Below are 72,089 nucleotides of genomic sequence, written 5' to 3'. Positions count from 1 at the left end.
GGTTTGGGTATTGCAGACGGACTCGGAGATGCGGCGAGTTTAAAGCCTATGTACGACTGTGTGTTAGGGGCTGCTACTGGCGAGTGGTGCGACTCTTGGGGCTCCGGTGATGATTGTTGTGTGACCACGGAGTAAGTAGTTTCCTCGACTGGCTCGGTGTGGCAGGAGGGTAGCCGAGAACGCATGGTGCGATTGGGCATCGTAATGGCGGATGGGGGGGTTTCCACCTACGTTGTTCGTTGTATAGCACAATGTGAACCGGTGTCACGTTGTTACGCGTGTGCGTATACAACGAGGCGGGACCAAGGGGGTCTTGGACCGAGAAATAACCGATGAGGAGTAGGAGCAAGAAAGACAATGGCCGTGCTTCCACACACACATAGATACACAGAAACCGCAACCAAATGAAACAACAGAAATGAGACGAATGCGTATATGTATATATATATTCTGATGAAAAAGGGGTTACAACCGGTAGGCCGGTGAGCGACAAATATCCTACGCCTACGCACATGCACATAGAAGAGCAAGATGGAGACTCTGTCAGAAGCACTCAGGCGTTCCGCAGAGCAGAGTCAGCCTCCCGAAAACCTGCACAGCAAATATAGAGAAAGACGGAGGAGAAGAGCTCAGTCCCAGTCCGACAGCACTTCGTCCTCGACAAAAGCGATCGCTTTTCCGATTCCTCTCCCTCTCTTTTATAGCCCAAGGAGGGAGGCCGTTACAACTTGTTACGTCATCTTTATTCTCTGTCCTTTCGGATAGAGATATGCCTCGATTTCCTACCTATCAAATCCGTGCGACCTAGGATATTCATATCAGCCGACTTGTACCTAAATATGTACATTACAACAAAACTTGTGCCCGCATGTAAGGGCCGGTTCGCGCACATCATTCTCCGATTCCGCCTAGGGACGGTTTTCTCCACGACACCGGGTGTGCCAAATTTTGTTGTTACAGGGCTTAGAGTCGAAGTTCTATTCTTATACAATCAGACAGATAACAATCATTCTCCTCTTTTGTCTCTCTCTTCCTTCTGATTCTGCTTCTCGTTTTTATAACTTCCCTTTCTACTTTGCGCGGTTTAGTCAATCCTTTCTTCTCGGCCTTCATTCTCGGTTGCACATATTCCGTTACCTTCCTCATTCCCGGTTGTCATTTTTCACCTACATTACCTACTCGTATTCTTGAATTCGTTTCACATTTTATCCCTTTTGTCCCACGGATAACAGATTGTATCGTCCACCAAGCAAAAATTTCGGCTTCTAACTGCTAACCCCTTCTTTGCATCGAGGGGCAATTGCTCTAGTCGAAGCCTCGTGCTGAGGAAGTGAATCATGTCATCTATCCACCCATCACTGGATTCGGCGTGTTCTGTGTCAAGGTTGATACCAAAAATGTCGGTGTTGGGAAGATTGTCGAACATGGTTTGGGCTGGTTCCCCCGAATCGTGCCAACTTAGATAGTCCGCTACCGCGTGTACCCCTGGCCAGGGCTGTATATTAAATTCGAATTCTTGCAGAAGTAACATCCATCATGCCAATCTGTCGTTCAACGTCTGCTTTGTGACCAAGTATAGTAGGGCCGAGTGATCGACGTGTAACGTAAATTTACGGCCGAGCAGATAATGCCGAAACTTTGTTATGTTGTATATCATTCCGAGTGCTTTGCATTCCGTTGTTGAATAGTTCTTTTTGGCCGATGAGAGTCGTCTGCTAGCGTAGTACACTAGCCGATACCATTTTGGAGGCGTCATTTGCATTAGAGCGTTTTCGATAGCCACGTTGGAAGCGTCAATGAAAATGTGAAATTCTTGTTGATGACGAGAGAAAGATAAAAGATAGAGAAGAGAAGAGGAAGAGAAAAGAATACTTCAATATACTATTAGAAAAACAATACAATCCTCTTAGACTCCAAAAGTAACAACCCCAAATAACTACTTCAACATACTATTAGCCAAAATAGTCTTTCCTTCTCTCATTCTTCAACTAATCTTCTTCTCAATTCTTTTAATCTTCTTATTCTTCCTCACTTCTTCTTGTAGATATTCTATTCCTCCTTTTGTCTCTGAATTGCTAAGAATACCCTCATATTTATAGGTTTTTAGTTGCGTTTTTCTAATATCCTCGAGTTTGTGTGATGCGTTTTTCATATCATTATTTCTGGTTTTTCATCTAAATTTTTCATACAAGAAATCTCTCTTTGTCAGCTTTCTTACAAATCTTTTCTTTTGAAATTCGGACATGAGGTGAAGAAGTTATGAGCTTTTTTCTCTACCTTGCTTTCTCTGCCTTTGTATGCGTTTTTTCCTGCTTTTTCTACTTTTGGAAAACGCCTCTAACTTTATATCCCTTCAATTTCATTCGTCTTTTAACTCTTGAACCTTTCATATTGTGCTTTATTCTTATACTCCTTAGCATCCAATGTATTTTCCATGGTCTTTTCTTACGAGCAAAAATTGACTTCACATTTAGCCCCCCTCCTTGCTTGTTGAGCGAAACATTTATGGTGAGCCTAAAAAAGAGAAAATGAAAAAACTCCTTCGCCTTATGGTAGGATATAGACAAAGAAGGAGTATAAATACTAAAAATGTAACAAATTATTGTGTGAGAAAAAACCTCCGTTAAGCGGTAGGAAAAAAATCTCACACTCCTAGACACACACACACATTGACAATCTCCATTACCATCTTTCTCCTTGTTAACACAAAGAAAGAGGTTAGCTCAATTATTATGTTTTTGTCAACTCTCCAAACAAAAGTAGGGCCATGCGATACATAGTTCTCGATAGAAGTATGCATGTCAACATATGAATAAACCTTTCAAGCGAGCGAACTTTTTGTACAAATACCTTCAATATTTTGAAACTTGTTGGAGTTGTCACCTTTTGAATTACTTCGATCTTTGTTGCATAAACATGAATTCCTTCTTGGCACACCACATTCTCCACATTACCTTGTCTTGTATATACGACTATTTCATCTAGAATTTCATCTCGAAAAGGAAGTGAAAACTGATCCCGTTTGGTTGAGTCATTCAAGGGTTTGAATTTGATGTCATTCTTCTTTGGAACCACAACAATTGGTGAGACACACTTCAAATCCTCCATATGATAAATGAAACTCACTTGCAACAATCTTTTGAAATCCTTTTGCACAATCTCCAATCATCGAGGCTTTTGGTCAATTGGTACACTTTCCTTCAAACTTGAAGTGGTGCTTGATGCCTTCTCCTCTTATATGTGAATAGTCAATTACGAATGACTTTGGAACATTAGAAGGAAGAGAAATAAACCTTAGATCCTCTTCTCCTTGAACATCGCTTGAAATCATCATCTTTTTTCCCTTTATGGTGATAATACCTTCTTCAATGACTTCTCCTTCATCCTTAGACACCATATGGGACAATTTCTTTTCCCTATCTCATGAAGATCCATCACTTGTTATAATTTCCTCATCTTGCTTGCCATTATCAATAGATACTTCCTTCTCATAGAACATGTTAAACCTCTTTGATAGTGATAAGTTTATCCTAATCCAATCCTGTATTACATATAATTCTTGCATCCAAGGTCTTACTAACACTAAGAAACAAGATGACCCTTTAAGGAATATTACATGTAAATCCATGGACATAGGTATACCAAAACACTCAACATCGTCTATAACCCCAAAATGAGAGGCCAAACATCCATCAACTATGTCTACCTTGATAGAGGACTTTTGATAGATAGATTTTCCAATCTTGCCCACTACGACATTAGATGTAGGATCAATTCTAATACCACTATCTACTAAGGCATTCTTAATTAAAAGACTTTTAATGGTTACCGAAATAGTGGGTCGAATATCCTTTCGATCTTCCACTTGCACAATCTTCGCCCCATGTAATATCTTTATACTTTGTTGTATACTTGATATGCGTCCCCACTCCTTTTTTAGTGATGGAGAAAGTTGAAGAAGTTGTGGCCAATGATGCGAGGTCCACTAGAGATTAGCTTTGGCTTGAGATCGAACGGTTCCACACCTTTTCCCATTGGCATATCATCAATTTTAATCTTTCTTTGCGGATACTTCTTTCCATGACCATCCTCCAAGTTAGTCTCCTTAGACTTCTTCGTTTGTTGAGAGTTACTGGCCTCTCCTTCCAACTCTTTATTTTTATGTGATGTAGTAGTTGTCTTATTGCATGCAACATCACAATCTTCAACTATATCATACACAAAATCAAGCAGATTTACCTTAGGGGGACTTGTTGGAATTTGCACTAAAGTACTTTCCCCTCCAATATGGTTGTTGAGTTGGTGAAAATTGTTACTAGTGTTGTTTTGATTACTCTAAAATTGATCCATGCCTCGACCCCAATCACCTTGTCTTCGTGAAGGAAATCGTTTAGATATATGTCCCTCAACATCACATGTATAGCACATGATCACTCTCCTTCTCCTTGGAGCATCTCGAGTTTGATTAAAATTTTCTTGCATGTTTGGATTTGTCGAGTAATTTCATCAAGACGTTGATTAACTTGCTCTGAAAAGCCTCCTTCCACCTTAGGTTGAGTTGTTTCTTGCATCACCGGAATATTAGGTTGATATGTCATAAAAACATTAGGGAATACTTTATCTCCATACACAATTGGTGATTGTTGAAGAATAGGAGATTTAAATGTTGCAACCGTTGAATCCACTCTCGCTTGTAGAACTTGGATTTGTCTATTATAGGCTTGACAAGTTCGGATAAGCACTTGGAAAGTTATAGGATCCTTTAGATTTGCCTCCAATGCAAAGTGTGGACTTAATCCTGCTTTAAAGCGGTTCATCTTAAACCATTCATCCTCCGTACCCCCATGTAACCGAATCCATGTAGTCCAAAGGTCAATAAACTCTCTCTTGTAACCGTTATACTCCATTGTTGAGGACATCCATAAACGAAAGAGTTCCTCTTGCACTTCCATCACATTTCGGCATTGAATATACTTAGCTTTAAATTGTTTTACCAATTGTTGGTAATTCAATTATAGTTGGTTTGGTAGCAAGGATTCATACCAATCCCTTGCTTGTCCATAAAAATTAGCCACCAATAGAGGAAGTTTCTCAAAATTCTTCATCTTCCCTCTTGAACCCCATCATCTGCAAAAGCAAATTGAAAATCCATATTGGCTACCAACAGAACATGTCTTCCCTCTGATACGGAAAGAATCGACCCTCTTGGAGCACCAAAATGATGATGAGAGAAAGAAAAAAGATAGAGAAGAGAAGAGGAAGAGAAAATAACACTTCAATATACTATTAGGAAAACAACACAATCCTCTTAGACTCCAAAAGTAACAACCCCAAATAACTACTTCAATATACTATTAGCCAAAATAGTCTTTCCTTCTCTCTTTCTTCAACTAATCTTCTTCTCACTTCTTCTAATCTTCTTATTCTTCCTCACTTCTTCTTGTAGATATTCTATTCCTCCTTTTGTCTCTCAATTGCTAAGAATACCCTCATATTTATAGGTTTTTAGTTGCGTTTTTCTTATATCCTCGAGTTTGTGTGATGCGTTTTTTATATCATTATTTCAGGTTTGTCATCTAAAGTTTTCATACAAGAAATATCTCTTTGTCAAATTTCTTACGAATCTTTTCTTTTGAAATTTGGATATGAGATGAAGAAGTTATGAGCTTTTTCTCTACCTTGCTTTCTCTACCTTTGTATGCGTTTTTTCCTTTTTTTCTTTTTTCCTACTTTTTCTACTTTTGGAAAACGCCTCTAACTTCATATCCCTTCAATTTCATTCGTCTTTTAACTCTTGAACCTTTCATATTGTGCTTTATTCTTATACTCCTTAGCATCCGATGTATTTTCCATGGTCTTTTCTTACGAGCAAAAATTGACTTCACACGTGACCAAACGGGGGGTTGCACAACCGGTGCATGCGATAGCATAACCTTGTGGTCCTTGTAAGGTTCTTCTTCCATTTCCATCCATCGGAAAGGTACTCAATGTACCACCACGTGTAGTGGTGTCGCGAACTCGGCTAGATAACATAGCATTCGAGTATGCCATCTAATTTGCCCCAAAAATCAGTTGAGGGCCTTCATTGTGGTAGGAGCCGAGGCGGCCAAGATGGCCTACACTTTGTTGGGGTCCAGAGCGATCCCTTCTCGGCTGACAATATGCCCAAGTAGAATGCCGCTAGAGATGTAAAACATGCATTTCGCGGGGTTCAAACTAAGTAGAGACTGTCGACAACAATTGAGACAGAGGTGTAACTTGTCGAGATGCTCTTCTTGTCGGTCATGCACAACAAAATCATCTAGGAAGACTTACATGAATGCCAGGATGTAGTTGTCGAAAATTTTGACAATGATACGTTGGAATGTGGTTGGTGCAGTTTTAAACCCGAACATCATTACGACCACCACGAAAACATCCCATTCTGTTATGAATGTTGTTTTTTCTTGGTCATCAGGGTGCATGCGAATCTAATTGTAACCACTGAACCCATCTATGAAGTCAATTTTTGCTCGTAAGAAAAGACCGTGGCAAATACATTGGATGCTAAGGTGTATAAGAATAAAGCACAATATGAAAGGATCAAGTATTAACGAAGGAATGAAATTGATGGATATAAAGTTAGAGGCATTTTTCAAACGTAGAAAAAGCAGAAAAAAAGAAAAAGAAAACGCAGGAAAAGCAAGGCAAAGAAAAAAGCTCATAACTTCTTCATATCATATCCAAATTTCAAAAGAAAATATTCGTAAGAAAGCTGAAAAAGAGAGCTTTCTTGTATGAAAATTTGGGATGAAATAGTAGAAATAGTGATATAATAAAACGCCTCACATAAACTCGAGGATATGTAAAAAGAAAAGAAAAGAAAAAAGCAAGAATAACACAACTAAAAATATATAAATAGGAAGGTATTATTATCATTTAGGGGGGAGGAAGAATACAATATCTACAAGAGGAAGTAAGGAAGAATAAGAAGACTAGAAACAGTGAGAAGATGTTTAGTAGATGAAAGAGGGAAGAGGAAAGAAGAAAGAAGGATGGACTATTATGAACTAATGTATTGAGATTAAAGTAGTTATTTGGAGTTGTTATTCTTAGAGTCTAAGAAGATGACATTATTTTCCTAATAGTATATTGAAGTATTCTTTTCTCTTCCTCTAGTCTTTTCTCTATCTTTTTTCAATATCTCTCCATCACCATCCAAGAAGGTATATCGCTCGTGGCCCGCCATGGTATCGAGCACACCATCCGTAAACAGGAGAGGAAATGTGTCAATGATGGTTGCCACGTTCAGCTTCCTATAATCGACGCAAACCCTTATTTTTCTATTTTTCTTTGGAACAACCAAGATGGGGCTTAACCACGTGGCACGTTTGACTGGTCGAATGAACTCCACCCGAAGGAGCTTGTCAATTTCCTCTTTCACTTTTGCCGCATAATTGGGATTCATTCTGTAACGGTGTTGTTGTATGGGTTGTGTGTCGTGCTTCAGGTGGATCTGGTGCTCATAGTATCGCGGATCTAACCCTTTCATGTCGTTGTACAACCATGCAAAGACATCCTTATATTTTGTGGGCAGACCGACCAATGCCGAGCGTTCATCGGGAGCTAGCTCCTTTGCAATTCTCAGTGTTCTCAGATCCATGGTCGTACCGAGATTAATCTCTTCTAGTGTTGATGTCTTCACCCGTTGAGATATGACTAGTTCCCATTTGCGCGCTTCGCGTGCATGACGTAATTTTTTGATTGATTTCGGATCAGGTTCTCGGTCTATATCTCCCTCTTCACCTGCTAGCTCGGAAACATAAGGGCCAACGACTGTTACGATGTCGATATCGAACAATGGAACAATCCTCGGGTGATCCTAAAGGAAGTGGTCCACCTCCTCATCGGCTAGTCCATCAAGCATGTGAACACCTTCCGCATACAAGGGAGTGGTATACTGTGGCCTGCGGATTTGCTCCTCCATGGCAACACGTACCTTGGTTTTCCTGCGTCGAAACGATATCATCTTGCACTACCAATGTTTCTTAATGTTGGCCATGCGTAACTAGGGACGGCCGAGCAGCATCAGGTAGGCGCCATGAGCATCCAGTCGTAATACCACTACCAAAATCGTGAATGTGTTGCCTCCAAGGATGAAGTCGAGGTGTCGGATCAAACCCATCATCCTGACGGATCGTGTATCTGCCATACGGAGCCAAAATGGGCATGGTTCCCATTGGGTAATGCTGAGAACTCTATAAGTGGCCTCGCTGATAACATTGAACCCCGATCCATCATTGATAATGCAACCATGAACATCCCATCTGTTGATCATGAGCTTCACGGCGAGGTTCTGGGAATCCATTAGTGGTGGTCCTCCATTCGACTCGGCAAGGTACACGGGCATGGTCGTCTAATCTTTCCCGGTGGTCAAGGAGACCATTGTGTCCTTGAACCGTGGACGTAAATGAAGAAGCTTATTTAGGGGCATTGATATCTGGCAACTGGTAAGTGCTTGCCAAGTGGGATTGTCATCCAGCAAATCAGTGGGGTGTGAGGATGCCGACGCACCGATAGTGAAGTCCTTCATCTCGGTATTCATGCGGTTGGCGTTTGCGTTATTAGATTTCTCAATCCAGTCCTTCACGTTGTCGTGATGTTTCTAACACATAGTGTGAAACCACCCTCGAAAAGAAGTAAAATAGTAGTTCAAATAAACTAGTATTGTAAGTCAACTTTATTGGTAGCAAAAGTACTTTTTCATTTTCCAAAGATAATTCCTTATAAATAAAAGGTCAAAGGATTGAACCTTACTATAAATAATGATGAATATTAAGTTAGAGGCGGTTTTCAAAAGTAGACAAACGTAGAGAAAAAGATGGGGAGTGAGAAAAGAAGAAGAAGAAGCACGCGTGGATATGAGGAGCACAGTAGAGAGAAAAGCTCATAATTTCCTCGTTAGATATCCAAATTAGAAAAGAAAATATGCATAAGAAAGCTAACCCAAAGAGCTTTCCAAGAATATCTTGAATGTGAAATTTGGGGTTACAAAACAGAAATAGTGATGAAAAGAAAAGTTGATTTTTATAGACAAGCTTTGTTTTTAGGGGGGAAAGGCAAGCAATCTGAAACCTATAAATAAGAGCCTATTCTAGGGAAGAAGGGGGGAAGGGAGAAGGAACGCATAAGCTCTACTCAATTGGAAGGAAAAAGAAGAAGGATCAATAACATTGAGAGGCATCATCAACAAAGAATCACCTTTTTCTATATTCCACTCTCTTCTTTCCTCCATCTCTCATATTCATATCAAACCCGTTGTAAAATTGATTCTTATTTTATAAAAGAATCTATTATATTGTAATAAACTAATGTTTGGTTTCACCTATGTGTCTTATATGTTATTGTCATTTGTGCTTATTTGTTTGTGTGTCTTGTGACAAGGGAGCGTTTCGGGCTTGCTCATGCACCTCTCCTTTCACAAAGGCATTCAAACTTACGTATCTTATATGTTATCATCATTTGTGCTTATTTGTTTGTGTGTCTTGTGACAAGGGAGCATTTCGGGCTTGCCCATGCACCTCTCCTTTCACAAAGGCACTCAAACTTACAGGGTGAACGATGTAATGCGTTGATATGTATGTGGGTGTGAATGTAAGTGTGAGTGTGGTGGATACAAAGAGGTGTGAGTAAGTGACTAGGTGTGAATGCCCAAGGGGCTTGGACCCTTGTGGATCTACCCCTTTGTACCTATTTAACCCCTTATGGGGAATGAATGAAAAAATGAATAACCATTTCTCTCTCAATCTCTCTCTCTCTTGTCATCTCTTTCTCCCTCTCTCTCTCCCCTTTAATGTTGAACCCCTTGGGAGGGGGGTGGAGCCATTCTGGGCACCACCCCCCACCCCGCAATGCTTCTCTCACCATCATACTCTCCATCACCATGTCTATCTTCATTAATCTACCATGATTGTTAACACTATTCCTATCTTTATCATTACCATCATTAACCCTAACCCTAAAACATACAACAATTGTCATTTGTGCTTATTTGTTTGTGTGTCTTGTGACAAGGGTGCGTTTCGGGCTTGTCCATGCACCTCTCCTTTCACAAAGGCATTCAAACTTTCGTGTCTTGCGTGTTAGTGTAAATCTTGCTTCTGTGTTTATGGAACTTGTGGCAAGGGAGCGTTCGGGCTTGCCCATGCACCTCTCCTTTCACAAAGGTGTTCGAAATTGTATCTCCCGTGTGTAAACCTTCGTTGTGTGTTTGCGTGCCTTGTAACAAGGGAGCGTTCGGGCTTGCCCATGCACCTCTCTTTTCACAAAGGCATTTGAAACTGTGTCTCTCGTGTGTGTAAGTAAGCCTTTTCCTTGTGTGTCTGTGTGTAAGCCTTCCTCATGTGCATTCGTTCGCCTTGTGACTAGCGGTTGATTCGGGCTTGCCCATGCACCTCTCCTTGTCACAAACACGTTCGAATACTCGTGCCTTCTTTGTGTAAGCCTTCTTTGTGTGTCCGTGTGTAAGCCTTCCTCGCGTGCATTCGTTTGCCTTGTGACTAGGGATTGATTCAGGCTTTCCCATGCACCTCTCCTTTTCACAAACATGTCCATAACCCCGGCGGTTCCACCTCACGATCTGCACATAGTGACAGATTTTCATGACAACGGCTTTCCAGACTTCATCCTGGAGTTCCCATTGCATGTGTTGCGCCTTGCTTCTTCTTGTGACCTATTTGACTTCAGCCGTAATGTTATTTATTGCGGGTCCTTTGCCGTGATCATTGGTCATACACTGTGTGGCATAATGCCCGCGTTGATTACAATTAAAACACGTGACCACCGCCGAGTTGCTTAATTCTCCTTGCTCGAATTGAGTTGTTTGATACAGGGGTTTTCTTCTCTAGACGACGCGATGTACTACTACGCTCGGTGGCAATCATTGTGAGGCTCGGTGTGGGGAGGCATTCGATGATGATCTGGATGCGGTGGGTCCCAACGTCGATTATTCGGAAGTCGTCGATTATTTCCTGATTTTTGATGACCTTAATTATGTTGGGGAGGCCGCCGATCATGCCTTTGGTCGGGATGATATCTCAGTTCGTAATCGCCATCCCGATCGTGATCATAACAGTAGTAGTCATCCACTGGTCGGGAGCGGTTCTCCCTAGGCCGATAACGATCTTCCTCGGGCTGGTACTGATTTTCTAGCCGATAGAGATCCTCCTCGGGCTGATACCTATCATCACGTCAGTATTGATCTTCATACCTGGGTTGCTCGGCTTCCCGAAATCTAGGTGGCGGACGATTATGATCATCCTGTTAAGGATGATTCCGGCAGGCTTCGATTTGGCATATCGGGGCAACAGTTTGACCATATTATATTCCCACTGTACTACCACATGTGCCCGGGAGTGGCAGATCAGCCAATGTGGTCGTAAAGCGCAATCAACGGCCAAGTGGCCAGAATTCAAGCATGTCATGCATTGTAGTTGCCTGCCGAAATTGGGTTTCTTCCTGTGTCGGCAAGGCGGTTTGGAGCAAGCCCATAAAAAAAGATGTACTATTATGAGCTCTGTTCAAAGCGAAGACGCGGGCGACCACCTGCTCGATTGTTTGTTGGGAGAAGTCAGTTAAGGTGAGAGTCGTGCGACGAGGCTCCCGTAATCTTGCGAGGAATGTATCCTTTAGATGATTCACAGACACATCTTGAGCGAGCTGACGATAAAGATCCTTGAAGTAGATCGTGAACTGGGAGACTGTTTCATTCGGCTCCTGTGCAATTGCGTAGAACTAACAGAGGAGTTCTCACTTGGGTATCTCTCGATGGAATAGTTCTAGGAATCGATTGTGAACGTCTTGAAACGTCGCGAATTCTCCCAGGTCGTGCCAGGAATACCAGTGCGCAGTGGGTCCATCGAGGGACAATGTGAAATCCGCGATTTTGGACGAGTCTGCCTCGGCAACAGTCAGACACTACATCGAGTGGTTGTCTTGCCATGTTGACAAGGTGCAAATGTGTGATTCTGCATCGGGGCCATCCGTGTAACATTGATACAAATACGGCATGATTTCGAAGCCTAGATCTTCAGGTAACGCCGGAAAGGGGTTGTATTCCGCTTGGGTGACTTCGGGGGGACTACGAGGCGAGACGTGGTCAGAACCCACGGTCGAGTGAGCGTCTAGGATCGACAAGGGGGAGTGGTGTGACATGGATTATTCTGGTGGCACTTGTTGCGTGAGGGTGGAGTCAGAGATGTGCTCGTCTGGTTCGGCTCGGTAGGATGGTAGCCGAGAACGTATACCGCGGCTAGGCGTCGTTATGGAAACTAGGATTTCCTCAATGTGTTGTTCACTGTGTTCTCACAGCGTGAACAGGGCGTGCCAAATTGTGTTATCTCCCTCTTGGAGAAACACCTTCAATTACTCTCCTGAGTAATCGGGTCAAGGAATCGTGGTCACGTAGGAGATTAAGATAGGGCCGAGTTGGGCCAAACCATTTACGATAACCGGCTACAACCAATTTGCACTCCACATCTTATAGGTTAAACAACATAATCAAGAATAGGATTTAGATGAGACAGTCACAAAGATGACCCAAATAGTATATGTATTAACTTTGGAATAGAAAAGATTACAAGAGGATACAAAGTGATTGTAAATCGGTAACTCTCTCTCTTAGTACAGGTCTTCTAATTTAGATTCTTATCACTTTGGCTCGTCACATGATATCTTTTGTCTCACTTTCCTTCCACGCCTTAATGATTTATATAGCCTACACGCTTCAGCTACTTCCCCCTAATTCTCGGCCTTTATTCACGGTTGCATGCATTTTGGTTTACCTTCCTCAGCTGCCAGTGCTCGGATCGTTTCTCCTTTTCATACTTGACCTACTCATACCATTTCACAATTTACTTTTTAAGATTCTTTCCACACCTCGTGCATTTTGTCCCATGAATAACACTTTGCATAATAGACTAGATTTCGAATGAGGTGTATAGCGCTCTGAGGGTCACAATACATGGTTGGTGTTGGATGGTCGATTCGTTTTGTCGTTGAGAAGTCTGGTGACCATTGGTGCAGCCAGATTGCTTCCTTCGTTGCATCTGATGCTGATATGTACTTGGCCTCTGTGGTAGACAGGGTCATGCACTCTTGAAGCTTGGGCCTCCATGATATGGCGCTACCACCATAGGTGAAAAGATGGCCTGAGGTCGACTTCCGATTTTTCGTATTTCCGGCATAGTCGGAGTCGGTATAGCCTTTGACTTTGGTCAGATTTGCTAATCCGAAAGTCAATTGTACATCTTCGGTTCCTCTTAGATACCTGAAGATGTGCTTGATGGTCTCCCAATGCTTCCATCTCGGGTTCAACATATATCGGCTGACGACCCCTACGGCATACGTAAGGTTGGGTCAAGATGGCGCCATCGCATACATCATGCTTCCTACGGCTGATGCGTGGGATATCTTCCTATTGAGCTCTCTCTCCCTATCCGTCGAAGAAGAGTCTCTGTCCGACAGTCGGATTGACGTCAGAAGAAGTGTTGGTGTTGGCTTCAAATTTTCCTTATTGAAGCGCCTCCGCACCTTTCAGATATAGTCAGACTAGGAGAGCCGGAGAGTCTTTGGCTTCTGATTTCTCTCAATCCTCATGTCCAGTATGTGTCGGGCTTGTCCGAGTTCCTTCATTGCACATTTCTCATGAAGGCTTCGTTTTAGCTTTCCGATTTCGTCTTGATTGCTCCCTGCAATTAGCATGTCGTCGACGTATAGGACCATATAGGTCCAAGACTCATCGGCTAGTTGCCGAGTATACATACATGGGTCAAAGTCAGATCGGTAGTAACCAAGCTACATGATGTAGGAGTTGAACTTCTAGTACCACATCCTCAGTGGTTTAGGGTCTAGTACCACATCCTCAGTCTTTTCTTCAGTCGACATACGAGGTGACTTTCCTCCCTCGTCACCGTGACGCCTGCCGGTTGAGACATGTAAATGTCTCGTAAAAGCTTGGTTCGCCTATGTCCATGTAGTTGACGTAGTCGAGGTCCGATTGATAGAACTCTATTAGCCTTCAAACTTGTCTGGATCTCTTGAGTGTCGATGTGTTCGGTTCAGATTCTTCGATCATCTCTGTTGGTTGATTGGTATGTCTTGAACCATCTTTAGGAGTCATTTTCAATGATTTGCCTCTGCAATAGGATTTTGACGATGTCAAATCATCCTCACTTTGTTTGGGATCGATGGACGGATTGGTTAGTTCCTTGGTCGGTTCTGTCCGACCTTTTAGTACCTTCGCTTGTTTGGGTGATTTGGTTGTTTTGACTCTATCTCTTTCACCTCTTATCAATCTCTTAGTTGAATCTATTTCGACCTCTTGCCAATTCGGATTCGGCAAAGGGATCGTTGGCTTGGTTTTCTTCGATTGTTTATCAAATTTCTGATTCAGCCCGGTGGATCGGTCCTTCAACGACATCTCTATCAATTTCAAAGGAAACCTTTTTGCCAACCAATTTTGGTTGCATGGGGTGCCAACTTTCTCCTGTTGTCCCTGGGGATGAATGCATAGGCTTCGCATCCGAATATACAAAATCTGTCATAGGTCAGTTTTTTGCCTAATCATAGTGCTTGTGGCACTTTGAGCTGCACTTCCTTCGACGGTGATAGATTTATCAAATAGATGGTCGTCTTTGGTGCCTCAACCCAGAATTCTAGCTTTACTCTGGAGTGCTAGAGCATTGCCATCACCCTCTCTTGGATCATCTAGTTGATCCATTCTGCATGGGTGTGTAGGGAACAATCTTTGGGTGCCGAATCCCTTTGTCAGACAAGTACTATTTGAAGGTCCGGGAGGTGTATTCACCTCCATTGTCAGATCATAATGTCTTCGCTCGGTATCCCAATCAGTTCTCCACTTCAGCTATCCACTGGGTGAAGACCTTGAGCACTTCATCTTTTGACCTAATTGAGTAGGCCCAGACCTTCCATGTACAATCATCTACAAATGTGATGAAGTATCAGGAACCTCCTAGTGACCTTTCAGGCATCAGTCCCCATATATCTGTGTGGCGCCATCCCGATTTTTAGATTTCCTCGGTTCATCATCCATGATGACTCACTGAGAGTCATTCTGTACTCGTCTTTGACTAACATGCCGATGGAGACCAAATTGGACTTGGTGCAGGGTGATGGTATTGTCATTTGGCAATTGGATGGGGACCTTTCCAATCCTTGCGATTACGCACTCTTGCTTGTTGCCTAGTCGAATTGTGTCGTTGGTGCCAGCCGAATAGTTCGAAAACCATTCGTTATTCAGGGTCACGTTGTCGTGAAGAAAACCGTCCATAGGCGGAATCGGCGCACCAAGGCGTGGGAACCGGTTCTTCGCGCGCGCAAGCTCCAAGTTGTACATAGAAGCGAATTAGGAGGATAATCGGCAGGGATGGGCCCTAACTCAAGTGGAGACAAAGACCGCGCGAACAGTCTTTTCGGTCGCGCGCGCGAACTGTACGAGTCGGCGGCGTAACTACGCGGATGCGTGAAAAACGGAGCGGATCCCTGTCCAAAAGGGACAGGGAATAAAGCTGACATGACGGCCTGCTCGTCGGCCTATATAAGGAGCAGGAAAGAGCTGTTGCAGGCATCTCGCGCGGAGAGGACGAAGTGCTGACGGACCGTTTCTGGGCGCTTCTCTCTCTCTCTCTCTCTCTCTCTCTCTGTGTTTCCTTCCTTCTCGAGCTCCATAGCTTCTGTGCAGGGTTCCGAGGAGGCTCGCGTTGTTTCGAGGAACGCCCGAGTGCTTCCGGCAGCACCTCCGACCTGCTACCCCGTTTGTGCGTCGGAGCGAACAGGCATCGGCATCTGTTCGCCGGCCTGTTCGGTTGTAAACAACCTGTGCCCCATCGAGGGTTGTAGTCGTGTTAGCCATTTTTGTTAATACACATATTTAGTCATTCGCATCTGTCTGTGTCGGTGTCTGTTCGCGTTCTCCGTGCTGAAGGGCCGTGTCCCTGCGTATCCCCGGTCCTGCGTAGCCGGTTCTCTCTCTTTCTCCTCCCTTGCTTGCTCTTTGGTTCGAGACCCCCGCGGTCCCGCCTCATTTTCACACGCACTTGCGTAATATCTCGACATATTTGGTGAACCCGACGTGAAAGAGGCGGCAGAAGAGCAGAAGATGAAGGGGTCGGACCTCGCAGAGGCCATGGCTTCGGCCGTGGATCGGATTGTAAACGCGCGCGAGATCACCGGTGCCCTCGACAGAGCTATTGAGGCGGTCGTCGGCACGATCGGCCGGTTCGACGGGAAGGATGCCACGAAGTATTTGGCGTCCTACGGTGCAGAGATGCTGATGCGGGACATTCCGGAAGAAAGGCGTCTTGCCGGATTTCCCCGAGTGGCGATGCCGAGCATCCATGCGGAGGTGCTCGAGGTGCGGACGGAGAGCCGTACCTGGGAGGAGTTCGAAGGTCGGCTCCTAGAGAAATACGGGCTGGACGACGCGCTCCGGCTTTCGAAGCGAAGGTTCATGGAATGGGTGGAGTCCCCGGGGAAGGGAAGAAACGCGTCGGCGCTCCTCCGGGAGTTCGAGGAAAACTTTGCGCGCCTTTCGGCGCTCGACCGAACCATCCTGGACACGAGCCGGGTCTTGCTGTTTGTCAAGTCGGTCGACGAGCGGGATCGGGAGCAAGTGGGCCTCTTGCTGGAAACCGAAGACGGGCTCACTACCGACTGGGCGGCTGTTAGGAAGGTCTGTGGCCGTTTCGACAAACGACGAGAATGGGCGGATAACGGGGCGACCGGGTCGGGCTCGGTCGCAGCAAGGAAGCTTGAACCAGCGCCACAGGTGCGCAAGGAAGAGACCCAGGGGTGGTTGGAAACCGGTTCGGCTTCGACCGGCGTAGTCAGAGGCTCAACCGGAGGAGCGGCGCTGGAGGAATTGACGAGGGCGGTAAAGGACCTCCAAATCGCGCAAGCCCGAAGGGAAGGTGGCGAACCGGCTCGTGACCGACGGCCGGCGGCAGGAAACAGGTGCATGTGGTGCGATGAAGTCGGCCACATTCGGAAGGACTGCGGCGACTTCGTGGAGGCGCTAAGGGACAGGGTGGTGTACCTGTGGGAAGGACGGGTGCATGCCAGCGACACCCGAAGGGCCCTGAGCCGAAACGACGGGAAAGGTGGTATGAAAAGGTTGATGGAAGAGGCGGCGGCCCGACACGTGGAAACCGTCCACTACTCGGCGTCGGCCGGCATTCGAGTCGGGGGCGGCGAGGCCCGAGGGGGAAGCAAAGCCGGATTCTGGCCGACGATGCTGGAAGGCCTTGCCGATGCAAGGCTTAAAGGGGAGGAATCGGACCGTGCGGAGAAACGGGTACGGGAGATGACCGGGTGGAGCGACCCGGTCGAGGAAAGGACGGGCTTCGTGGAAGCCGCTTGCCAGAACTACGAGGCTCTAGTAGAAGAGAAGCGGGTGGGGAGACCCGGGACGACCGGGCCCTCACAACGATACGAGACCCGGTCCGGGCCACGACGGGACGAAGCCGGCGGGGCCGGTACGCAAGATAAACCCCAGAAGGGCGGGTACCGTCTGGGGACGGAGATAGAAAGGACCACGGACTTACGAAAGGTCCTGGAGGAACGGATCCTCGACAGCAAGGTGGAGCTGTCGTTACGAGAGGTGCTGGGAATCGCCAAGAAGGAGTTCCACGACTCCATCGTGGACTTGGTGAAACGGAAGAGGCTGTCGACGGAGACAGAACCGGAAAGACCGGTGGAAGTGCGGGCGACGCACCTAGACGACATGGCGCTGGGAGACGAGTGGGCGGAAAGCCACTATTCGAGACCACACTGGGCCCGAGCGACCACGGAAACCCCGGTGAAGATCGGCGATGTCCAGGAACCGGTGATAGCCTTGGTGGACCACGGATCGGAGATCAATTTGATGTCCATGGACTTCTATAAGAAGGGCAAATGGCCGATCAACACCAAGCACGGGTGGAAAATAAGGGCAGCAACGCGCGCCACCGAGGAACTGCACAGGGCCTGTCCGAATGTGCGAGTCAAGATCGGCGACGTCGAGATTGACCAGCACTTCTTCGTGCAGGAGAAGTCTTCGCATCCGGTCATTCTGGGAGAGCCGTACATCACGGCGGCGCGAATGGAGACCAAGGTGCTGGACAACGGTTCGGCCTACGCGAGGGTCAAAAGCCAAGACGGGCGCCATTCGGTCCAGTTTCTGACGGTACGGCCGAACCACGAACGTAACCGCGATTCCCTCGGTTCCGAAACCCGAGAGGATTTTTAGAGAGGACTGCCAAGGCGTGGGGCCGCGACAGTCCGGATGCTCCGGAAAAACCCCACATCTGTACGATAAAACCGTGTACAATAGGTAGGAAATTTTGCTTCTCCGACAGCGGAGCATGGACGATGGTCGGCGTCACCGGCCGAGAGAAAACAAAGACGGAGGGGAGGCTTCGGGCGTGCGGAGTTCTCGGCCCTGACGAAGAAATCAACGGAGCCGTGGAGGCAGTCTCCTTCGACGACACCTTGGGGATGTTGGGGAAGGTAGTCGAAGAAGACCTTAACGAAGACCGGACGATACCGGTATGTTCCGAAGAAATGTACGAAGTCATCGCGGACTTCGGTCAAGGGCTCGAGTCGGAACGAACGGCCCGAGTGAGCACCAAGTACAAGACGGTGGACCGGAAGGTGAGGCCAGTTGCGGCGCCCTTACCGGAGGGCAGCGAATCCCGAATCAAAGGGGTTGCATCGGACCCCAGCTTACGAGATCCGGCCTGCATAGGACACACCTTCACCAACGAGACGCTCCGCGAGCTGAAGATCGGTGGGGGCGGGTTCCTACTGCCGATGGAGGAAGACCGGTTCCGGAGAATGCTCGGAAGGCACGGGAAAGCCTTCGCATTCTCGCCGGAGGAAATCGGGTGCGTGGACCCGACGATCGTAGAGCCGATGGTGATATTCACGGTACCGCATGTACCGTGGAATCTCAAGCCAATTTCGGTTCCGAGAGCTCACATCCCGAAGTTGATGGAGCTGTTGAAGCAGAAAGTTGATATGGGCATTCTCGAGCCGTCGAGCGCCCCGTATTCAAACCGCTGGTTTACCGTGCCAAAGAAAAACGGATCATTGCGCTTCATTCAGGACCTGCAGCCGGTCAATAGAGTGACCATTCGGAACGCAGGGATCGGACCGACCATAGACGAGTTCGCGGAGGCCTTCGCCGGAAGGTCGATTTACTCGGTCGGTGATCTATACTCGGGGTACGACCAGTTCCAGCTAGCCGTGGAGAGCAGAGACATCACGACGATGCGAACTCCCCTCGGCCTAGTGCGGATGTGTACGCTGCCGCAAGGAGGGACCAACTCGGTGGCCCACATGGTGAATGCAATGAACAAGGTGCTGAGGGACTGCATCCCGGACATCACCATGCCGTTTCTAGACGACATCCCGATCAAGGGATGCCCGGTAGAAGAGAAGGACGAGACGGTCGGGCCGGACGGATGCCGGCGATTCGTGATGGCGCACATCGGCGACTGCGAGAAGGTGCTGCAAAGGCTAGAGGTTGCGAGGCTCACCTTCTCGGGGGAGAAATCAGCCTTCGGGCAATCGGAAATCATGGTGGTCGGACATTTGTGCGGGCCATATGGCCGGAAACCGTCTCCGGCAAAGGTAGAGGCCATCTCCGCGATGAAGCCTGACTGCAGCTCGGTCACGGAAGTACGAAGATTCTTGGGAGCATGCGCCTTCTACCACATATGGATCCCGCATTACGCGCACGTCGCGGAGCCGCTGTACGGATTATTGAAGAAAGGGCGAAGATTCGAATGGCTAGACAAGCACGCGGAGTCGGTCCGGAAGCTGAAGGAGGCTCTTTCGGCAGCACCGGCGCTCCGAAAGGCTGTCTACGGGAAGGGCACCCCAGTGTACATAACGGTTGACACGAGTCCGACCGGAATCGGGTGGGTCGTCAACCAAGAAGACGAGGACGGCAATCGGTTTCCGATCCGATTCGGCGCGAAGGTCCTCAGCGAACGGCAGCGAGGATACGCCCAGGTTAAACGCGAACTCTGGGGTATCGTTTCGGCGGTGAAGGCCGACAAGGACTATCTGATCGGGACGGAGGTAATCATAGAGACGGATTGCATGCCGATTCTCGGCATGGTTTCCGGATGCGCGACGCCGGACCTGGCAATGCTCAGGTGGATAGCGTACATCAAGTCCCTAGACCCGGTAATACGACACATTTCCGGGAAAGACAACACCATGGCCGACATGCTTTCAAGGGCGAGATTCGAGGACGAGGGCGGCATGGTCTCGGAGGACAAAGAGGTCGGCGTGGACTTCTTCGAGACTGCGTATGTAACAACCGGCGGGACAAGCACTCCGGCGCTTAACGACTTCGACGCGAGCAAGTACGACGGGGAGTGGCTGCAGATCGGTGGGTTTCTGAAGACAATGACGCCCGATGCGTCATGGACGAAGGACGAGGCCAACCGGATCCGGAGGAAAGCGTACCGGTTCTTTCTCCGGGATGGCTACCTATGGAAGCACCCGAAGAAGAGGGACGGCGCTCCGCTCCGGGTGGTGGCGATGAAGGAAGAACAGGAGGAGCTGCTGACGGCCTACCACGACAGCCCTTGGGCTGGACACCGTGGAACATGGGCTACGTTTGAGAAACTGAAGGGGAAGTATTGGTGGCCGGGGCAGTACCAGGACGTGCATCGGTTCGTGACAACTTGCGAGAGCTGTCAGATGCACTCCATAGTCCGACATCAAGACGAGCTTCACCCCACGTACCCTCCGACCATCCACTTCAAATGGATGGTAGATCTGGTAACGATGCCAATGGGAGTAGGACAGATGCGGTACCTGGTCCTAGCGCGGGAGGATCTGACGAACCAGGTGGAAGGCCGGGCCCTTCCGAACAAAACGACCGCGGCCGTATGCCGGTTCCTAATCGAAGACGTGATATGCCGGTACGGGTGCGTCGGGAAGATCGTGGCTGACCGAGGGGAGTTGGACGCCGAAGAAGCCGCGGAGCTGTTCGACCGGCTGGGAGTCAAGCTCTCGCTCACCACTGCGTACAATCCGGAGGCGAATGGGAAGGTGGAGCGCGGACACGGGCCGATCGTCAAGGCGTTGGTTCGGGCATGCGGAGGCCAAGTCGGTAACTGGCCGCGGCTGCTACCGTATGCTTTGTGGGCAGACCGGACCACGCACAGTTCGGTAACCGGGTACATGCCGACGGAGCTCATGTTCGGCCAGAAGCCGATCATGCCGATGGAACGGACGATCTCCTCATGGGCAACGGTCGATTGGAGGGACGAGATGAGCCGGGAGGAGTTGTTGGCCGCGCGTATACGACAACTCGAGCGGAGACCGGAGGACGTGGAACTGGCTGCGGAGAGGCTCCGGGCGGCAAGGGCAAAGAACAAAGCCAGGTTCGACCGAACGCACCGGCTCCGACCGGATAAAATCGAAGAAGGTGACTGGGTGCTCGTCTACGATAGCAGCCTCGACAACCAGCACCGGGCTACACGGAAGTTTGCACGAAGGTGGTTCGGGCCTTACGTGGTACGGAGCGCCAATGACAACGGGACATATCACCTGGCGGAACTTGACGGCACGAGAGTGGCGATACCGGTGGCAGGGAAGCAGATCAAAGCGTTCAAGAAGCGACATGACGATGAGCCGGACCCGGCTCTCCTAGTCAGCAGTGACGAACGATCCGGAAACGAGGAAGAACCGACGGGCGAGGAATGAAGACGGGCCGGTTTTCTCCGTCCCAACTCTCTTGGCGCATGCCGGAGGATGCGCGGTTAGGTGGGGGCGGATGTCGTGAAGAAAACCGTCCATAGGCGGAATCGGCGCACCAAGGCGTGGGAACCGGTTCTTCGCGCGCGCAAGCTCCAAGTTGTACATAGAAGCGAATTAGGAGGATAATCGGCAGGGATGGGCCCTAACTCAAGTGGAGACAAAGACCGCGCGAACAGTCTTTTCGGTCGCGCGCGCGAACTGTACGAGTCGGCGGCGTAACTACGCGGATGCGTGAAAAACGGAGCGGATCCCTGTCCAAAAGGGACAGGGAATAAAGCTGACATGACGGCCTGCTCGTCGGCCTATATAAGGAGCAGGAAAGAGCTGTTGCAGGCATCTCGCGCGGAGAGGACGAAGTGCTGACGGACCGTTTCTGGGCGCTTCTCTCTCTCTCTCTCTCTCTCTCTCTCTCTCTGTGTTTCCTTCCTTCTCGAGCTCCATAGCTTCTGTGCAGGGTTCCGAGGAGGCTCGCGCTGTTTCGAGGAACGCCCGAGTGCTTCCGGCAGCACCTCCGACCTGCTACCCCGTTTGTGCGTCGGAGCGAACAGGCATCGGCATCTGTTCGCCGGCCTGTTCGGTTGTAAACAACCTGTGCCCCATCGAGGGTTGTAGTCGTGTTAGCCATTTTTGTTAATACACATATTTAGTCATTCGCATCTGTCTGTGTCGGTGTCTGTTCGCGTTCTCCGTGCTGAAGGGCCGTGTCCCTGCGTATCCCCGGTCCTGCGTAGCCGGTTCTCTCTCTTTCTCCTCCCTTGCTTGCTCTTTGGTTCGAGACCCCCGCGGTCCCGCCTCATTTTCACACGCACTTGCGTAATATCTCGACAACGTGAAATGTGGCACCGGAGTCCAATATCCACGTTTGTGCATCTTGCACATTGTACAAGACTCCTCCGATCACCTCCTACTGACCTTTCAGGCATCAGTCCCCATATATCTGTGTGGCGCCATCCCGATTTTTAGATTTCCTCGGTTCATCATCCATGATGACTCACTGAGAGTCATTCTGTACTCGTCTTTGACTAACATGCCGATGGAGACCAAATTGGACTTGGTGCAGGGTGATGGTATTGTCATTTGGCAATTGGATGGGGACCTTTCCAATCCTTGCGATTACGCACTCCTGCTTGTTGCCTAGTCGAATTGTGTCGTTGGTGCCAGCCGAATAGTTCGAAAACCATTCGTTATTCAGGGTCACGTGAAATGTGGCACGGAGTCCAATATCCACGTTTGTGCATCTTGCACACTGTACAAGACTCCTCCGATCATCGAGTCTTCTAGAGAGAGAATTTATCCTAATTGAGTGTCGGCAACATTGATTTGATTGTTGTCTAGAGAACGGTTTGAGTCAGATCATCCTGAGTCCTGCTCAAATCTCCGACCACTCTCCTTACTCTTGATCAACCAGTAGTCGGAAATATTGTGATTAGTTTTTCTACAATGAGTGCAGAAATCACTTGATCGACTATTCCTCAACTTTTACCCTTGTTGGTCTCCCCTCTTTCTTGGTCGACTAATGTTCCGACCAGTTCTTTTGACTTGTTCTCTCGATCGACTCAATCGAGTGATGGGCTTTTGCCGACTCGTCAATGGTAAGTCCCATCGATTTTCATCAAATGTCCTCGGAGAGGACTTGTCTGATTGTCTCATCTAGATTTAGATTCGGAAAACTATTGACAAAGGTCGTGCAGAATACCTCCCAACTCTCCGGCAAGCTCGAAAGGAGGTCAAGGGCTTTGACTTCTTCTCCAAAGTTAACACCCGGTTGAAGTTGTTAATGTGGGAGGTTGTTGGATCCGTCTCTCTCGTCTTCATGTTGAATAGTTGTCGAATCAGTATCAACTTTGATGAGGAGGATTTCTTCTCATACACCACTTGTAACTTCTCCCACAAAGAGAATGTTGTTGTCTCCTTGGCCATGCTAAAATAGACGTTCTCAGCCAGATGCATTTGAATGGTCGATCTGGCTATTTTGTCCATAGATAACCCTTCTTCTGTAGACATTGAAGCTAGCTTGGTAGTGTGTCGAATAGCTTCAACTTGTCGTTAGATGATGAGTACATCCTCCATCATTTCCTTCCAGAGGAAGAAGTTCTTCCCATCAAACTTCAAGATTTCTACACTCATGTCGGATTGTGTCACCATTCTTTTACTGGAAGTAGATGTTGTTGACCTTGTCTTTTCTTTCAGTTGGATAGCTTCTCTTCTCAGTCTTTTCTGCTTTTTGTTGCCACTAGATAGCAACCTCGTTGTGATACCACTTGATGAAAGTATACGAATAGATATGCGGAAGAATGTGTATGAGGACCTTCAAGATGATGTACAGCAAAAAACATAGATATAAAACAAGAAGAGAGGCAGAAGATAGACACAGTTTTAGAGCTTCAATGGAAGTTCTTATTCTCTCACTCTGTCACTCTTACACTCCAAGTATCTCTTTACGATGTTAGGTTTGAGCTTATATACTCATGCCCTAGTTAGAGGACGTGTTCACACTAAGGATACCAAGTGCAAGGAGTCTTCCTTTTATGCCAACACTTAGAGCGCATTTGTTGGCTATTAAGGGGGGGAAGACCATGATTCCAATCGTTTCACAATGGTTGACTCTGTTATGCCCAAAGAAATTAACCATTACGGGACGTAAGACCCCAGAGAAGGAAAAGGGGCAATCATCTCAGTCATTGCCAAAGCAGTCAACAAAACAGCAAATTTTGACAAGGCCACATATGGAGTGGCAAGAAGATCAAACAACAACAAAGAGCCAGCCAAACAAGAGGGCCAACATAGCAAGATCAAAGGCAATGAATCAACAACCCACGGTCTAAGAACAACCTCCCAAAATATAGCAAGAAAAAATATTGTTACAAGAAGAAGCAACTACAACATCCCCTCCCAAAGGGAAAAGTCGATCAACTGCACAACAAATCGATAGAGAGCAGCAAGAACAAACACAAAGTCAACAGAAAACACATAGTGTTGACCAAGAATCATCCAAAAGGAAAGAATCGATTGTTCAGAACCAAATAAAGAAGAAAAAGAGGAAATTAACCAAAGAGTGTTGAATAGAGCAAGAAGGTGTGACGGTAACTAACAGAGAAAGAACTGGCCGGAAAAGTATTATTTCGACTAAACTCTTCAAGTTCCAAAAATAGGAGAAGACATCACTCTTCTTCTCTATGAGGTAGATCCATGTGTGTCAGCCATAGTCGTTGATGAAGCAGAGGAAATATTGACTCCTGCCTAAGTTCACATTCTGTGTTTGTCCCCACACACCTGAATGGATCAAAATGAGCTTGTTTCTGCTCTAATTTTGCTTGTTGGGGAATGGAAACTGGTGATGCTTCCCTAGTTGACAAGCTTCACATATTTGGCCTTTTGAAACATTGAACTTCGGCAAACCAAACACTATTTGTTTCAACTGCATCACTTGAAGCTTTGGGAAGTTGATGTGGCGAAACCGCTTGTGCCACAGGTTGATGTCCAACTCGACCTTTTGCCCTTTAGCGAACATAACGGTGTTGACATCATTTGTTTCAAGGATAAACATCCTCCCTTCTTAGCGACCTTGCATGATGATTTTTCCTTCCTCTTTAATGAAGCACCCATGATGTCATTGAGTGAACCGAACCTGCATACCTTGGTCGACTATCTGTGCAACTGACACCAGGTTCTTGGTGATCATCGGTACATGCAAGATGTTCCTCATTATTCCTTTTTGGTCAACATGGCTCAATGGGACGTCTCTGTTACTCCTTAGGGCCGGACAATGGCCTAACACAGGGTGTCTACAGAAGACTTCACCAAAGGGGTGTTACGGCAAGATAACTTAAGACACAACGATTAATCAGACTTAATTGGGTACTTAGCAATATGGCATTAGATTGATACACGCGTATGATAGAACAATTAGTATAGAACGGTAATCAACACTTAAAGATAAAACAAGAAGCTCTATTAATTATCCGTCAAAGTTTTACATTGTAACCGGGCCTTTATATAGATCATCGGTGCTGAGTACAAAACGGTGCCAACTGGCACCTGTTCGGAACTGGTCCGGATCCAGATCGGCATACCGATTCCGGTCCGTCCATTCACATCCCATAAACTACTTAATTATAATCTATTCCGAATAACCCATCCCTTTCACATTCTGGTCTTTAACTCCTTTGCCGGCCGGGTAACACATGGCACGCCCGTGGGACAGTACCTTGTACGTTGAATCCCACTATCCCGCCCTTAGCCTTCGTCTAAGATATCCAGAATACTCTGCTCCAGGGTGTCCAATGGTTCTTCAAAACTCTGTTGTTGCTGTTGTGGCTATGGCTACTGCTGTTGTGGCTCCAGCTCCTCCGACTGTTGCTCCTTAGATGACGTTTGTTAGGCTCCCAGTACCGGCGGTTGTGCCGGTGATTCCTCCGTCAGCTACTCTATCGGATTTGACTCCGGTTGCCTCGTCCCGTCCTTGTCTTCGTCCGGTCCTTGCCCCGGCGATGGCTCCTCATCGCTGAGGTTGACGGTCGCCGCCTACTTTGCTTCTTCTTTCCGTAGCCTGGTCCGCTCATAGCTTTCAAACTGGATTTGAGCATCCAGTCGATCATCGTCCAGTTGTGCTACCAGTTGTCGGACCACTGCTGACTGTTCCTCTGTTAGAGTTACAAAATCTTCTGCTAACTCATCTCTTACGGCAGTGAATTCCTCCTTTGTTAGCATGTAGCAGTCGTCGCCATCCTTCTGCCGGTTTTCCGCGTCCGCCCTTAGCAACTGGAGTTCGGTTGTGTGTTTTGCCCATTTGTCCCACCATTGCGCGGAGCTTTCGTCGATCAAGCATTTTGTCTTGTTCCTCCATGCCTAGACAATGAACTGGATCCGCTCCAATCCCATCTTCGATTTGTCCTCCGCGGCTTGCCGTTCTTCCTTGAATTGCTTGATCAGCGCCACCGTGTCCGCCTCCTGCTCCTGGTAATGTGACAATTGGTGTTGGTAGGTGTTCTGCAACCTCTGCAATACCATTGTCGCTCTTTCCTTCTCTTCATAATGTTGCTTATGGAGTTCCATACGTTCTTGCGCGGCTTTCTCTACTAGCGTGGTTCTTTCAGCCCGTTCCTCTACTAGCGTCATCTCAGCTCGATGCACCTCCTATCGGAGCTCTGCCATCTTCTCCTGTTGTTTCTTATGCCCCGTATCCAATTGCTTGTAGTCCCGGTGCAGGTGCTCAAAATCATCAGTCTTCTGCTTCAGCTTCTGGTTGAGTTGCCGGCGAGCGCAGTCTTCCCGATCCTTCTGTTGACGGAGTTCTTCTTTAAGTCTTTCAATCTCCGTTTCCACCATCCGTCGCAGCTTCTCGTTTCCTTGCAGCGCTTTCTCTTTCTCCTCCTTAAGCCGGTCATATGCTTGATGTCCTTTCCGCAGATTGTCTTCTGCCCGGCGGAGGTTCTCAGCAGTCTTCCTTTGTTCTTCTTCTGCCGCTTTCTTCAAGTCCCTTTCTCGGGTGCGTAATGCTTCTTGTGCGGCTAGTTCATCTTTCAATTCAGCAAGCTCTTTTGCTTGCGTCGTCACTATCTCCAGGACTGGTTCCGTCTCCGGGGTCTTATTGCTATGTACAGGTGCCGGTGTGTCTTTATTCTATACATCTACCGGAGTCACCGGTGCTTGGATCGGTGGTCCGGTTAAGGCCATTTTGGCCAATTCTTCTGTGGCCAGGTCCAAGGCTTGTTCTAGGCTCCGGATCCTTGACCGGGCTGTCTCTAGTTCTCCGGTTGTGACGAGCAATTGGTCCATCTACGCTTTCTCTTCCGCCTCTATGTAGTGCACCACTCCGGCAATCTGTTCTCCAATCCACCGGAGCCATTGGCTGTCGGTGCCCTATTGTTGCGTCTGCCCGGAGGGTTGGCTGTTGTTGTCGCTGGCCAGTGGTCGGTTTTGTCTGGTTGTGTCGAGCTACAACTCTGTCTCTGGTTGGGGACCGCTTTGCCGTTTTGGTTCCGGTTGCGGCTCCGTTGGCCGCTCCGCCTCTGATTGCTCTTGACATGCCGATGGGGTAGGCAATTGTACTTCTGGCGCTTGCATTTCGGGTCTTGCCATATCCTGACCCGCCGATATAGTTTATTGTGCAGGAAGCTCTGTGACCGGTTCTGTCCGAACCGGTTCCGGTTCCACCCTTGGTGCGGGATGCTCAGTGCGGGGTAGAGGCGTTCCATCCTTCTTTGGGTCCGAACGCTTCCCAGCCTGTTCGGAGGTGCTTGCCTTCTGGTGCCGTTGGAGGTGCTCTAACAATTCCTCCTCCACTTCCTCCTCTTGAGTCCCAATGTTGATTTTTGCTGCCAAGGCGTCCGGCTCTTGTTGAACCGGTCGGTGAAGTCTGATCTTGATTGGTCGTGCCAGTGGCTCCTCCTGCGTTTCCGCCTGCCGCTTCCTATTGGCGCGCTCCTTTGCCGCTTGGTCCATGTCGGCCGCCTTCCCTTTGGTTGCTTTAGAGGCCAACATCTGATGCCGTTTCGAGGCCGTTTTCGGGGTGCCTTCGGTTGTTCTTCCCCGCTTCGTGGTCTTGACGGGCTCGATAGGTGGCGCCAATAGGGTGAGCCATTTCACAACTGCCATCCATATCTTCCGACCCTCCTTGCCTCTTATAGAGTCGATGGCCGCACAGAGGCCATCCGCAATCAGTACCGGCCAGTCCACCTTCACGCCTTCATATGTTGCTATGATTAAGCCGACTCGGTTCTGAGGCATGCACGGGTGTCGAGGGTATACATGTCCAAATTCATGGAGCACACGGGTAATCTCTTGAAATAGTGGATCTTTGCCACCCTGTGTCCGGTAAGCCTTGCTGGCCAGAGAGTATTCCCCAAAATATTTTCGAAGCTGCTCCGGGGTAGGGTTGTCGATAGGGAAGATGCCCCCCTCCGGAAGGCCAATCAAAGCATGGATGGCCTCCTCCGTGATCAGTTCCGTGTCGATTTCCTTTACTATCTTCTTTGCCTCCCGGTGCGGTGGCGCCTCCAAGATTGTGACGAAACCTTCTAACCCGTGTTGCCTTAGCCACTTCTTGGCTGCTTCAAAGAGTGCTTGGCAGTCCATGGCTTCTTGGAGGTCGGTGAGCGCTGGTGAGGGGTGTGTTTGAGGAGGCTCTGTGTGCGTGGGCTCGCGTCTGATGATCTTCAATCACTTGTGCTCGTTTGTGCTCCTCTGCTTCCGAAATGTGAAGACTTCCATGCGATGGGAATTTTCTTGTTGCATGTTGGCGCCTTTTTTCTGACTCGCGCGTGTGCACATCGTGTACTAAAATAGAATGACATGCCATGTGGTGGCGGTTTAATATCCTATTAATAGCCCACAACGTACCTTTTCAAAGTGCCTGTTCACTCCTTGTTCTTGCATGTGTCTGTTCACACCTCACCCTTGCATGATTTACTTGATTGATTTGATTTGATTTGATTTGAATTTATTTGAATTTATTTTATTTTTTTGATAAAATTGTTTGGTTAATTCGCATCCGGGCCCGCCGGACCCCTACCCAAATTGTGGGACTTGCCAGCCGTGGGACTGCCTACCGTCGCGTCGTTCTTGCTATTTGCCGGCTCGTGCTCCCTCTTGCCGATTGCGAATTGTGTTGTCGTTTCATTCGACTTACCGGTGTCCGGTTCTGTGTCGGCCTTTACTTGTTCAAATGGGTTTCTTGGCATGGGACCATTGTATGGTTTGAGTCGGAACCCATTTACCCATTTACCCAGAACCTCGCCGGCGAGTGTCCTTAACTGGTACGACCCGTTGAACTCCCGCGTAATCCAGTGTGGTCCGGTCCACCGAAACCGTAGCTTCCCCGGCATCTTACCCATCCGGATCTGGAATACTAGTACCGGCTTATAGATTCCGAACATCATTTCATTCCCTTTTCGGTGATGATCCACGAACATTTTCCTTCGCCGCTGCTCTAGTTCTAGGTGCATAATGCTGGCTAGCCGGTGTTCTTCCAATGCGCATAGTGCGGCTAACCGGATCGCTTCCGATTCCTTCTCATTTAGGCATTCCCGAATCTGCATTTGTAAACTCGGTACCTGGAACTCGACCGGCATCACTGCTTCCAATCCGAATGCTAGGCAAAACAGTGTTGTGTGGATATTTGTCTTATATGCCGTTCGATAGGCCCAGAGTGCACTATGTAGCTTTGTATCCCAATCCGTCTGGTTCTCATTGACGATTTTCCGAAGGATGTTCTATAGTGTTTTATTTGTTGACTCAGCTAATCCGTTGGCTTGCGGATAATAGGGAGTGCTTCGTTTGTGCACCACCGCATAAAATGTCGTCAAACTTTCCACTACTTGCCCTAAGAAGTGCCCACCTTGGTCACTTATTAGCTCTATCGGACATCCATACCGGCACCAGATGTATTCACATAAAAAATTTGTCGTGGATGCCGCGGTGTTGTCGCATAGTGCTTTGGCTTCCACCCATTTTGTGCAATAATCCGTAACGACAATCACGTACCGGTTGCCGGTTCTCATTGTTGGTGGTTTGAATGGACCGACAAAATCCAGCCCCCATTTCTGAAATGGTTCTAACAGTAGCACGGGCTGGTGAGGCATCCTGGCTTGTTCGGTTGGTTGGCCCATTCGCTAACATAGGTCGCATTCTTTAGCGTACCGGATTGCATCCTTCAATGTTGTTGGCCACCATAATCCACTCTGCCCTATTTTTCTTGCCGTAGCGTCTCCGGCATAATTTCCTCTAGCCACTCCGCAGTGTGCTTCACGCAATATTATATCCTTTTCGTCGTTGCGCACTGCACGCCGCCATATGCCATCTGCACCTTTGTGGTACAATGTGTCCTGTAATAGACAGAAGTGCCGGCTTTGAACCGCTAAGAGTTTCCTCTCGTCTCTGTTCATCTCCTCCGAAGGTAAACCGATGCTCAGAAATTGGTGCATGTTGGTGAGCCACTTGTCTTCCTCTGCGACCGTACCATCCGTTGCCGTTTCTGCTGTGACTCTAAACAGCTCTGAATCCGGGAAGTCGTTTGGAACGCCGTCACCTGTTTCGCCGGAATCTAACCGGCTCAAATAGTCTGCTACCGCATGTTGTATGCCAGGTCGGTGGAATATCTCGAACTCAAATTCTTGTAATAGTAACGTCCACCGGGCCAACTTATCGGTGAGTGATGCTTTGGACACTAAATAGAGGAGCGCTGAATGATCTACGTGAAAGGAAAATTTCCTTCCCAACAGATAGTGTCTAAACTTGGTGACATTGTAGATCATACCCAAGGCCTCCCTTTCCGCTGTGGAATAATTACGTTCCACTTGGGACAGCTTCCGGATGGCATTATACACTAACCGGTACCACTTCGGTTCTGTAAGTTGCATAAGCACACTCCCAATTGCGATGTCAGACGCGTCAACGAACACATGGAACTCTTTAGACCAATCCGGAGGTTGCACTGCCGGCACTTGTGACAACAGTACTTTTAGTGCCCGGTAAGGCTTGGTCTTCGGTGTCCGTCCATTGGAACGGTGTCCGATGTACCGTGGCATGCAATGGTATAGCCAGGTCTGCCAGATACCGGAGCATTCGGCTATGCCACCGAATTTGTCCTAAGAACCGGCTTAATGCCTTTGCCGTGGTTCGTGTCGGTGCCTCCAAAATAGCTTTGACCTTGTCTGGATCCACTGCAATACCATCCTTGCTCACGATGTGGCCAAGTAACACTCCGTTGGACACTCCGAACATGCATTTTGCCGGGTTCAGGCTTAGTCGGTAAACCCCACATTTCTCTAAACATAGTTGGAGGTGCTGAAGGTGATCCCATTTCCAGCTATAAACAGCGAAGTCGTCCAAGAACATTTGCATGAATGCCGGAATGAATTCTCCGAAAATCTCCATGATGATCCGTTGGGAGGTCATCATCACTATGGCAACAAAGACTCCCCATTCGGTGACAAAAGCGGTTTTCTCCTGGTCGTCGGGGTGCATCCGAATCTGATTATAGCCACTAAAACCATCCAGAAAACTGTACATCTCATGACCGGCGACCGCATCCAGGACTCCATCCGTGAATGAAAGTGGGAAGGCATCCATTACCGTAGCTGCATTCAATTTCCGGTAGTCGACGCAAACTCATATCTTACCGTTCTTTTTCGGTACTATGACTATCGGACTGAGCCATGTGGCTTTCTTTACCGGTCGGATGAAGCCAACCCTTAGCAACTTGTCGATTTCTTCTTTGACTTTTGTTGTGTAATTCGGGTTCATCCGGTAACGCCGTTGCGCTACCGGTTTGGCGTCTTTACTCAGATGTATCTGGTGTTGATACAACTGAGGATCGAGTCCCCACATTTCCTCATAGGACCAGGCGAACACATCGCAAAATTCTTTTAGGAGTGTGATCATTCTCGTTTTGTTCTCCAGGGTCATTTCCTTGGCGATGTGAACTGGTCTTGCGTCCTCTGTGGTACCTAGGTTTACCTCTTCTAGTTGGGATGCTTTTACGCGCTGCGACACCGCCATTTCTCTTTCCAGTGCCTCTTGTGCTTGCCGTAACTCCCGGATCGCTTCTTTATCCGGTTCCTCGTCGGTCCCGTCCGGTTGCAGCATGTACGGTGATACTGCTTCGGCTACATCAATTTTGAACAGCGGTACGATCTTCAGATTTTCTTCTAAGTATTGATCGACCTCTTCGTCCGCCAATCCTTCCAGCATGTTGACGCATTCCGCATATAGTGGTGTCAATTCATTGCCGGTACCGCACCATGGTTGAGTCGGTACTCGCACTTTCGCTTTTCCACGCAGAAACGTCATTATATTGTTCCTCCAGTTTTGCTTGATGTGTGTTGTTTTTAACCAAGGGCGTCCCAACAATATTGGGTAAGCTCCCTGAGCTTGTAGCTGGAGAACTACTGTGGAAATGCGAAATGTGTGACCCCCGATGGTCACTTCCAGATCACGTATTAACTCGGCCAGCCGTACTAAGCTTGTGTCCGCCATCCGAAGCCAAAATAGGCATGGTTCCCAATCATGGATTCCTAGAGTGTTACACCTTCGGAGGCTGATCACGTTCACATCAGATCCTCCATCGATAATCGTGCCAGGTAGCTCTTTTCCTTTCACGATGGCTGTGATGGCCAGACTGCTCATGTCTACCACTGTCGGTCCTTCCTCCAGATTTGAAAAGAATGCGGGAGCCGGTGGCGTGTCGGCTGTCGTCCTTCCTGTCTTTAGTCCTTCCGTGAAGCATGGTACCAGTTGCAATAGCCGGCCTAACGGCAGCATTATTTGGCATTCTTGTAACGCCTGCCATGTTGGGTTTTTGGGCTGCCCCAGGCCGGTGAGCTCTTCGGCATTCTGCTTTTGTTGTTCGAGCTCTACTACATTCCGCTCGTTTGCCTTCTTCACCCATTTGGTTGCCTGCTTCCGGATAGCTTCTTGAGTTTCCCACTCCGTGGTTTTGCCTTTTGATCTTGTAGTGACTTGTTGTAAGTCCGCGACTTCCGCATCTACCATGTTCATTGTTGGTCGCTTGTCGTAGCTCTTCGTCGGACATTGGTTACTATAGTGACCTTCCTGTCGGCAATAATAGCAATACGCCTTCCGGGTGTTGCTGCATTCGGCGTTTGCGCCCGCCCCCAGTTGAGGTCCTGTGGTAAGTGCTTAGTTTTGGTCCAGTTGGCTGCTTGGAGCGCCCTTTTCCGGTTCCCGTGGATGACCCCCCTTTTTGTTCAAATGACGTTTCTTGTTGAAATTCTTTTTGTTTCGGTAACCTTGATGGGGCTGGTCGTCATACTTGCCATAGTCGTCCCGTCGTTGGTTGCAACCAGGGGAGTGATCCTGGTTGTATCTCTCGTACCGTCCATTATAGTCTCAGTATCTATCCTGTATGTCATACCGGTCATAAGTGTCTCTTCGATCGTTGTACCGGACATCTTGTGCTGGCCGATAGCACTCCTCTCGCCGCCAGCGTTCTTCTTCTTCATCCCGGTTTCTTCGTGGTTCAATTTGCCAAACCGGTGGTGCTTGCCGATTTAACAAGTTATACTCAACCTGGAATAACCGCGAACAACATGCAAAGATCGCAATTTGGGAATTCCTTGGCACTCCTAGGTCTTCTCCCTATTTACTTCATCTATCTTCACTTCCCAAAATTCACGTTTGATATCTCAGACTTGCGAGGAATAAACACTTGTTGCACTCGTTGACATATTTGTTCTTAAAAATTCAACTACATGTGATGCACAATTCATGTGCACACCATCTGTCTTTAGTTGTTCATGGGTAAGTGCCCGCTTTATAACAACCCCTGCACCATCATGTTCACCTTTACCATGGCTAGACCCAAAAAATTTCCATCTCATCTCCAAACTTGTTATAGCAGGATACCTCCCCACAAAATAAAATGGACGTCGAGCCTTGAATTGTGGCGCAGCTTCGTCAGACCAAACCCAATGTTGAGTAAGCTCCAAACGTTGAGCTAATAACCACTGCCAATGTAACTTAAAACAATGTTGGACGAACAAGGTATCATGCTTCTTATCATCAGAAATAAAGAAATGAATTACTTTTTTAACATCACCTGAAACTCGAAAATATGTTATGTGCACAAAAATGGTTACCTAAACTGAACACCAATGCATAGATTGAATTTCATTCTACTGCTTGAAAGTATAATTCTCTACGAAATCTACTATTGAGACTACTACATCATTTGGGAAATCAGATATGCAAGTCTTAAACTGATGGGCCTGCCATGAATAAATGAAGTTGTGTTTAATGAACTTTCCTAGAGATACTACAAACAGAGACACCAAATCCCTTGGTTTAAGCATCTTCCAAACTAGATCCTTTCTTTTACACACCTTTCCTTCAAAATTGGTGTTCACTGACTCAAATAACTTCACAGAGATCAATATTTCACTACTCAATTCATTTGGACACCACCTAAATCTAGTAGGGCCACAATCTTGACATAAACCCATGACACATTTATGAATATGGAAGATAGACCTTCCTTGTTGCACATACTTTTTCCTCAAGGACATTAAGCAAGACTAGGCACACGACCATCACTTTCCAATTTCTTGACTTCTAGTTTCTAAAATCCTATTAATGTCTAGCACATTAACCATTTCTCTGCCATGAGCTAGCCTCTACATGTCTCCAAATTTGGTAAGTTGCACACAAACTGAGTTATTAATGTAAACTAACTCTTTGATGTTCACATACACTTCAGATGTATGTCCAATCATTATTTCTTTCATGACAAAAACCAGTGTAATGGAGGAATCCTGATCTAATGTAAGTGTATGATAAGGAGAAAAGAATGATAGATAGATAGCAAGGAGAGAGAGAAAGAAGGGTGTCGATCCACCCGACCACCCCCATGCGAAGGGATCGAGACGAACTCGAGCCTCGATCGGCATCCCATACCACCATCATGGCGTCGAGTCGTACCTGGTGCTGGCGCGCTCGCTACAAGAGTTCAACCACCACGAAACAGAGCCTCAACATAGTCAAAAGATGATGAAATGAGGGTAGCTAGGCCTCTTATTTATAGCAATACCCAAGGCCCCCAGGCAAGTTCACACTTGGTCTAATGGGTTGTCTCAATCCCGAGGATTAAAAGTAATCCTCCCCTTCTTTACACTCTCATTTAACCCTCACACTTATCCACGTGTATAGAATACTACAGTAAATTCTCATCACGGGATATTATACGTTCATGCGTAACATACTCCCCCCCCCCCCTCTTTAAAACATTGCACTCTTGCAATGGAAAGTTAGGGAAGTTAGTTCTGAGAGTATTTTCACGTTCCAATGTGGCATCTTTTATTGATTTATCCGTCCATTTTATTTTAAATTCTCGGATTTCTTTAGTACGTAATTTTTTTGTTTTAACATTGAGAATTATTTTGTTGGTTTTGTACCAACGTATGCTTGAAGCATGTCCTCAATAATTTGATTTACTTGTTCTGTCTGTCCATCGGATTGAGGATGATCCGTGGAGCTCATGCTCAATGTAGTTTCTAACTTCTTAAAGACTTGTGTCCAGAAGTCACTAGTAAACTTTGGATCTCAATCACTCACTATATCCATCAGTAACGCATAAAAATGAAATAACTCGTCAACAAATTGGTAAGCCAATTCAGAAGTTGTTACCGTGGTTTTAGTACCAATAAATTTGGCCCTTTTAGTTAGTCTATCAACCACAACCCATATGGTATACATGGGAATTTACAATAAAATGGATGGATAAATCAATAAAAGATGCCACATGGGAACACGAAAATACTCTCAAAACTAACTTCCTTAACTTTCCATTGCAAGAGTGCAATGTTTTAAAGAGGGGAGTAAGTTACATGCATGACCGTATAATATCCCATGATAAGAATTTACCATAGTATTCTATACACGTGGATAAGTGTAAGGGTTAAACAAGAGTGTAAAGAAGGGGAGGATTACTTTTAATCCTCAGGATTGAGACAACCCATTAGACCAAGTGTGAACTTACATAGGGGCCTTGGGTATCGCTATAAATAAGAGGATAGCTACCCTCATTTTATCATCTTTTGACTACGCCGAGACTTTGTTTCGTGGTGGTTCAACTCTTGTAGCGAGTGCGCCAATACAAGGTACGACTCGACGCCACAGCAATGGTATGGGACTCCGATCGAGACTTGATTCTGTATCGATCCCTTCACTCGAGGGTGGTCGAGTGGATCGACACCCTTCATTCTCTCTCTCCTTTCTATTCATCTATCATTCTTTTCTCCTTATCATACGCTTACATTACAGTGATCACACACTAGAACAATTTCACACTAAATCCTAGAAATAATCACATAATTATTTATCAAGATAAATGCAAATTACACAAAAATGTCAATTTTGCTATACCTTTGGAAACATTTCTCAACATGATTCATCTAAATTCATATTTCTAGTTACCTCGCATTATTTGATTTTATTCTTTTGGTTTTTTTTAATGTAACAAAAGTAACAACTGGATCCTAATAAAAACAATCATATTAACGCTGTACTGAAAAAAAAACTAAACGGTTACTCAAAGACCATAGATCACTTATACTTCTAACACAGTTGCACAAGTCTTCACATAGTATTTCTTATTTATTCAGCCTTGTATACATTTTTTATCATTTTCTACAAACAGAAGAATCAGAGTTTATATTCTCAATGTTCTTCAAACATATATAACTTCCCTTCTTAGATTCTTGTTCTCTCCCTCATCACACAAAATTCTTGATGTGTAAAAGAATACCTGATTTTCTACATCCTTGATGAATTTCCACACTCATTTCAGATTCCATGTTAATATGTATTATTTAAACAAATATGGAGAAAAAAAAAATCCAAAAAAAATATGGAGAAAATTGTGCACAAAAATGTTTTGCATGTATTAATATTTTCCATTCAACTATAGAAATTACATCTCTAATATTGTATATATTGTAATCTACAAAATTTTAATCTTGAATTTTAATGCTTATTCATTCACTGGGGCAAGAAGTAAAATAATTACAGAAAGCTGAAAATGCTGATTATTGCTGCCAACCATCAAATTTTTATTTTTCCCTTGAAGATCAGGATGCGTTTGTATCCTTATCATACACCTCATGAAGTTCTTTTGATAGAAACATCCAGAAAAAGCTTGAACTCCTATTGTATCCAGCACATGCCAGTGATCTGAGAATCTCCCAAGCAAGAATTTGTGCTTCTGGTCTGGTAGCAAACCTAATTGCAAAGGCCATCCATATTTCTGGTGCTGATTCTACCGCCCTAATGAAAGCACCAAGCCCCATGGAGACTCTCGATCTAAAACCATTTTTCTGCATTAGAGCAATTTAAATCATCATAGACAAAATAACAGGTTTAATATCTTAAGCAAATCAAGTTATCAGTTCCAGCTCTAAGGTAAGTCAAACCAACCAATTCAACACACCCAAAGTTCAATAGCAGGAATTTGCCAAACCCTATCATGTTCATTTTCATGCATAAATTCCTTTCACAACAATATACCACCATATGCTGTTATTCATGCCAGAACAGAGCATTGTCACCATAATACAAGCAAGGCCTGTTCTAAATGTTTTTACACAAAATTAACTGCAATTATCAACTTTCAGAAGGCCATTTATGGGTTTATCATTTAGCATTCTCACAATCCTTTTTCTATCCTCTCAATCATGGCTGCTCGAAATATATCTGATGCATATTATTAGTCAAACGAAAATCAGAAACAAAGAATTCATCATGTAAAACTTGTTGTCACTACCTTGAATCAATTTGGAGTGGTAAAGCTAGGTCTACTTTCCACAACAGATACTCTAGAAGAAATGGAAACGAACCACAATGCAAATTGAGCAAATGATGAGATTCTTATAGCTACCACTTCGGCAACAAATCTGTAAGTGAATATATTTAGATTATGAATTCAATGTTCAAATCAAATAGAAGCATCAGAGTGTTTAAGTTCATTCTCGATAAGACCCTCTTCGTAGGCCTTCCTGTCTTATGTATCAGGACAGTATCTCCAAACATCTAAGGGGATAAAGTCATCATGTTGAATTGATAATCAATATACATGTACCACAACTTTCTTTGCTGAGAACTTCACACGAGAGTTTTAAAAATATACTTCACATGTACCGATATCTGTGGATGTACATGACAATGAGGTCAACGCAGACATGCAGGAGGTGGCCAACGCAGATGAGAACTCAAAGTAGTATCATTAGTAATATTGCTGTATCTTGCAGAGATAGGCCTTTGGGTAAAAGAAAGAAATAGTCAAGCTCTTCCACCAATCTAAAGTAGTTAAGTAGTCTGTAATTAATTTGTTTGAATATTTAGTGGGTATAACCCTTCTGTACCTCATCGAGCATAATTATCCATAACTCTTTTTTGCATTCATCAAATGTAGATTGTCATTTTGAACGGTCAAGGAACGTGGCAACCAATGGAATCTTAAAAGTTATTGAAGTACTTGTGACTACAAGATCAACTTCACATGGACCTTTGAATCCTTATGTCGGATGCCAATGAGGGGGGTGGGGTTCCAGGACCTCAATATTCAGTACACTGGCCCTCTGAAGATAAAAGTCAATATGCACCCATGTTGCTGACATATCAAGGTTTCATACATTACTTGTGGTTGTGTTATATTACCAAGCAAGAAGGTGCATAGGTGCATTGAATGTTGATTTACCTTACCATGTGAGTATAATAAGTTCAATCCCCAACCACCTTCTTATTTTGATGTATCCTGATATGAAGGAACACACATCCTTCCATATAGAACATCTTCAAAAGTTTCTGAAAGGATCAACAAATAAAGCATAACTTATGAATTATTTAACTTTACCTCTTGTGACCTAGCATCTTGGTCTCTTTTGGCGCCCACATTTGAATAATGGTCTTCATTGTTTCCTTGAACAGCATGATCAAAAAGTATGTTGAATGCTTCCACAATATCCTTAACTAACCACACCCTTACTCTGTACCCATCCTCCGATAGTATAAATTCAAACAGATCAGAAGTGGCTGAGATGACAGTCCGTATATCAAAAAATCCCCAAGAGCGTGCTGGGCCTCTTTCTAACCCATCCTGCCCAGCCCAGCTATCTCCATTCGCCGACTGTAGAGATGAATATGTGCTCTCTTGGGAGATGGCAATTATCTGCCACAAACTAAACAGATTCAAATAAAAAACAGTAGAGATCTAAAGAATATTACGGATGTTCCAGATGCACACCCACATTAAGGCAGCATTCAAATATTCCTAAAACATCAAATTGAACTCCAGCATCCATGTGTGCCATCAAGATATGTTCCACAAACATGCTCACAAAGCCATCCTTGGGTAACCTTTCTTAATGATTTAAGATTTTTTTGAAAATAACCAAAATGAATCTTCCTAACAAGTGTAAATACAGAATAAATTTTTGTTTTGTTTCAGAGCTGTGCCTAGTGTTTTCCATCCTATGACATCTTGGTTATTTTGGAAAACATCCGATGTTTGAATATATGATTGTGATCCGTTGAAAGATGTTGGTGGACTGAATGTTGAAATGCATAGAGGTTTAAATATTACGTCATTTTCAGTAATGCTATAGATTTTGATGACATATGGATTTCAACTTTGGAGTATGCAATCATCATGCACATCTTAGTGGGGTATCAATTAGATATGAGACACTACTGTCTATGGAGACTGAACAAGAATAATCCCCATGCACAATATCCACACAAGCAGATAAACCATTACAAGGGGAATATACTTAGACAACATTCCATTCTATACCAAACGTTCAAGTCGATTCCACCGAATAGATCCATTATTGCGGATGAGTAGCTCTCGCAATATTTTTCTCATTTGAGGATCTGGATCAGCAAGAAGCCTTCCAATGATGAATGGATATGCACTAGCAACCACTTTAAACTGCGGATCCAGCACGGTTGCCGTTCCTTCTAGTGATCCTAGAGCTCTGATTACAAGTGCATATTGTGGGGGAAGACTAAAGTTGAACCGGTACATGACATCTGACAGTTGATTCATGATCCCCTGCATAACGGACAAACAAAAATGTTTTTAAGAATTGAATATGGGCAACGAGAAAAATGTGTGAGTATTCCATAGCATAAGTATTGTTGGAATGTCCTTGGAACCTGACTTTCTATGCCCTGTGTGCATTTGAGACTTACTTTAACTAGCAATCCTGACATTAATAGAATCTTCATATTAGAGAAACATATAGTAACATGAGTTCTTTTCTACTGGACGAATTCTTTTACAGCCTTTAGAAATTCTTTGAAAATTGTGTGTAACAGATCTATCATAGAGCAAATATACCTTTCATGCATAAGAATGTAGGTGGTCTTTACTACTGGCAAGAAGCTTTTACAGCTTTGTGGAATTCTTTCTTAAGATCATGAGTAGCATATCTACCCTATGCATTACATGAGCAACTGACGAATGAGCCGTGCACAACATGTGTAACTGAATACACATTGCCTTACATTACCTGTATATAGCGGTTCTTGCTACAACTATAAGATATGATAACAAAAAAGTAAATCTGTCTATGAGTGACATAAAACATTGGAAACTATCAATGCCTGGATAATAACTACGTTTCTTTATGTTGGGAATAAAGGGCTATCGTGCCATTTATTTGTGCACGAGTGTGAACGCACTCGTAGCACACTTTTGACTTGTATATACATAATATCTAAAAACCAAAAAAGAGGTACACTCTTTGTACCCAAGACCGCGTGCATCTCTCTCTCTCCCTTTGTCTCTCACTCATACTCTCTCCCTCTTTGTTTTTGACCTAAACCCTAATCCTCGTGCTGCCTTCAAACTGGTATCAGAGCAAAGTTTAGGGTTTTTTGCAGAGCAGAGTTTACGGTTTTTTGCAAAGCAGGTTTGGTCCTCCGTTTGGGCTAAGAAATCATGACTAGCGGCAGTGACAGTAACCACCTTATGAACATCAAGAAGCTTGAGGGTGCACATAACTTTGCGGTTTGGAAAAAGCAATGCTACAACATCCTGCTGCAAAAGAAGCATGCAAAGCCTATTAAAGTCAAAGGGGTAAAGCCTACAGATATGGACCAAGATCATTGGCAAGAGTTGAACGAGCTTGCACGCTCGACTATTGAGTTGCCAATTTCTAATGCCTTGTTTAATATTGAAGGTTTGGATTGTGCCTATTCTATATGGACTAGACTAGAGGAACTGTATGCCCAGAAGACGGCAACTAGCAAAGTTTTTAGGCTTAAGAAACTTATGGATTTGCGTATGACAGAGGGTACACCCATGTCAACTCACTTGAATGAGTTCAATTCTATTTTTTAGCCAGCTAGTTGCCTTGAAATTCATCATTGATTATGAGTTTAAGGCCATATTTTTACTTTGCACCTTGCCAGAAAGTTAGGATACTTTCAAGACTACTATAAGCAATTCCAATGCGATGCTTCTTTATTCCGATGTAGAGAGTTCTCTACTCATGGAAGAGATGAGTCGGCAAAACAATGCATCCAATAAGTCCTCTAGTGCATGGCATATAAGGGGTAGGTCACAACAAAGAGGCAAATCTTATACTTATGGCCATAGTAAATCACGTGGTAAAGATGTAGAATGTCATCACTGTGGCAAAAAGGGTCACTTTAAACGTGATTGTTTGAAATGGAAGAAAGAGAAAGGAAAGGGCAAGAAGATAGATGATTTCATAGAAGAAAAGAGAAACATTCAACCGAGGAAAGGCAATACTAAAATTGAAGCGGTGAATGTAGTCACTCACGATAGTGATAGTGGAAATGATGTACTCTTTGTTTCATCATGCCATAGAGAACATGCTTTACTTGCAGATACAAATGGTGACATGCACACTTGGATACTCGATTCCGGTGCTTCTTTTCACGTCACCCCTCATCGTGAGTGGTTTTCAGATTACACAAGGGGTCGACATAGTGTTGTCCATCTTGGGGACAACTACGCATGTGAAATTGCAGGTATTGGCACTGTGCAATTACAATTTCAGCATGGTTTTGCTTTCACACTTCAGCATGTACCTCAGCTCAAGAAGAGCTTGATTAGCACAGGACAGCTAGATGATGATGGATTTCACACAACCTTTGGTGATGGGAAATGGAAGATTTGTAAGGGATCTAGAGTTATTGCCAAGGGTAGTAAAAGTGATACTTTGTATCCTCTCCATGTATCTAGTGTGAGTGACCATGTTGTTGCCATAACCGAGCAGCCTAGTGTTTCTTTGTGGTATGGCCGGTTGGGACACATGAGTGAAACTGGTATGAAAGTATTGTCTCGTTTGGGTTACTTGTCATGTCTTCGTTATGCTGATTTTGAACATTGTGATCATTGCATTTATGGTAAACACATGTACAAACATCTCACAAAAAGTCACTTTCGCTGAAGTCATCCCTGCTTGAGTTAGTACATTCAAATGTATATCAGATGCCAGGGCTATCATTAGGGGGAAAGAAATACTTAGTCACTTTTGTGGATGATGCTACACGAAAGGTATGGGTTTACCCTATTCATAGCAAGGATGAAGTGCTCGACAAGTTTCGAACATTTTTGGCATTAGTTGAGAATCAAATTGAAAAAACACTTAAGTGTCTTCGCTCTGACAATGGTGGGGAATGTGTCCAAGGCTTTTCAAGCATTTTGTGACAGCAAAGGGATAAAGAGGGAACTCACTGCCCCTTATAATCCACCCCAAAATGGAGTTGTAGAGCATATGAATCGGACTATTCAAAATAAGGTCCATACTATGCTGTCTCATGCTGCGTTACCCCATGGTTTTTGGGCAGAGGCTGTTATGACAGCTGTTCACTTGATTAATCGGTCACCTAACAGGTCTTTGGGAGAGGGAATACCCCAAGAAGCGTGGTCGGGTAAGCCACCTTCATATGCTCACTTGAGAGTCTTTGGCTGTGAGGCTTTTGTGCACATTCGTAAAGAAGAACACAACAAACTTGAGCCAAAGTCCTGCAAATGTATTTTCCTAGGATATGGTGACGAGGGTCAAATGGGGTATAGATTGTGGGATCCCGAGAAAAGAAAAATAGTACACAGCAATGATGTTATCTTCCGGGAAAATCACATGCATAAACAGCCCGAAAAGACCGAGGAAGTACGGAGGGTTGTATTCCGAGAAGAAATACTTTTTAGACAGAAAAATGTGCCCGCTGTACAGCAGCAAACACCTGCTGTAAACTTACCTGCAAATGCAGAAAATGAGGTTGGCAATGATCAGCCAGCCTTTGCCAATAATGATGAGCCACCAAATGTGCAGGAACAGCTAGAACAGCTGTTAATGCTGATTTGCAGGCTGAAATGCCTGGACAGCAAGTTGAAAATGATGATTTGCAGGCTCAACAGCTACCAAACAATGAGCATTGGGTTAGGAGATCGCCTAGAGTTACTAGAAGGCCTGACAGATTTGTTCCTGATGCAAACAGTGTGTCTGATTATGTCATGGTAACTGATTGTGGCGAACCGACTTGCTTCAAGGAAGCAATGGACAGACAGGACAATAAGAAATGGTATAAAACCATGCTGTTAGAGATGGAATCTCTTGAGAAAAATGACACTTGGGATTTGGTGCAGTTGCCTAAAGGGCGAAAACACTTCCATGCAAATGGGTTTATAAAATGAAGGTCATTTCGGATTCCTCGCCAAAGTACAAAGCAAGATTGGTTGCAAAAGGATAAAAGAAAGAATATGGAGTTGATTTTGATGAGATCTTCTCGCCTGTAGTCAAGATGACTACATTAAGAATCATTTTGGGCTTAGTTGCAGCTGAAGATATGGAGCTCATACAAATGGATGTGAAGACCACCTTTTTACATGGCGATCTGCATGAAGACATATATATGCAGCAGCCTGAAGGTTTTGTGGCTAAAGGCAAAGAGAAGATGGTTTGTAAGCTCAAAAGAAGTTTGTATGGGTTGAAACAAGCACCAAGAGAATGGTATCATAAATTTGATGCATTTATGCAGTCTCAAGGTTTTCATAGAAGTCAAGTGGACCACTGCTTGTACACCAAGAAGGCAGTAGATGGCAGCCTGATTATCTTGGTTTTGTATGTTGATGATAGGTTTATTGCTGGCAAGGATAATCATGCCTTGGATTCATTGAAGCAAAGCCTTCATGGCAGCTTTGATATGAATGATCTTGGTGATGCAAATCACATCCTTGGCATGCAAATAATCTGAAACTGGTCCAAAGGGGTACTCTTTCTATCTCAGAAGGAGTATATCTTTAAGGTTTTGCAGCGTTTCAATATAGAGGGGGGGAAAACAATTGGGGTTCCATTGCCTCCATATTTGAAACTCAGTGCAGAAGACAGCCCTACATCTGATGATGAGAAGGTTGAAATGGCTAAGGTTCCATATGCTTCAGCCGTTGGCAGTTTGATATATGCGATGGTTGCTACTAGCCCTGATATTGCCTTTGCAGTGAGAGTGATTAGTAGGTACATGGCAAATCCCGGCAAAAAGCATTGGGAAGCGGTGAAAGGTATTATGAGATACCTCAACGGCACAAAGGACTTGGGCATTTGCTTTGAAAAGCAAAAGGCATCTGTCGTTGGTTTTACGGATGTGGACTATGCTGGTCATGCAGACTGCAGGAAGTCTACTTCTGGGTATGTGTTTACTTTCACAGGAGGAACGGTCTCTTGGATCTCCAGACTACAGAAGTGTGTTGCATTGTCTACTACAGAGGCAGAGTATGTTGCTGCCACTGAGGCATGAAGAGTTAGCTATTCTTCATTGTGACAGCCAGAGTGCTAACATACTAGCTCGGAATCCCGTCTTTCATGCAAAGACGAAGCACATAGAGGTGAAGTATCACTTCATCAGAGATGTACTTGCCAGCAAGAACATTGAGCTTGTCAAAGTACATACAAATAATAATCCTGCAGATCTTCTCACGAAGGGTCTTCCATCTGAGCGATTTGCTGATTGCCGACAGATGATGGGAGTTGGATAGATGTATGTAGTTCAGCTTTGTACATACTTGGACTTAGCTGACTTTCTTTTTCTTTTCTTTTTCTTCTCACGGCACATTGCCTTTAGGTGGGAGGTTGTTGGGAATAAAGGGCCATCGTGCCTTTTATTAGTGTACTCGTGTGAACGCACTCGTAGCACACTTTTGACTTGTATATACATAATATCTAAAAACCAAAAAAGAGGTACACTCTTTGTACCCAAGACAGCATGCATCTCTCTCTCTCCCTTTGTCTCTCACTCAGACTCTCTCCCTCTCTGTTTTTGACCTAAACCCTAATCCTCGTGCTGCCTTCACTTTACCGATGAATAAGTTTCAGTGTAAAAATGTATGGTATATATCATCTGCAATATATAGATATACAACTGTGTGGTATGCATGCATGATCAAATTGCGAATGATGAAATTGAGAAATAAGTGACTTTGCTCTTACAGAAATAAAAAAGTCTGTAAACCTGAAAATCTAACTGTGTCCTTGAAGACTCATCACCAAATGATGTACGCAATGCACCTGCAATATCTTTTAAGTTTGCACCCTCTGGAACAAAACCAAGATCTGAAAAGTCATTTGCAAGACCCACAGAATCTCTGTTAACAAAGTGAACAAGCTGCAATTCCAACAAAGAAACTTGTTAGCTTAAATTAGCACAACCTTTTTGCATGAGGTTACAAAACCCATGCCAATTCACATTGTTAAAAAGATGTCAAAACAAGAAACGTCAAAACAATCAACATAAATCCATTTGCAACTATCTCCATTATTATCGTCAATCGCAACTTATAGCCCAGAAATATATGGTTCTCCCACAGAAAGAGCTGGATTGATATGCACAATCTATTATGTGAATTTGACACAGATAAAGAGTTTGATGCTTTTGAGACCAAATAATTAATCGATTATAAACCTCCAATGACAGATAGTTCAGCCACATTGACATGGGAGGAGATTTTATTTCTTGACATGGATTAACAAAAACCATTTGATAGGATACCACAGAACAAGTGCCACTTCTCAATTACGTAATGCTGCAGATACAATCAGGGAAGAATTCATTAGAGGACAATTGGCAAAACTTTGATACTCAGGTAGTCATATTAATCACATTCCTGGTCTGAAGTAAAGCTGTGATATTTTGCAAACCTATTCCGCCTAGATATCACATATTGTATTTCTAGAGTATAATTGTCTGGCATTACTATATGTATATCAAAAAAAGTTTGGGATTCATGCCCAAAGTTAAAACAAGCGCGTGAGCAAATGGAACACTAGATTTTCAAAAACTCCAAGATGTCATTACCAGCACCAGATACATGACCTTAATTATCATTACAGAAATTTAAAGAGAACATAGACCAAACCAAACATTATTATCCGAAAAGAATCTTGAACTGATCATCTCATATAAATGAACCAAAAGGTAGTATGGCATGGCTACAAAATAATTGCAATCATTTGCAAAAAAACTAATCATTGTGGTAGCAGCATGAACTTCATAAAAAGGTGGCAAAACGCAGATAAAACCTCTACAAATAAACAAAATGACTGAATAGCCACAGTATCCCAAAAATAATGCACATAAAACTGAACGTCAATGTGAGTTTGTTAGGTTTCTAGATTTCTTTTATGCATATGTACGTATTCAGAAACACCATAGCACAAGTGCAGTGAATTACAATAAGAGCCTTAGGGCAACACATGAACAAGGAATAAATGTAATTGAAAAATGAAAAAAACACATTTATTCAAGAATATTCATATATATCACAACAGGAGAGAGAAAATACAGAGATGGCTTATTTTTACATGAGGATAAGGTTCCTCTTTATAAAGGCCAAGATCTGGTCATTGGGCTAACTAGCTGTTGGGGCTGACTAGCCGTTCATTCTCAACACTCTCCCTCAAGATGGGTGAAAGATATCCACTAAGCCCATATTGTCACACGATCTAGAAAGACTTATTAGCCCAAATCCCTTTGTAAGACAATCTGCTACTTGATCTTCAGTAGAAACATGACTCAATTTTAATATCCCACTATCAAGCTTCCCCTTGATAAAGAATATGTCGATTGTTGGCAATGCTGACTTATTGTCACACCACAGCCTCATCTGATTTTCTTGATTCATCTTTAATTCTACTAGGAGAGTTCTCAGCCACAACATCTCCGCAACTCCTACAGCAATAGCTCTATACTCTGCTTCTGTTGTTGACCTTGCTACCACTGACTATTTCTTACTCTTGCAAGAGACCAGATTGCCCCCAACAAAAATGCAGTATCCTGATGTGGATTTCCCATCATCAGCACAATTAGACCAATCAGAATCACAATAGCCCTCAATGTTAAAATGACCATGTTTTCTAAAGATAAATCCCTTCCCCGGGGCACCTTTGAGATATCTCAAAATCTGGTACACTGCATCCATATGATCTTTCCTCGGATCATGCATGTAACGACTTACCACACTTACTGCAAATGAAATAGCTGGAAGAGTAAGAATCAAATAAATCAGCCGACCTACCAATCTTTGATACCTTTCACAATCAACTTTCTCTCCTGCAAGTTCAGTTAACTTGATTTTTGGGTCAATTGGAGAAGCTACAGACCTACAACCCAACATTCCAGTTTCTAGGAGAATATCTAATACATATTTTCGTTGCAATAGAACTCCTTCTACCCCACGAGCTACCTCAATTGCATGAAAGTGTTGTAGCAATCCTAGATCTTTCACCTCGAACTCTTTACCTAGTTGCACCTTCAGATGGGCAATTTCTCCTTCATCGTTGCCCTAATAATTATATCATCCACATACACAGCAAGTAGCATAGTACGCTCCTTGTGTTGTCGGAAAAACATTGTATGGTCCACATTGATCTGTTGGTACCCATACCCACCATAGCCCTTCTTAACCTATCGATCCAGGCTCGAGATTGCTTTAGTCCATAAAGCAACTTCCTTAGTCTGCAAACCCTGCCTACTGTTTGAATTGTACCAAAACCTAGGCGGGATATCCATGTACACTTCCTCCATCAACTCTCCATGAAGGAATGCATTTTTTACATCTAATTGATGTAATTTCCAATCCTTATAAAGGTAAAGAGGGATGTTTGAGGGAGCAGCTATTGATTGATAACGTTCAGCAAACAAGACTGTAGTAGAGACGAGAGTAGCGGCACAATTTTTTGGGTGTACCCAACCGCCTTTATTGGTATAGAAAAAAAAAAGGTTATTATATTAGTTAGCCCTACACAGAAAGAGGTGTGTTCCCATTACCAAAAAGAGGTGTCTTGTCCAGGTGAACAATGTGTTCACATATACGAATAATTATCTAATTTGTGAACTACGGGCCTTTACACCTAACAACCTCCCACTTAAAGGTCCGATGTGAACATTCAAGTAACTTCCACTAACTGTATGCAATGCTCATGTTGAGCTTTGGCCTGTAAACAAGGACAAGTGTTCAGCTGCACTCTTGGACTCATCCAGTTGCATGCCAACAAGCTTTCGCATTAGGTGTACTTGATTAACATGTGTATTGTTTTCATATGTAGCCTTCAACTTTGCCCATATTTCAGAAGCCAATACCAACCCTTTGAGATGTACTAAAATCTCATCAAAAACAACCATCTTAATATATATGACAGCCTTTTTGTTTAAAATCCACCATGCATCTTCTAACATGTTCTCTGGTTTTTCTGCCTCCAATGCCCTGTCACAATTCTTCAGAAAAAGAATTCCTTGCATTCTCTCCTTCCACAAGTCAAAACTTGTTCCCTCAAATCGTCAAATCTCAAAAAGATTCTTCACATCTGAGGAGGATGATGCCATAACTACACAATAAAGAGGTCTGAACACTTTTTCATTGTTGTACAGCACCTACATAGAAGTTCTGAAACCCTAAACCTCACTCTGAGATAAGTTGTAAGGGTTAGGAATGATGTCAATAGGGCTGAGAAATACTCAGGATTCACCCTAGTATCGGATGTTTAGATGCAACAATGGAGCTATGGCAGAAAAGATGGAAAAAGAGCAGTAGTTGGAGGAGCTCACCTTTGAAGTGAGACTCAAAAGTTTTTAACTTATGTTTTATATGACCCATTTAGGGTTGGCCAAGTTCACACTATAAGGGGTCATTTAGTGGCTTTACCCCAACAAAGGGGTGGATCTAGGGTTTGGCAAAGGGGAAAATCTAGGGTCTGGTAGAAGGGCGGATCTAGGCTTTGATACCAAATTGAAAAATGAGAAAACAAATGTATTCAAGAATATACATATATGTCACAACAAGCAAGAGAAAATACAGAGATGGCTTATTTTTACATGAGGAGAAGGTTCCTCTTTATAAAGGCAAAGATCTAGCCATTGGGCTAACTAGCTGTTGGGGCTGACTAGCCGTTTGGCTATAACTTTAATCATTCTCAACAAATGTTGAATGAACAGATCAGCTACATCAAGCTCCCCCTCCCTCTCTATCTCCCCCTCTTCTCTCTACTCGTCTTCCCTCCTCTTGTCCTCCAACCTTGAGAGATGCCTTAATATACTCACCCCTATCCACAAGGGCTAGTATGCACACCCAACCAACCCCCTTACCTAAACAACTTTGTGTCCACACCTATGCCTAGGCCATCTCAGAATCATCCTACAGCACTAATGATCATGACAATATCCCTTTCCGATTTGGCCTCATTGAATAACTTCATGATTTCCGTGTCTTTTCTGTGATGTCAATGGAATAGCATACATAAAAATCAACATGCAGGTTCTTTCCAAAAATGGAAAGAAGAACACCAGAGCATCAGTTCTGTAAACAAAATATCAGCAAAAAATTAGATTAAAGCCCCTACCGTACGAATGAGGCCAATGCGGTACTCCTCAGGAAAGTCGCCCATCATACCAAAATCAAAGTAAGCAAGCTTGCCTTCTCTTGTCACCACAAGGTTACCAGGATGAGGATCAGCATGGAAAAACCCTTCCTCTAAAAGTTGCCTTAACGAGCAAAATACCCCCTGTAAAAAACGATTTGAAAGGTTCAAGGTAATGGAATCAAACCTAGTACCTGGAAGGTTTCCCACCTTTCTGGATGATCAGGTAACAGGAAGATCATTACTTAATGAATAAGACCAATGAATTATGAACTATACCTGATCAACAAGCTGCTGAACATCAAAGTGCATCTTCTGCAATGTCTCTAAGTCCGTTAACTTGATTCCATCAATCCATTCCATGGTAAGTACACCCTGAGTTGAGAGATTCCAATATATTTTTGGAACCTTAACAAAACCAAAAGGCTGGCCAGTTTTTTGCCGGCTATTTTCTCTTGTTGTTTTATTGTTATATATTTGTTGAGGACACCCTATGAAGACACGAACAAAAAAACCCCTCATTTAAGAATCTTACAGGCCATAACAATGAATATGGGTAATAATTCTTACAATCCTTTAGACTCACCTTCAGCATGCTCACCATACAGTCTTGCAAAACGTTCAGCATTTTGACCTTCCTTTCTGTAATCAATCTCATCGAACATATGCCCAACCTAACAGAACAAACTTACAATTTTATGGTCAATCAACTTATATTGGGCAAGATCTCCTCTACGGATTTGATCAATCAATTTTCGACAAACAGTAAACAAAGGCAGAAAAATCTACCATTTCATTGACAGCAGCCACAACATCACCACGTGCTCCTAAGAAACGCCGAAGTGAGCCTCCAACAATGTGTAAAAGGTAAGAATCAAGTGTTAACCGTGACTGCATGCCTGGCCTCTGAACCTTGACTGCAACAGGCTCTCCAGAAATTAAATGAGCTGCCATAACATGAAGTGGTTAACATGCAGAAATTGTCGTCTTAGGATTTCTATGGAAATTCCAATCTATTACAATGGGTGTGCAGGAAAAGTATAGACCTTTATAAACTTGTCCCAAGGAGGCAGCTGCTACTGGTTCTGCACTTATATCAGCAAACAGCTCAGAAGCCGGATATCCAAGCTCCGACTCGATGAACTTCAAGGCAATTGAGCTCCGAAATGGTGGAATTTGATCCTTGAAGAATCCACATCAGTTTGCATGTCATGATTTTTCAAATCAACAGTCCGATGATATCCTAAAAGCCACAAACTTAGTTAACATACCTACTTAACCACCATTCTAGTTCTAAGCAACCCTTGAAACTACACAGATCAGGCAAACAGCTTACCTGCAACTTCGCAAGTTCTTGACAATATGCATTTGGCAATACATCTGGTCGTGTGCTTAAGGCCTGACCAAGCTGCACAATCGATCATAATTCATTAGTTCACATCACGTAAACAATGAGAACTGTTAATATTCTCCCTTAAATTTATACGATATTAATCTACAAAAATGTATAATGTCTACATATATGTGTGTTTCATTGCACATTCTTTTATGTTTCTGACATTTTCTTCGCAATTTGTGATGAAATTTTAGTCATACTATTAACATATATCACCTTGAAAACCCAATAAATGTTATGGATTATTTCATTTGGACACTCTTTTATGTATCTGACATTTTGTTCAAAATATGGAACAAGCTGTATGCAAATTCCATCAAAGGCGTTTTTTTGGGATACGGTGCCAAAAGTGAGGTGGGAGTTTATATTATTAAATCTTTTCTATTTTTTGCTAAAAGTCGTATAATCTCGTTTTCAGAGTTGTACAACAACTTCGAAAAGAATATTTTGTACTTTGAATGGGATCCTTGTACAAGGTTCGACTCAGCATTAAATAGATATCTATGAGGGCATGACTTAGCTGCCACATCAGCATTTAAAGCTCTTCTTCTTCTAAGAGCATATTCTATGTATCATGGATAGCACATATATATATATATATATATATATATATATATATATATACAATATGTGTTGGAGGGTGGCAGCTCCAAACCTGCACTCTCTTTCATCTTTATTATCCCTGTACTACATTCTCTCTTTTCCCAGATTCTTCTCTCTCTAGAATCTACGACTCTTTAAATGCCTTCTCTCTCTAGAATCTGCAACGCTTTAAATGTCTCTATTCTCTTCCACTTTTTCCAAGATATTCCTTCTTATTCCTAGTTTATTATACCTGTTTGGTAGTACAAGAGTCACTTACCTACCAAACAACCATTTCACCCACTTTCCCCAATTTTGTGTAAATAGTCTATACCAGCCTCTTTTGTAAAAACTTTTACTTTTGCTGCTACTTAATAAGAAGCTCTACTCTCTGCAACCATTTTTTCTACTGCTGTCTAGCAGCCTTCTCACAGCTTGGCTGTGTCTATTTTGTTCCAACAACTGTTCCATTGCTGCTATTACCAGCTTTTCTCACATGGTATCAGAGCAATGAGGTCTCCATATCCTCAGCCTGATTTTTTTTGCCAAAGAACACACAGACCTATCTTCTTTTATTCCTCCCTCCCAACCCTATAGAGGAGGTTCTCTTAGCAGCCACCCTCCCAACCTACAGAGGAGGTTCTTCTGTTTTCTTTTCCACTCATTTGAGCCTCACCTAGGACCTAGGGAGAAGTAGAAAAGCCCTGAGCATTTACTTACAGCTGCTGTAAATTGTCCAGTTGTAGCTCAAAAGGAGGATATCCATAGCCTCACATGCCACCATTGTTTCATCAACCATTCCCCAACTCCCCAAAGAGTCCATCTTGGATGGGAACAATTACTTGGATTGGGAACTGCAGATAAAGACCTTGCTACAATACCATCGTCTATAGTACCATTGTCTATGGAATGTAGTCAATGGTAGTGAGAAGACACCACCGGTAACTTCATCTTCTTCACCCAAATCAGTTGTTGGCTCCTCTAAAGCTGAGATTGAAGCTTGGCTCGATAAGGATTCTCGTGCTCATGCTTTCCTCATGTTTAATATTAAACCGAGCATCGCTCGTCAATTTCAAGACACAGATGAAGAGACAGCCAATGAACTATGTGCAGCCATCAAAACCAGGTATCATAGAGCTAATCATGCTCAAATGATAGCTATTCAGAACCAACTAACCAATCTCAAGATTCATGACACTCCCAACATCATGGATCAAATAACGCAATTTGTTACTCTCCAAAAGGAACTAGTTTCTTTGGGAAGCGAATCAACTGAGGTTGAGTTTGTGCATCGTCTAATGATAAAGTTGCCTAAGTCATTCTCAGCTTTTTGTGACACAATTTCTCTTCTTCCCAACACACCTAACATGAATACATTTCTTGGCATGCTACAAGACAGGGCAACAAGGAAGAAAAGTGCTCAAACTTCCAATGAGACGCTTCTACATGCGAAAAGTAAAGGCAAGTGGACGCAAAATGGTAACTCCTACAACAAACCCAATCCAAGACCACCAAACAACCCAGCCTACAAGGAGTTTACCTGTCATTATTGTGGCATTCAGCCCGACTGTCGGAAAAAGAAAAGAGACATTGCCAAGAAATCTTCTTCTACCGAAAGTCAACCTACACCAAAATCAAACTCGGTCCACTCAGCCAAAGAAACAGTTTTCCTTGGCATTGAGGAACAATTTTCACATTTGGCTGGACCAACTACCTCAACCATTGATGAGTGGTTAGTAGATAGTGGTGCCACTTCTACTTCACACATGACCTATGACAAATCCATTTTGCATGATGTGAAGCCTAGCTCTTCCCAAATCTCTATAGGAGATGCCTCAAGCATTGAGGCTTCATGTGTGGGTAATGTGTTTCTTGACAATTCTTCAAATGAAGAACCTATCGTTCTTCAAGATTTGCTACATGTGCCTCGCATCTCTGCCAACCTACTTTCGGTCTACAAAATCGCCACGCAAGGTTATGGAGTCTACTTTGATAGCTCAGTTTTGGAAGTGATTGATACCAAAAGCCTACAAATTGTAGCTAGTGGCACACAAGAAGGGGGTTTATATCGCCTAAAAAGCTACCATAGTCCCTTGGAAAAGTCCAAATCTCATCTTCTTCATCTTCTTCAAGGCTCTCATGCCTTGGTGGCACAAGAAGATCCCACGTGATGGCATGCTAGGTACGGTCACCTCAACTGCAATTCTCTACAAAAGCTCTCCTCTACACAGCTAGTTGAAGGTCTGCCTATTTTCAAAACTCCCAATACCCCATGTGTTTCTTGTCTTCATGGCAAGCAACATCGAGAGCCTTTCCCTCATGAAGCCACTCACCGTGCAACATCTATCTTGGAGTTAGGGCACATTGATCTTTGTGGTCCCATGAAAACCACTACTCTTGGTGGTGCACGCTACTTCATGCTTATAATTGATGATTTCTCCCGTAAGGTTTGGGTTTATTTTCTTGTAGAGAAATCTCAAGCAGTCACCAAATTTCAAGAATGGGTAGCTCTTGTTGAGAATGAGACATCAGAGAAAGTTTGAAAGATCAAGTCCGACAATGGTGGAGAGTTTATCTCCCAAGCTTTCCACCATTTCTGCTCTCAACGAGGCATTGCTCGCCAATTTTCTACACCCAATACTCCTCAACAAAATGGAGTTGTGGAAAGGAAGAACCGGACAGTCCAAGAGATGGCTCGTACAATGCTATCTCAATCTGATCTTCCTCTCTCATTTTGGGGTGAAGCTGTCAACACAGCAATCTACATCATCAACTGCTGCCCAACAAAAGCAATTGCTACAATGACCCCTACAGAAGCATTTACAAGTGTAAAGCCCTCAGTATCTCATTTTAAAGTCTTTGGTTCTGATGCTTATGTTCACATTTTAGATCATAAAAGGACTAAATTTGAGTCCAAAACCAAGAAATGCAAATTTCTTGGTTACAACACTCTAAAGCCTACAAAGTTCTGGGATTCAAAATCAAAGTCCCTAGTCATCTCTAAGGATGTTCATTTTGTGGAGTCTAAGAGGATGACTCTAGGCTTTCACCTGAGTTCACGTTGAGATCCCAGCTGCTCCAGAATCTCCTATTTCAAACGAAGATGTCTCACCTTCAAGCCCCCCATCTCCTCCTACTCAACCTCTAACTTTGCCAACAATTCAAACCTCTCCCTCAACTCCACTCGTTTCCCTTCCCTCTACACACCAACTTCCACCACTTCCCAAGTGGCTTCAAGCCACCATTCGTGATTCTCATCTCTCCGATGCTGAACTTCATGAGTATACATATGGTTCTCCGACCAACATGAAAAGAACACATAATTCACTCCTACTCAACCTCTAACTTTGCCAACAATTCAAACCTCTCCCTCAACTCCACTCGTTTCCCTTCCCTCTACACACCAACTTCCACCACTTCCCAAGTGGCTTCAAGCCACCATTCGTGATTCTCATCTCTCCGATGCTGAACTTCATGAGTATACATCTGGTTCTCCGACCAACATGAAAAGAACACATAATTCACAATAGCCTCTTCACTCATGCAACTTTGCCTTACTGTGCATTGTTGTGCAATCACAAGAACCCACAACAACTAAAGAGGCCCTTGTTCTTCCAAAGTGGAAAGCAACAATGGAAGTTGAACTTAATTCCATTGAGCGGAATCATACATGGGAGCTAGTTCCACGGCCTCAACATTGACAAGTCATTGGACTAAAATGGATTTTCAAGACCAAGTACCATGTTGATGGTACTTTGGATAAGCACAATGCACGTTTAGTTGCAAAAGGCTACTCACAAATCGAATGAGTGGATTATGAGGAAACTTTTGCTCCAACAGTAAGGTACACCTCTATTCGATGTGCACTTGCACTTGCTGCTCCCAACAAATGGCCCATCTTTCAAATGGATGTCAAGTCAGCCTTCCTTAATGGTGACTTGAAAGAGGAGGTTTATGTTGAACAGCCTCCAGGTTTCGAGATTTCAGAGCAGAAAAACATGGTCTATAGGTTACACAAAGCCTTGTATGGCTTAAAGCAAGCGCCCAAAGCTTGGGATGACAAAATTGATACCTTCTTTCTCTCACTTGGGTTTAAACACTGTTATGCTGACAGGAATCTCTATGCTATGCTAAATATATCATTTGGAAAACTTGACAAAACATAGGGATGAAAATCCATATTCAATAATCAATGAGCACAAGGATGTAATACATATGGGAAATTGATGATTAATTCAATGTTCACACTTGCCACTTCATATTTAAGCTCACCAGCTCTAGTCTTATGAGCCCCATATAAGAAAAACAAGGATCTAGTGTGAACGACAAAGCACAACAGGGTTATGAGAAGAGCCTATGCACAATAGTTAATCCATTCAACATACTCTATGGCAAATGTTTGCTTTAGATCCACGCATGACACTCACAAACAATAAATGTTACATACATCATCTGCTTTAGATCCGTAAACACCACCCTCCCAAAAAATAAATGTTACATATAAGAAACATTCATCTGACTGCTTACTTCAGTTTATCTATGCCTTTGTTACAGGTTCAGACTTATCTAAAACATGAAGAATCTCTTGGTACACAATATGTTCAATACATCTGAAAGAAAATGGATCCACATACACACACAAAAATTACATGCAATCACTAGGCAAAACATCTAAACGTGTTCACAAAATGAAAATTTACGCAAATTTCTAAGGTTCTGAGGACTAACTCATTAGTCTATGCATCTAGTATGTATCAAAGCATTCAATAACTACCAAAAATATTATCCAATATACTACTGTATTTATTAATGTCATAAATGAATCTAAATTTTATGAGCTGATAGGTTTACAATTATATTGACATCCTGATAGACTATATATGAAATTACTTCATAAATAGAAACTTTACTGAAATTATAAATAAAGCCATGAGATTTTGCTAAATGCTTTGAATCATTTTTAGCTCTGAACAAATGAAATACCTTAACATAGAAAGGCCCAAGCCGAATAAGGCATCTTCGTAACTGTAAATAATGGAGATATGCAGATAGTATAAGATTTAAGAAATCCCAAAATCACAATGCAACCTCCAGAGAAGAAAGACGTATGTCCTACCTTTTCTGCTCGTTTGCGTATGTCCTTGAGAAAGACGTGCCACACAGTTAAAATGGCAACTTCTGTCATTATATAAGCTGCTCTGTAGATTACCAAAAGAGGACGAAAATGATAGAATTTCCTTGATCTTTCTTTCTTCTCAACATGAAATCTTCCCACTTCATAATGGGTCATGTGGACACCACTCGAGTCAACATGTATTCTTTTGTTGAAGCAAAATCTGCCAGCCACAAAAGATAGTAGACTCTTTGAATCATTCTCATAAATACCTTATGAATTGACATGATTATTTAATTATGAGTGGTACAAGGAAAATCATCAAAAATATATCGAGGAATAGCTATTTTTTCCTAATCTTGGGTTCCAATTTAAATGTGTTAAGATAACACTATACAAAGTCCAGACTCTAGACATTTGGCAGTGTCCTTTAATATATCACGTAAATACCACATGTACAGCAAAGTAGTGATCAAATGCATTCCTTCAATCATGTTAAGATTTGAAGAACACCTGCATAAACATTTTTTCTTTAATGGCAGGTGTGTTCAAATGACCTGCATGTCCATAAAAACTATACTTCTAGGTAATCATAAATGTGAACTTCTAGCTAAATCTTATATTAGGAAAAAAAGAACACTTGATACTGATGCAACACTCACATGTTTGCACAAATGGGAAGACGATTTCTGAGTGCAAAGTCTCCAGCACTTCTCTTAGAGTAGCCTTCTGCACATCAGAAATCCATCTTTTAGATCGACATAATTGTGTGACTTCTCATTATAAGTTAATTGCATGCAGGAAGAGCAACATCAATCTTTTATATTTAAGAAAAAGATGGAATCTCCATATCGCAATGTGTTTTTCCCAGTCATTTAGATGCATAAACAGAAAAAATGGAATCTATCTGATATTTTCGTTTGGAAGCTTTCATCTAACTTCTTGTATGCCTTGCTTAAAATTAAGAGGAAAATAAACAGAGCTTCAAAAGGAGTTTCAATTCGTTGTTATCATTTCTGTATGCGTCTGCTAGAACAACTCGATGCTTACAAAAACGATCGGATTCTTACTTACATATAAAACCTAACTACAGGTCAGAATCAGTAAAAAATAGTGAAAAAATCCTAGGTTTCTAGACACAGTACAAATAATTACATATACTGTAAAAATCACAGATCAGATAAAGTTGATTTCCAAGAAAGAAACAGTAACAGTAAGCATACGAAAACCTGGTTGAAGATGAGAGGAGAAATGCCGAAGTATAACAGGAGCACATCGAAGTTTTCTTCTAGAGTGTGAAAGAAGAAAGGCAGAGAAACTCATCTTCAACGACGAATCATATACGAAGGATATGGCAAAAGATCGATCGATATTTCGTATCCTCTATGCAGAAGAAGAAGAAGTAAGGGAATTAGGGCTCCTGCTGAAGAAAGGTATCAAGCCGCATACATATATCAATATGTATGTATTTCTTATTTACTACTACTGCTACTGCTACTGCTACTAACAAACTATGTACATCCATACATACATACATACATACATACATAATTATAAAACCATCCGGGTGCTCGTGTCTAACTACTACCAAATATTAAAGAGGCCACATGAGGGAATTGGACACTTCAGTTCAGGTTGCTCAACTGACGGCGCGTGCGATCTGCACCGTCCAACGTGGATAAAAAGTTGACAGTGTTTGTCACAAGGAGCCCGACTCAAAGCTTGTCGTGTCTTTTTGGTTTTCTTCTTCTTCAACGTCTTTCTTTTTTAGGGTTTCGAATATTTAGTTTTAGGGTATGTAGTCACTTTACAATTCATTTACATTTAAGGGTCCGTATTGAATTTAACACCTTAATTATTAAGTGTGTTCATTTTTTGCATCACAAGTTTGTAGTTGTTTGGCATATACAAGTTACACCTCATGGTATTGACTTGCCACTCTTAACTCTTAGAGATGGCTCGATACTATGCTTACAAATTACTAAAGTTTCTCATACAAATTTAATGGAAATTTTTCTTCATCTATTCACATGAACTAAATTGTTTTTGCATGATATATAAGGAACTACACATAGATGGATTTGACCTTCTTTATGAACGATATAGAGAATTGACGCCTATTGTAGATGAGGTGCCCTGATAGTCTAAAAGATATATCTTTATATCATGGTGTGCATCCCATAGAATGGTTACATTTCTACTAAGGTGGCAAATCTTCCTTGTATTTAGAATTGATCTTTTGGAGAAATAATTAGCAAAAGGTTCTCCTCTAAACACCCTATTGTATGCAGTTACTTCTCATCCTTTACTTGCTTTATACTTGCAAGGTGTAAAATTGTCATCATCAAACACTTAACCATATGTTGTTGACCGTACCTTTGTGCCCTAGTATATAACTAAACGTTTGCAAACTCTGATTGATGCAATTGAACATTTTGCTTTAGTTGTTGGTTTTAACATTCGTTTTTCTATCTCCTAAGATGCTTCTTTTCATAATTCACAATGACATTCCTAATAAGATTGTTCTGCATCAAAACAATATTGGAAGCAAATACTAGCTAGTTTGTGGAAATACAAGTCAAAAAATGGTCTCCTTGACATGTTCTTATAGCAAAAGAATTAACAATGTTGTCATCATAGGCCCCCCATGCATCCTTGTGATTGAGAATGCATTATTATTCACTATCAAATGGACAAGAATGTATGACTTCCTTTTGCCAACTTCACCAATCAATAGGGACTACATTTGTATGTAGTTGTCCTAACACTACTCAATTAAGGTATAGAAGTTAAATAAATAAATAGAATAGTATGACCGCGAGGTATCAAGAATGGGAAGGACTTAGACTTCCAACAACAATTCATCTTAACACACAATGAGTGGATCGTAACATTTGAAATTGGTAGAGTACCATTGTTAATTATGTGTATTGATCAATTTCAAAAGTAGGTGGTAATCCAGAAGGATATACAAATACATGCAACTAAGACATGGCTATTGTAATTTACCATTAATTAAACAATGAGGAAGTTGCTAACATGACATTTCTATTGAAGACCAATGGAAAGCTACTTATGCCAAATAGAACAGTGATTATTTCAAGGTATCTTACTCGAAACTTTCCCTTTCATAACTTTCCTCTCACTACATCCTATACTCAATAAAGATTTTAAGAAAAAATATCAGAAAAATGAATTCTTTGAACTATGGAAGAAACTAAACGATATAATTAAATCAGAATACAAAACAACAAGTTGAAGGAAAATAGTTTGTGGTATTGTGATATGTGTGAGTACACAAAACAAAAGAAATCGTAATGAAGCCCAAGTTAGCTCGAAGACCAGAACTAGAGGAGCTACCAAAATCGGTTGAGATTAAACAAGATTTGTACAAGTGTAGTCACTAGATCATATATGCAATCTCTGATTTCAACTACATACAGTGAAAAATTTGAGAACTCTGAGGAGTCTCATATTCATCTACGTTTCCTTTGCACAAACACAAATCTGTGTTGAGTCTTCTCGGTCTTCTTCGAACCTAATGAGATTCTTCTCAATGCAGTTGTTAAGGAATCCTTCCATTAAATGCGACGAGATTCTGTATCGAAACATTCGAATGTGATCACGACTAAGCGACAATGATCTAAAACGTTGTCTAATCTCCTCACGTCTATAGTCCCGATCTATCATTATGCAGAAATTAGGATAATTTAGCATCGATCTTCATCTAAATTTTGGCCCAAATCATTAGAATTTCAAAAAAGACTTCATTAGAAGAAAACATTTATGGCTCAAGTATGATTAAATAAGGATGTATCCAACATTATTCATATCCTTATCGACTTGTATGGCTTCACATCCACAACTATAGTGTATATTCGGAAACAAATGCACTGCATGCAACAATATTTTGTTTTTGCAAATTATTAAACATTATCCTTGTAGCATAGGCATAATGATACTGAGAATACGTGTCAACAAAGCTCAAATTTTTACTCTCATAAATAACTAATGAAAAAGAGCTTAATCAAGAGAAATTTGGCTCCACATCAAAATTGACAAGAAGTTCCAAGCTTCTGCCTATAATTCATATTTTGGGGACATCTAGTTGTAGGGCATCCAAATAGCCATTGAAACAACTCAAAAAACAACTCCACTCGTCATCACTCATGTCGGGCAACAAATTCATTTGGAGGGTGGAACTCGTCCAAACATGCCAAATCTTGCTAAGATTGATCATTATCGTTTGAAACTAACCATGTGCCATGCCATCAAAACAAGTAGAAACTTAACTTTATTCGCATGCTTTAGTCAGAGAGATGAGCAAGTCAATAAACGATTGATATCATTACAGAAGTTAGATTAGTAAAACTTAGATTACTTGAGAGTACCTCCCATAGTATTGGTGATGGCATACAATATCTTAATATAATCTGTAAATCACAAGAGTGATTATTGACAATTATATTATATCAAAGCAAAAATTTGTAACACCAAGGACAATGGGAGCTCCAAACCTGTGTAACTGAAGAAATTCCAAATTCCGAACCCAAATATTGAGTTTCTTAAGAAGACCTCACGATCCGCGCTTAGTGATGGATCTTCACGACATCGCACTGGCTATCATTAGATCAGGGTTTTGGAAGAAGATGTTTCCAAAACAACTTTCCGAACCCGTTATGGTCATTATGAGTTTCGGGTTCTACCATTTGGGTTGACGAATGCTCTAGCCACATTTCAACAATTGATGAATGATATATTCAGAGATCAACTTGGTGATTTCATGGTCGTATTCCTTGATGACATCATGGTATATAGTAATACATTTGACGATCATGTGCGTCATGTCCAAATAGTTTTGGACAAGCTTCGTGAATACAACCTATTTGCCAAACTATCTAAATGTGATTTCTTTCAAAAGGAAATCACGTATCTTGGACACCACATATCTAGGTCGAGTGTGTCTATCGATAAATCTAAGATAGAAGTGGTATTAAATTGGCCACGACCTTCAAATGTTAAGGAGCTACAATCTTTCTTAGGATTTGTTGGATTTCTAGGAAGATCTCTTCAAAACTATTCATCCTACACTGCACCATTTACGGACCTATTGAAGGGTATTACAAGAAAGTCCACTAAACCTATTGAGTGGAATGCCTCTCTTGAAGAAACCTTCAATAAATTGAAGTCGTTAATTGTGAATGCACCTACTTTAGCTATACCTGATCCTAATCAAACATTTGAAGTTGAGACGGATGCAAGCGATTATGCTATTGGGGCTACATTATTTCAAATTGGGAGACCGATTGCTTTTGAAAGCAAAAAATTGGATTTGGCCCAAAGAAATTACTCGGTTCAAGAAAAAGAATTATTTGCTATCATTTACGCCTTAAAGAAATGGCGACATTATTTGTATGGTAGTAAATTTATTGTTTTAACGGATCACAAATCCTTGCAATACTTCCTCTCTCAAAAGAATTTTGAGGGTCGAAAGGCAAGATGGGTGGAGTTGATGCAAGACTTTGATTTCGAAATTAGATATCGAAAAAGGGCTTTGAATTCCATTGCAGATGCCCTGAGTCATATTCCAGAAATTAATGCCCTAAGTTTCGTGGAATTTAACAACGACTTATTTGATTTAATCTGGGGTAAACAAAAATACCTTGATGACAAAACATTTTCGAAGTTTTGGAAGAGAGTTGAAACAAGTATTGACGTCGATTATGGAACCACATCTACCCAGAAGAACCTTTACTATGTTGCGAATGGGTTATTGTACCGCAATAGTAAGGTTTGCATACCACATGTAAAGGACATCAAGAATAAAATTCTATATGAATGTCATGATGCCCCTTCTGCTGGACATCAAAGTGTGCAAAGAACATTAGCTTTGATTAAAGCTAGGTTTTTCTAGCAAAAAATGAAACCTGAGGTGGAGTCCTATGTTATTCATTGTCCACATTGTCAGGTCATTAAGGTCGAGCAACGGAAAAAAGCTGGTTTATTGCAACCTCTCAATATTCAAGCTGAAAAGTGGCAAAGTATATCCATGGATTTCATAGTTGGATTACCTCGTTCCATGGAGGGAAATAATGCCATTTGGGTGGTTGTTGATCGGCTTACCAAGATGGCAAGATTCATTCTAACGAAATCCACAATTACCACAAAGCAATTGGCTATTAAGTTTATTAAACATCTTTATAGCTTATATGGTCCACTGATGGAGATTGTAAGTGATCGACACTCCAAGTTTACAAGTACATTTTGGTCAGAAGTTATGCAGAATTTGCAAACAACTTTGAGTCTCAGTTCTTCTGATCATCCTCAGTTAGATGGGCAGACTGAGAGAGTGAATCAGATATTAGAGGATATGTAGCACAAAAACCATCATTATGGGAGACTTACCTTCCTATGGTGGAATTTGCCTACAACAGTGCTAAGCATACATCAACAAAATACAGCCCGTTCATGTTGATGTATGGTTATACGCCACGTCCTCCTATTGATGTTTCGTTTGATTTGCATACAATGGATAGTACAAAGGATTTTCTCTCTGATATGCTTGAAGCACATTAATTGGCAGAAGAAAACCTTAAGATGGCACGAGACAGAAATGTCTTTTATGCGAATCATGATAGAAAACCAAGGGAATTTCACGTAGGACAACAAGTTTTTCTACAAGTTCCTAAGGACTCATAAACATTGAGAATAGGACCGTGTGCAAAATTAGCCCCTCGGTATTGTGGACCATATAAAGTTTTAAAACGTATAGGTCCCAATGCTTATCGTTTGGACTTGCCTTCCAATGTTATGGTTCATCCCGTATTCCATGTGAGTCGATTAAAGGAGGTGATTGGTTATGATGATAATGTTTTAACACCGTCTAATTTATCGACATTGAAGGATGATCATTTTGCTCCACTGAACGTACGAAAATCCTCGACCATAGGTCCAAAAACCTAAGGTCAAAGGTTGTTCATCACTATAAGGTTAAGTGGAAGGATAGATTGGAAGAAGACAACACGTGGGAAACTGAAGAGACATTACGCAAACATTTTCCTAACTTCCCATTGCAAGAGTGCAATTAAACAGAGGGGAGGAGTATGTAATGTTCATTGTTTTAGACGTGCTTATTTGGGGGCTATCATACTCTAATATTTGAGTCGTCGGCTTTATTGGACTGACCTAATGTGTGTCATAGAGTACCCCACACATGATTGGTCAAGTAGATGTCATTACATGGCCTAGGTCCTATAAATAGGGGAGACTCTCCTTAGTTAAGGGGGAGGCCCCATGAGTGGTTCAGACGAAGCTCTCTTTGAGATGGACTAGTTATCTACCAAGGTCCTGACGTGGAGATCCTGGCTGGTATGGGACAGATCGGGATTCCTCGTCTGCGCTGTCGACTCTGGCGCGGGGGTGGATGGGTGGTAACGCGTATTTTCAGTATGATTGTGTCATTTATATATCTTTATTTTAGGATTAATGATCTTGGTTATTACACAAATGCCACTTCCAACAAAAATTTGGCGACTTCTTGAAAGAAGTCGTCGTTGCCACCTTGGGTCTGATGGCGAATAATCGCCAAAGTATGAATTTAGAACCTCAAGCTGTAGAGGATCGATGCCATCAAACCCTTCACGTTTCAAATTAAAAAATCGGTGTACTTGTTTATTCATGAATTTGGCCACATCAATTTGGTTAATGATTTTAGAAGCTCAAGGATGAGGTTTGACATCGGTGATACTGAGATAACCTTGCAGACCCTTGGTTTGCAATAATTAATGAAGTGAATCGGATACAAGAATCGACATATTTTTGTCTTCTGTTACCTCGAAGATGGTGTTGTTGTTGTTTGTGTTGGTCGGAGAATAGCGAAAGCGCTGCTCTAGTTGTCGGTTGCGGAAGGAGGAAGCTTGAGAAGGTTGTTTGATCACTCTATGCGCTCTATTCGCTTGAAAATTTCTGTGTTGTTGTGAGGCTCTGAATATAGAGGAAGGGTTTTTTATGAAGTGTTGAGCCATTTTTCGAGGAGTTTAATGACAATATGCTATTAATGGCAGTGACAGTTCGAATATAGTAATAATAGCTTTTAATAACCACTGCTCATAATGAATGATTTGTTGGCATGTTCCTTTATAGTCTGAAAAGGACAGTGCCAAGAAGTCATCATAACCAGAATCGTTTTTCTGTTATATCTTTGCCAAGTTTGTTTTTTTGGGTGTTTATGCTATTTACAATTTTGTCCCTTGCCACCTCACTACGTGGTCAACGGGTTGTCGGCGTTGACTTCGACTCTGAATGGATTTGCCGGTGTTGGTCCATGATATGGTTTAAGTCGAAATCCATTAACCCATTTTGGCATGATTTCGCTAGCTAATGTGCTCACTCGATACGTACCATTTTTACTGTCGATAATCCAAAAATGGGCCTGTCCATCGAAATCTGAGTTTACCCGGCATCAAACCCATCTTTGTTTGAAATACTAAAACAGACTTGCTGACTTCAAACATATTTTCCTTTTCTTGTTGTTGTCGATCAACAAATGCCTTAGTTTGCCCCTGCTTCTGCTCTATTGCACACATGGCTCAGAGCCGACTTTCTTCCAATACTAACAATTGCTCCTTCTGCACTCATTCTGACTGCTCTTCATCCAATCTTTCTGTGATCTAAACCCTTAATGTCGGAATTTGGAACTTGACTGACATTACTGCTTCTAATCTGAATGTCATTCAAAATGGGGTCAATTTGATAACCGTCTTGTAGGAAGTACGGTATGCCCACAAAGCATTATGGAGCTTCTGATCCTAGTCTTTTATGTTCTCTTTAACTATTTTTCTCAGAATAATTTGTAGTGTCTTATTTGTTGATTCGGCAACCCATTGGCTTGAGGGTAGTACAAAGTACTCTTTTTATGCACTATTGCATAGTAAGTGGATAATTCATGGACAATTCTGTTTATAAAATAAGTACCCTGATCACTTACTAGTTCTATTGGGCACCCAAATCGACACCATATGTATGCATAGAGAAATTTTGTTGTGGATGCCGCTGTGTTATCTCAAAGATCCTTGGCTTCAACCCACTTGGTACAATAGTCGGTGGTGACGATAATGTATCGTTTCTTGGTTCTTGTAGCTGCCGGTTTGAATGGTCTGACAAAGTCGAGGCCCCATTTCTGGAATGTCTCTAAGGGTAATACCGGCCAATGTGGCATCCTATCCCTTTCCGTGGGTTGGCTAGTTCGTTGACATAAATCACATTGTCGACAGTACTCGACTGTGTCCTTTGAGGTAGTCGGCCACCATAGACTAGTATTCCAAATTTTGCTTGCCGTTGTTTCCCCAACATAATGTCCCTCGACAATACCGCAATGGTCCTTGCACAAAAATGCTTGTTTTTTGAATTTGTCGAACTGCATGCCGCCATATACCGTCTGCTCCTTTATGGTATAACGTGTCGTTCAGTAGACAGAAGTTCCTACTTCAAACCGCATGCCTTTTTCTTTCATCTAGTGACATTCCTTCTGGTGGCAGTCTGGTACTAAGAAAAATTGTCATTTCTGAGATCCATAAATCTGCCTTTTCGTCGTCCATTTTTGTGGACGCCACTCTGTCAACTCGGAAGAGTTGAGCGTCGAGAAAATCATCCTTTACTACTATACCCGATTCTCCCTGTTCTAGCCAACTAGATAGTCGGCAATTGCATGTTGTACCCTTGGTCGATGGAGTATGTCCAATTCAAACTCTTGCAACAGTAATGTCCATAGGGCCAGTTTTCCTGTTAGCTCTTGTTTTGACACTAAGTATAACAATGTCGAATGATCAACATGAAATGTGAATTTGTGGCCCAATAGGTAATGACGGAATTTGTTGATACTATATATCATGACGAGAGCCTCGCATTCGGTTGTCGAATAGTTGCGTTCCGCCATTGATAGCTTCCGGCTTGCGTAATAAACTCGTTTGTACCAGGTCGGCTCCAACAACTGCATTAAGGAACTACCGATTGCTACATCGAATGCATCGATGACGACATGAAACTCTTTCTCCCTATCGGGAGGTTGTACAAGTGGTATCTTAGTGAGCATCTTCTTAAGGCAGTTGTACGCATCTTGCTCGGCTATCGTCCATTGAAAAGGAAATTTATGTATTGCCGTATGTAAGGGTGTTGCCACATCGGCTAAATACTGAATCATCCGGCTATGCCATCTTATTTGGCCCAAAAATCTACTAAGATATTTGGCATTTGTGATGCTGGCGCTTCCATAATTGCTTTTACTTTGTCGGGATCGATCACAATGCCTTCTCGACTAACAATATGGCCGAGTAATGTACCACTCGTTACTCCGAATGCACATTTAGCAAGATTGAGACTCAAGAGTCCTTGTCGGCACCTTTCCAGACAAAGACAGAGATGTTCCAGATGATCTTCTTTTTTGCTATAGACTACAAAATCATCCAGGAATACTTGCATAAATTTAGGTATATAATTAGTAAAAATTTCCTGTATGACCTGCTGAAATGTCGCCAAAGTTGTTTTTAAGGCGAAAATCATGAAGATTGCTACGAATACTCCCTATTCGGTGAAAAATGTCGTATTTATCCTGATCCTCTGGGTGGTGCATTCGGACCTGATTATTGCCACTAAATCCATCCAGAAAGCTATAACTTTCGTGGCCGGCTACTGCATCCAAAACTCCATTCGTAAAGGTAATGGAAATGCATTCATTACTGTGGCCACATTTACCCTTCTATTATCGACACATACTCTGATCTTTCCAGTCTTTTTTGGTACGACGACGATTGGGCTTAACCAAGTTTCCTTTTTCACTGGTAGAATAAAACCGACTCTAAGTAGTTTGTTGATTTCCTCTTTTACTTTCACAGCATAATTCGGATTTAATATGTACCGACGTTGTTGTAACGACATGGTATCTTTATGCAAATTTATTTGATGATGATAGAACACCGGATCTAATCCCTTCATATCTTCAAATGACCATGCGAAAACATCCTTATATTGACGTAATAGGTCAGTAATCTTGGCTTTATCGGCCGACTCCATTTCTTTGGCAATTAGACTTGTCCTTGGTTCGGCATCGACATCGGCTAAATTTAATTCTTCTAATGCCGATGTCGGAACTCTTTGGGATACCTACATCTCCCTTTCTGAAGCTTCTTGTTGAAGTCATAATTCCCTTAATGTTTTGTCATCTAGAGGGATTTCTTCTCCCTTATCATCCTCATCTACATATGGCGTGAGTGCCTGCATAATGTTGACTTTGAACAATGGAATTATCTTTGGATTGTCCTCAAAATATTGATCTTCTTCTGCCTCATTCAATCCTTCCAACATGTTTACTGCTTTGGCATGGATCGGTAAACATTGTCGAGTCGTGTTGACGTTCTCTTGTGTCAACACCTGGATCTTACTCTTGCCCTTTCGGAATGTTAAGGTGTTCTTACAATTCTGTTTGATATTAGCAGTCTTTAGCCAAGGTCAGCCTAATTGCAATGGATATGCATTGGGTGCATCAACATGAAGCAATACTATCGGAATTTGGAAAGTGTGGCCTCCTACGATGAAGTCCAATTGACAGATTGGACCCAATGGTCGTACCATACTTGTGTCAGCCATTCTTAGCCAGAAGGGACATGCATCCCATTTGGTAATTCCCAACCGATCACATGTGCGCTTATTAATCACATTAACTCCTGATCCGCCGTCGACAATACTGCATGTGACTTTTTGGCCACGGATCATCACTTTAATAGATGGACTATGTTCATTTATCACTGTCGGCCCCATAATTGGATTGCTATAATTGACTGATAGTGTCTCTGCCCCATTCTGCGGAATAATTGTGCCGACCTTCTCCGTGAATCTGGGCACTAGTTTTAATAATCCTGCCAAGGCTAATGACACTTGGCAATCTGCCAAGATTTTCCATATTTTTTCATCTTCTGGTGTCGTTTTGGGTGCCGACTGTCCGACTGGTTGAGCATCGGTTGATGCAGCCTTGTCTTGTAACATTCTAGCGACATTATTGTTGTTGGCTTCTTTGACCCACTCCTTACCCAACTTCCATATGGCTTCCTGCACCTCCCACTATGATTGTTTACCTTTACTACGAGTGGTTACTTGTTGTATTTCTGATACCACCATATTTATTGTTGGTGCCTTTACTTTATCTTTCATTGGGCATTGATTTGCATAGTGCCCATATTTTTTGCATATGTAGCAATTTGGAACTGACGAGCCACTAGATTCTCAGGGTTCATATTGAGGTCGACAAGCATCTTGAGATTCAGAATTATCTGTCTCTGGAATCATGTTGAAATTGCTGAGACCATTTTGGCTTCCGATTGTCATTAAATCGACGATTTGGTGGTCGATTATCATCATTTCTTCTATAGTTATTGGACCTTCTGTCATCCTGATAACGACTTTCGCTGTAGGGTTGGCGGTTATTGTTATCTCGTCGGGGTGAGTAGTCCCGATCATAATTATTTTGACTATCCCATTGGTAGTCATCTTGGCGATCATCATCAGATCAGTCATTCCGCCGATAGTCATCCCATCGATAATCGTCTCTCCGATTATCTTCTTTCCCATTATCATCTCGGCGGCTACCATTCCGCTGGTTATCATCTCTACGGTTATCTTCACGCCAAGAATCATCTCGTTGTTCCGACTGATACCGGTCATCATATCTTGATCGACCGTGTCATGCAACCGATTCCCTAACCGATTCTGATTTTCCTGATAATTATTTTCAAGATGTATTTGCCGAATCTGTGCGGTTGTTTTATTGAGCAGATTATACTCACATTGCTCGACTGAATGCGCTTTGGAATGCCCTGTATTGAGGCAAGAGGCACATTGAACAATTTGCCTGAATATGAGCTCTTCTAATGTAGGTAAGTTCTGGTGTAACAATGACATGTTCATAGTGTTATTATTGTGCATCCAATCCATTGTGAGAGCTTTATCTACCATTTGCTCAAGTGATTGATTCCGGAAATTGAAATACCGCTAGAGTTGTTCGAAGAGGTTCATGTATAACCTCTAGGAATATATCCTTCAACTCTGCTTCTGGAATTGGCCGCGAAATCTAAAGTCGTAAGTTTTGAAATCAGATCACAAATTGCGACACTGTTTCATGTGGCCCCTGATACGCCACATAGAACTGACCAATTAGATCCTTTTGTGGGATCTGCCGATGAAATAATTGGGTAATCTTCGAAACTAATTGTTCGAATGAGTTGAACACCTTTGGCCCATGCTGGACATACCAATTCGCCAACGTACCGTCAAGCGATAAGACAAACTCATCGATTTTGGATTTTTCCTCAGTTGCAGCCGACAGTCGATGTGCCACATGGTTCACCTCCCATGTCATCAGAAAATCGCACGCATGTGCTTCCGCATCGGCTCCATCCCGATACTTTGAGTAAGGGTAAGGCATATTGTCCTCTTCCCAAATGTCGCAAAAAGAACTATGTTCGGACTGGTCCTCGTCCGAATGACTATCAGTTAAATCGAGAATTGCACTCCACTCCCCTTCAGCTTCTTGCTGAGTCTGATTGATAGGTACTGAATTGTCAACACTCCCACCTGCTACACGTTGAGTGACCAATCGTGTGCATGGTCTTTTTTGGCCTACAGATGTAACCGGGGGTGCCAAAATATTGTGTTGATATGCCGACAACCGACTGTTGTAACTGGCATACACAATAGGTTGAACGTTCTATCAAGATGATTGTGGTAGGAAATGAATAGACGAACTAGTAGGTAATTAGAAATTGTACTAATAACCGTGATCGACTACTAGTCTTAATATAATTACTTAGTAAACACAGATAATCAGAGATCAACATGGAAAATAGCAATGAACAAAGATATTGTCAACATAGAGATACTCTAACCACTAACTTATATTAATTCCAGAATAGAATGATAGATTTACAATACTCTCGGTCCTTCTTTTATAGGTGAATTGTGAGTCTCTTTCCAAGATTACCCTTGCCCTTGTTCGGCAAGAATTATTACAAATCTATCCTAACTAATTAATATATCTTTCTACTTGGCAAAATATTATTATTTAATTTTTTTACTCATCGATCCTCGTCTTCAATCTGACTCCGACACTTGCCTACTTGTTCGACTCCGACTTCCTTTCCCATATGTCTGACTCTGACCTTGGTGGTCGATCGGCCAACAACAACGTATATGGTAAACCGATCACCCTCAATACACTTTGACGGGGATATTCCACAAAGGGTGTGGAGCGGCAAATACGTTTTGTACCGACACTTGAGGGTGTTATGCTGTCTTGCCTATGTGCATGTTGCAAAGGACAAGAGGGGAAGTTGGACCTGAAATCACAACCATGTATATTTCTTAGCTACGGTGAGGACGAATTCGGCTATCGGCTATGGGACTTAGCTAAGAAGAAGGTGATTAGGAGCTGAGAAATCGTCTTCATGGAAGAGAAGACGAATCATTGTTGATTGTGAGATTGAGAATAAGTCTCGAACTACCGAATTGGGTCGAGTGGATGCTCTGCCGGATCGAGTAGAAGTTGAGTTGATCAAAATTGAATCCGAGCCAGTCGGTCGATTTAATACTCGACAAAATCGAGAATCGACTGAAAAACAAGGGGAACTTGCTGAACAAGGAACCAAATTCGACTCGGCCGAAGAAGTTGAAACAGAACTGATCGTGCCGAATGGAGGCCGAAGATATCCCCTTACAGAGAGGAGAACCCCCCCGGAAATTCCCG

The 72,089-nt window shown here is 43.1% G+C and overlaps 1 protein-coding gene across 3 annotated transcripts; it reads right to left on the bottom strand.

Annotated features, from left to right (window-relative positions):
- Window positions 1–37,184: 37,184 nt before the first annotated feature.
- On the bottom strand, window positions 37,185–58,709 carry LOC147867386 (uncharacterized). Of its 3 annotated transcripts, none has more exons than XM_087315166.1 (14): window positions 58,525–58,707; window positions 57,964–58,030; window positions 57,305–57,524; window positions 57,172–57,213; window positions 51,547–51,618; window positions 51,257–51,392; window positions 51,000–51,157; window positions 50,797–50,884; window positions 50,490–50,701; window positions 50,193–50,354; window positions 45,811–45,963; window positions 40,121–40,381; window positions 39,182–39,496; window positions 37,185–37,646 (listed from the first exon to the last, which is right to left on the bottom strand). In XM_087315166.1, the coding sequence occupies exons 1-14, from the start codon at window positions 58,622–58,624 to the stop codon at window positions 37,401–37,403; spliced, it is 2,232 nt and encodes a 743-aa protein (XP_087171292.1). In that variant the 5' UTR covers window positions 58,625–58,707; the 3' UTR covers window positions 37,185–37,400. The 3 variants fall into 3 exon arrangements, with proteins under 3 accessions (XP_087171292.1, XP_087171294.1, XP_087171295.1); XM_087315168.1 differs by having other exon boundaries at window positions 58,531–58,707; XM_087315169.1 differs by lacking the exon at window positions 37,185–37,646 and having other exon boundaries at window positions 39,301–39,506; window positions 58,525–58,709.
- Window positions 58,710–72,089: the final 13,380 nt, after the last annotated feature.

This window comes from Azolla caroliniana, unplaced genomic scaffold, assembly GCF_043228905.1.
Source record: "Azolla caroliniana isolate FFs.n. ecotype wild unplaced genomic scaffold, voAzoCaro1.0.p SCAF_2, whole genome shotgun sequence".
Classification (NCBI taxonomy): Eukaryota; Viridiplantae; Streptophyta; class Polypodiopsida; order Salviniales; family Salviniaceae; genus Azolla; species Azolla caroliniana.
This window is presented reverse-complemented; position numbering and strand designations above follow the sequence as displayed.

What these genes read in the sequence shown, in the direction of transcription:
- LOC147867386 (XM_087315166.1), bottom strand. Translation starts at nt 58,624, where the DNA reads ATGAGTTTCTCTGCCTTTCTTCTTTCACACTCTAGAAGAAAACTTCGA. An exon ending in TTCAGCAGCTTGTTGATCAG is followed by an intron (nt 50,355 to 50,489) that starts GTATAGTTCATA and finishes CGTTTTTTACAG; the next exon opens with GGGGTATTTTGCTCGTTAAG. An exon ending in GGAATCGACTTGAACGTTTG is followed by an intron (nt 39,497 to 40,120) that starts GTATAGAATGGA and finishes AGTTTGTGGCAG; the next exon opens with ATAATTGCCATCTCCCAAGA.